The 72,089-nt window shown below is 40.4% G+C and overlaps 2 long non-coding RNA genes across 3 annotated transcripts; both read left to right on the forward strand.

Annotated features, from left to right (window-relative positions):
• Positions 1-21,882: 21,882 nt before the first annotated feature.
• LOC147174416 (uncharacterized) lies at positions 21,883-39,691 on the forward strand. 2 transcript variants are annotated; one of them, XR_015094899.1, is made up of 3 exons: positions 21,883-22,061; positions 27,573-27,756; positions 38,807-39,691. It is a non-coding gene; the product is annotated as an uncharacterized LOC147174416 (long non-coding RNA). The 2 variants fall into 2 exon arrangements; XR_015094900.1 differs by lacking the exon at positions 21,883-22,061 and adding an exon at positions 24,622-24,703.
• Positions 39,692-65,853: 26,162 nt separating this feature from the next.
• Positions 65,854-66,778, forward strand: LOC147174417 (uncharacterized). The gene is made up of 3 exons (XR_015094784.1): positions 65,854-65,921; positions 66,001-66,067; positions 66,626-66,778. It is a non-coding gene; the product is annotated as an uncharacterized LOC147174417 (long non-coding RNA).
• Positions 66,779-72,089: the final 5,311 nt, after the last annotated feature.

The following is a 72,089-nucleotide window of genomic DNA, read 5'->3' on the forward strand; positions in this document are numbered from 1 at the left end:
TCCGGGTCGAAGAGGAAAACCATTGTTATCAGCTCAAGTTTAGTGCTCATGGCATGCGCAATTTGCAAATCTGTGAAAACGTCATTAATGCTTAAAGGTACATACATATTTTGGAGCAACATAATTATGCTGCCATCCAAGAAACATCTATTTCGGGGATGCCCCTGATTATTTGAGTAAGACAAAGCCAAGCCATCTTCTGTGTGTGTGTTAAAAGAGCGCGACTTTGTCGTAAAAGTGTACTGGAGTAGTGGCGAGTACTAGACTGGCCTGCCAGTAGTCCAGACCTGTCTCACATTTAAAAATAAGTGTCACATATGAAGTGCAAAATATAACGGAGACCCCAGAATATGTTGAGTAACTATAGTTCTATATCAAGCAAGAATGTGAAAGAAAGAAAGCTTAAAAAATGAATGTCCTCAGTTTCCAAACACTTATTGAAAAGACTGAAGCTGGCTTAAAAATGTATGCATGAGTTTAATACAGGTTTGACACTTTTCATGAATAATTTATTGAACCTTATTGCACATTCTTACACTAATCCAAATAATTGACTAATGCTTTCTTTTCTGGTAAGGTTACAATTACATTGTTTTCTCATCTTAACTCAATGGCTACAAAACCCAGACAGTAGCTGCAAGATTCACAGTGAGTGTTGTCAGCCTTCTTTCCCTTGGTGTGTCCATAACTCATTTGAGTGTAAGTGCAAACAAACTGCTTTAACAGCTCTCTGGACAGGTGTTTTCCTGGTCCAGTTATATGATGCTGCTCTTCTCACACTATGCTCCTTCCCAAATGAGCCAACAGTAGTTTGTATCCACCACTTTTTGTCCCAAAAGACGGCAGACCAATAGTTACTGAAATCCACAGTGACCATAACACATAAATCATCTTTTAAGTACTAAGAAGAGCAGGTGTGGGCATAAACAGTGTCATCGCTGCTTCCTCATTGATGTAAATAATTTATCAAACCTACACACACAGCACTGTTTATTCCATCCCAGCCAGTGTATAATCCTCAGGCACCATTTTAGTGGAGGGCCTGTCAAGAAACACACATGCGCGCACACACACACACGCAGCCCATGGTATAGAGGCGGCCCTGTCTGTCGCTGTAATGAATCCCTCTGTGATCACCCTGGCACTTGCGGTCATCACTCTCTGGCCAACACGCGCGCACACACACAGGGTTGCATGGACAGGGATGCTCCCCCTACACATGCATACAGAGGTCCTGCTGACTGTCACCTCATTCATCATGCGACCCCTCTTGGAGTTGCTTGTGAGAGCCTGGGGGGGAGCCTGCGATGGAGGCTGAAGATTTGCTGGTGGTGGGCTTGTGTTTTGGTGTGTGTGTGTGTGTGTCAGTGTGTAAGGCTGTAAGGGTTTTACAGTGTGAGAGCTTGCATGGGTTTGAGGGAGGGAGCGAGGCAAAGGATTGTGCCCCGTGAAAAAGGGATACACCTAGCTTTGTACTTGGGGACTTGGAGGCAGACTAAGAAGGGGAGGGAGGGAACACCATGGGTGCCCGGCCCCTACACTTGACAGAGGAACCTTCCCAGCTACCACCCCGTAGTTTTTAATCAGGTGTGATTTTCACAACAAAATAATTATTGCTTTCTTCCCCCCCTCACTCATCTTCACATTGACGAGGGGTTTCCTCTGTCAGTGCCTGCCAGCAGCTAGACTTAAGCTTCTCCAAGAGCGTTAAGTGCATATCTAAATAGTTGATGAGCACTAAGCTGTTGGGGGAAATTGTCGCCGGCGGCGACTCATTGAACACCGCTTCGGAGGCGTCCTGCGGGACTGCTTTAAACAACCTGGCGTCCTACTGCTTGGCAACCAGGGAAAGAAGACGCTCAGAGATCAGCAAGTTTTTTTGCCTCCCTAAACATTTAATAAGATTATCAAAAGAGACAACGGTGGTTTGTTTTGTTCAAAGATTGGAAAAATAATGGGAAATTCAGTGATGCAAACAAGTTATTTTTGGGAATATTGGCAATGGAATGGGGTTTTCAATTAATTCATCACCTGTGTTATAATACTAATCAACCCACCCAAGCTAAAAAGTTTGGACGTACAGTATTGGCTCATGCTTGAAAGAGATGAGTTCAAACTGACTTGACAGGTGTTGTATTTGTGTCCTTCATCTATTTCTCTTTACAAAGGTATAAAGCTTAACCTCTTCTGTCCATGTTATTTTGGCCAACTTTTACCTAGGCCTGGTTCACACGGCAAGATTTTAAAATTGTCGGCAGAACCAACACACCACACACGAGCCGAGATCATTCATGAATGTGACGGGAGGTCTCACAAAAACTCTTGAAATTAAACGTTACTTCCGAATCAACAAATATGCAGGACCAGTCGCGATACTTCCTTGTTTTCTGCCGAAAAAGCGGCATACAAAGAAATGGTGTTGTTTAAAGGCGTGTTATGGGCTCTGGGGGCGGTGCTGGCGGAGCGGGTTCGCTTCCCACCCGGAGACCATGATTATTGGTACATGTAGTGTATGACGTGTGTGGATAAAAAATAAAATATATATTTTTTTAAATGAGTGTATTTAGCGCAAGCACGGACTTTCTGCTGCGTCATGACTGTTTTGATTTTGGATTCCCCACCGGCTTCCTCGCCGGCTCGCTTTCTGATTGGCTGCACGTCACCATCAACTGGTTTGTCCTCGGGGCAAACCACACACAGAGCGAAGTCAAACCAAAATAATCCAACATGTTGAATATCCCGATTTCAAGGCGGAGGTCCTTCCGAGGGCCGATATCGGGATGAGCCGTGTGTGGGGTCAACACACACAGCAGGATTATCTGTTAAAATAATCATTTGCGTGTCGGCGCGTCCTTATGATTGTTTAGAGGGGTTAATTCGGGGCTAAAATCGGGCCAATTCTCCTGTCGTGTGAACCAGGCTTTATGAGTTGTAGGACCAGAATAATTGTTAGATTATTTTTAGCGATGATGCCAAATTAAAAACAGTAATCTGTGTTGTTGTTTTTTAAAGAACAATGTATTTTAATATGCACTTAATGATAAAGGAATCTCAAGCAATGGGTCTATAGTGAGCATTATAATAATGTTAAAAATAATTGACACAAGAAGGAATGTTTTCCTAGCCTAGCAAGCTACACCCACTTTCTCTCTGGAAAGGCTGTCGTTGACCACTGTTCGGACAAGTTCAAAACGAACCGTGACATCCATTTTGTTTATTTGCTGTGACGTAGACCTCATGAGCAAGTCACTCTTCGGCGTGGAAGTCCATTCAAAATGGTGCACGGGCGAGACGATTGTTTGTTTCCTTCAGCATTAACTCACGGAAGGGCGGAAAAATTGTGGGAGGGAAGGAGAGGAGGGAGCACCAGGGGACGAGCGGCACCCCAGAACCCCAGGCACGTCAGGGTGAGAACTAACCCGGTGAATGTCACCCCACCCAGAGAATATACAAAAGTGTGTGTGGTGCATTAAAATTGGGAGCAGGTGAGATGGAGCAGAGAAAAATGAGGTTGGTCATGTGACATTCACAAACTAAGCCATGATTGGTTAACTCTTTGACTGCCAGACGTTTTCAGAAAAGGGATGCCGTCAGTGCCAGCCGATTTAAGCATTTTGACTGATCTTTCAAGGTCCACAGAAAATGTTCTGTTTGGACTATACACACATACTACCAAATGAAAGATTGGACTTTCATCTTTCATCAGCAAAAAAAAGTTTGTTTCTACCTTATTCCGTTCTTTAGTAATCAACAATAGAAAATGGTTAGTTTCATCCGATTTCGCTTGTTTTGGACTCAAATACGGAGAAATCAAGCTTTTAGTGAAACGATATTATTTCATGCACTCTAGTGAATTTTACACTTCTTTTTGTCCATGAATGATGCCACAAACACCTAAATAGTGCTTTACTTCTATAAAACACGACCACCAAGAATGAAAAAGTGTTTTTTGATAGCAAAATACGTTTATTTACATTCAACAGTGTAACAATTTGACAACAATTTGGCAAACTATTTACAAATGTGTACAACTGTGGTGCTATTTACAAATATGTGGATGTTTCAACGACAGTTTTTCTTTTTGTGTAACTCCCCTGCGTGCAAGGAGACGCAACATGATTTGCACAACAGTTTCACTGCGATTGCCTCTTCGCGTGCAGAAGCTCCACTTTCTTGCAGGCCGTTTTTTCCGGGGAATAGCAAGTATATACTGCAGTGTGTGTTGCCATCAAGTCTAATATCAGGATCATGCTACGGTTACGTTACGGTGGTGTTACGTCTGGCTTCCTCATGTCCTTCAGTTGCTATACCGGGTGGTAGATGTTCTGATCCATCTTATCCACTCCATTCATGGTGGCATCGTAGTCCAGAAACAGTGTCTTCTCCGTGATCAGACTGTACCCGCTCCTCCGATGAATATGCATTGGACTCGGGGTACTCTTCATTGTCTGACAAAATGTCCGCATGTGCAGCTCCGGCGTTAGCAGAGCTAGCCGGTGATGCTTTATGACGTGAGAATAAAGGCCGCGTCCAACTGTGGCGTCAACCTCGGGATTCACCATCATCATCAATGTGCACGATGCTTTTCGACAACTCTCCATCGCCCGATCGAATGTCCGATTGTGTAGAAGTACCCGGTCGGTTATTGTGCGCGTTTTCCGGCCTTAGCAGCGCTAGCCGCGCTTAGCCGGTGAGGCTTACTACGTGATCATAACGGTCGCGTCAAGGCTTCCAACTTTGGCGTCAAGCTCGGAGTCATCATCATCGTCGACATCAATGCGCTTTTTAGTATTGATCGATGCTTTCCGTCTTTGAAAAAAATGCTCAAGCGTGAGCTGCTTGCAACCGGTTGCCATTGTGGCTTCATCAGCCATTGTCCCCTCAACACTCTAGCTCCGCCTCACGTCTTCTACTGTCGCCCACGGTGGGCGGCCCATCCAACCTTGTGCAAAGAGAGTCATCGCTGCCATCTAGGGGCCAAAACGAGTCATTATACTAACCAGATCTGCTTGATACTTTCAGCACAGCTGCCCAAGGCTTTCCTCCACCCGTTTCCCCAAAAAAACAAAAAAAACATAGTGAACGTCTTTTAACGTCCTCGGCGCCCTTCCGTAGGTTTATGCTAAACGTTTTATAACGTTTATGGCGGTCAAAGAGTTAACTGAGGTCTGCGCACACATGATGTAATTTTCAAGTGGAAAAATTTGTTTTTTATACATGAAAAATAATGAAGTTATCCCCCCCAAAAATGTGCTTCTTACTGCTGAAAATGGCTAAATTAATCAATATCCCTAAGACCAGAAACACAATCATTAAAAACCCAGCAGCTGATGGTACTGAAAGCATGTATTTCAAAAGAAGACGTGTCAAGATCACAGACGTTTTTAAGAATGAACTAACAATGATGCATACTCGCTGTCGCGAGAAGTGAAGCCACCCTCTTACGTTGCCACTTATAAACGTCTAACTTGAAAACATTGATTTCTCGGCATCGTTTTCAAGTTATTTTCTGTCTCTAGAGCGAAAATGCCACCGATAAGACTGTGATAAGCACTACATGCACAATTCAACCGTAAGAATGTTGGCTATACTGTATTTGTTTGCCCAGTATGGCAACTACACAAGGACAAAATACATAGTAATTGTCAGAAGACACACTTCCGCTCTCTGCTGATTGGTTCTTTCCACTGAAGGTTTGCCCTGCCTTCATGGCGACTGTGTCCAATTCAAGTCGATTTCTGTCAACCAATAGACAAGTACATTTATCAAGTGTTCATTTTCAAGGCTGTGCTTTCTAATTCAAATATAGATTTCTGTCAACCAATAGACAATATTAAAATTTCAGCAAGTGTTTATTTTTTAAAGGATGTTTTGAAATCTCAAAAATTATCATTTTTTGAATACGTGTTAAAAACAGACGCGTATTTAGCCCATTTTTGGGGGTGCTATTGTTCACTTAAGAGCACCCCGAAACATTTTGAGTATACTGTATACGTAGATATATTTTTACTGTGTGTTCTTTTAACAACCTAGAAACTTAAAGCTATAATGTATATAAACCATAGAGATTAAAAGTAACATTTAAACAAAACAAAAAAAGAACATCCCCCATTTGATTGAAAATGGTTTGATCCACCTCGACCCCTCCCCCTCTGCTTTTGTTGCAAGCGAAGACAGCAGAGCTCATCGATCTCTTCGAGTTCAGTCACAGGGTATGTCTAGTCGAGTAAAAGTTAGAATATGTGAGACGTTTCTTACCTTCTACTGCTCAGCACCAACATATTATTTTCATTACTAGTCTGCTTTTTTTGCTCCTCAATCATGTTGCTACGTGCTAATGAGGGAAACAAGTGTTAATATGAATGTCTCTATTGTGCTGCTATTGGCGTGCGTGGTGTGTGTGTCTGCAGAGAAAAAAAAACGTAGCCTCATGGAGTAGGTCATGGACATAAGAATGTTTTTCAGCAAACAAAAGCTCAATTTTGAAGTATTAGTATTAAAGACAAGCTATAAAAAGGCAGACACAAATAGTGCTAAAGTCAATTTGTTTTGTTAATAAGTTTTTTATGATGTGTCTGCACTTCACCCATTGTACATGTGATAATATTATTTTGTAGATTCAAGCGCATTTCTTTTTTTGATGAGTGTTAATGTATATGTTATTATAACAGTACAGACAAGTATAGTCAAAACAAACATTCTGTATTAAGTTAATGTATGTTATTATATTTTATATGTTGTGTTTTATTTCAAAGTGCATTTCCAAAACAAGTACAAGGTCCATTTTTGTTAATTCTCACTGTAAACTGTGGGGAGCTGGTTTACTCCAGAAACATGCATAGCCTACTGTCAATGCGTATGTTGAGTTGTATCAAAAAGAGTACCCTTCTCAAGAAATTAGACTTAGATTATGTTTATATTTTAAGTCCCTTTTCTCCTTTGCATAACTTTTATTAGATTTGGTTCACTCACTGACTTCCCATGCAATTTTTGGAGCGGGAAGTACAAGCTACTTATCATCAGTGCATTTAGGTCCATGGGTGTGAAGTGAGAGTGCTATTCTGCTCCAGAGAACTGCGAGATGATGCCCACAATGTGGTGTTGCAGAAATGGAAGAAGTGGCTTGTCCAGAATTGATGTCTCTTGAAGACGTTTTGTTGTTACTCACCCGGTACCCTTGGGGCCATTAAGCTGAAAATAATTGGCTCTGGATCTCTCCTTCTCATCGATCCTTTAGAGTCAGTGAACTCCCAGTATTCTGAGGCAGAGAGAGAAACATTCACTCACACACAAGTATGGACGCATAGTGTGTCTGTAAAGGGAGCGTGTGCAAGAGAAATGAAAAATTGGACATCAGAAAAGCAGGCACAGAAGGGTTTAAACACTAACATTAAGAGCTCCATGTAAACTGACCTTGTAAAAAGCCACTGTTTGCCATGGTGATTAAATCAACAGAATCTAAGAAGATGAAGAGGAGAGTCCGAAACCTGTGGTTCCCCTTTAGAACCATTTTAACGGCATGATTACTTCTATGTGATGGCCAACAGAGGGAGCCTAAGTTATTCTACAGATTGGAAACCACAGAGAGCCTCCTATCAAAGGGGAAGTTATTCAAAAGTGTATGGAGGCTTAACACTTTTTGTGTATACTGGACTGCAACAATTGCAAACATTAGAATTCAAGCATTACAAGCAGGCAAAATCTGCTGATAACAAATCAAATAACATTGATAAAATGATAACTAAAACATGTTCAACAGCAACTATACTATCAGTGCTGTGGGAGCAAACTTGAGTTTACTATATTAAGGTTGCTGTAGCTAGTGTTGGTTTCATTATATCTTCAGTACACCTTACTCCTCTCCCCAAAATCTGTTTTTATCTTAAAATCTGATTATCGGTAGCTACGAGGAAATCATCACGTTGACTATATAACCACTTTTCTCATCTTAATACTTTGATTTATGTAGGGACCGGGGACGATATGTTTAATTCATGGAGATTGTTTTCTGCGTGTGTTTAACAAGATCCAGGTGTGCACATTACAGATTACAAACACCCAGGAGAAGCTACTACCCAGGTATTACAAATTATCTAAATTTGGTTCCGGTGATCTTGTAAGAGCAATTATAACAAGCTTGCAACAGTCACATAACATCAACAAACATTTATGTTAGCATTAATTTGACATTAGTTATGGGGTTACATCCAAATATAATTAAGATCACAATGATTGAGCTTAACTTCTCTTGTCTCACATTTTAATATTCAAACATTTGGTGCTTGACTGTGGGAGCAATATCGTAATACTGTATATCTTTTTTTCAGACCGTGCATAGAAGGGAAGGTATGTCAAACTATGTAATTCCTTCTTGATGCATACATTAATTTAATTAGATGTGCTGTGCTACATGTCACTGCCAAATTTGCTGACATGTAAATAATAGTAGGAATTTCAGTTTATTTATAAATATATAACTAGAAATACAGAACCAATCTAATCTGCTTTATATACATGTAATGACACAACTCTCAATAACTTATTGAACATGTTACATTTCAACTCATCATTGATCGGTCATTTGATCTTGATTGAGTTTTCTACATTGATCACTTGCTCTTGTATGAAATGTTTTGTGTGCCCCCTCCCCCATATCTGCATATGTTGTTTTTTTAAAAATAAATTTTATTTTGAACATGTATATAAAAAACTGGTTATAAAAGTACATGTGTGAAGACAACATATACAAAACATAAAACAACAAACACAACATTAGCGCAACGAAAGCAACATAAAGTTTCACAGTGGTTTACATTTACATTTACACAAAGATGTTCGAAAAGGCCTAGGAAGAAGTCTAAACTATGGGACAATTAAACATGGATATAGTGTTGTATACGTATAGCTCAAATAATATTTGAGTTTTCACAAATCATTTTCTGAACTTGCCACCCTTTGAAGACCCCACCCGCCTTTTTTTTAATAACTATAATTAAATCCGTTCTAATTACTAGGGATGTCCCAATCACATTTTTTTTTTGCCCCTTGATTTTGAGTATCTGCTGATACTGAGTCCTGATCGATTACCTCTGCAATGCAATGCAATGAAGAAGAAAAAGAAGACCACATCCAAATTGTATTAATTATCTTTTTTAAATTGTATTTAAAATAACGGAATTCAAAGATGATATAGTTTTAAATGGCTGTAAATCAGCAGTAGTTGTTCAAATCAAGATAACTACAATATTATTCTTGACTTGGCTGAAATTAGGGAAATTGAAATATTCAATCTTTCTTAGCCAACCCTAGTAAGCATGTTTCATTAATTGTAATATTTGGTCAACTGCATTTTCAAACAAACAATTAACATATTCTGACACAATATTTTTTGTTCCAAAATGTGTGTGCTTTACAGTCTTAAGGGCAACAGGTTTTACTCGATGGAACAATGGAATTGTCCACAGTTCTCAAATATTAAAACACATAAAGACAATGCCGATATAGATGGCAAAAGCTGTGAAAGAAGAGGAAAAAAAAAACATTTTGCATATATATGTTCTTCATACGCTGACAGAAGAACGATTCACACTACTCGCTGTACGAGCAACCGTTGTGCATCCATTTTCAGTTACCATCCTCAATCTTCATATAGTCAGGTCTGGATTTAATTAAATCTACATCCCTCTGTCTTCATCATTTGTGCGCTTGCTACAGGAATCCACAACAGCCTGGTCATCAATATGGGTGGCTGAAGGTTGCTTTCTGTGAAGAATTGATGTTTACTGAGGACACAACAGGGGGTATTCATCTTCAGTATCTCTCATTCCCTCTCTGGCCTTTGCAAAGCCAAGCAGTTCATCACCATGAATATGAAATATATTTACATACCCTGTCCATCTATAACGTGACACCAAGGTAATTAGATCTCTTCATATTCATACTTCACAGATGACATGAATATTCATCCCATGTCCCCACCATTGGAAATAGGTCATGGATAATTGAATTTGTTTATCGTATTTTCTCCCATTAAGAGTAATCAAGTAAGTAATAGGGTATGGCCCATGACAGTCATCCACCACTGATGAACCATCACATTAATTGAACTTAATGGGCATAGCTAAGAGTGACTGGATTAGAGAAAGCAAAGGAGGGAGGTTGCACGGATGAATGCATCAACTGAGAGGTTGAAGGGAGGGTTAAGTTTATCTGTCTTGCGCTGTCAGACCAGGACAGAATGGCTGTGTATGTATAGGAGAAAATATTTACGCCACACATTTCAAAGTCTTTTATAAGTGTTGTAGAAACAGGCCATCCAGTCTGAATTATGAAAATTGGAAACTTTTGTCATCCATGTAATGTGCTCAATGTGTGTGAAGTCAACACACAAACACCCCCACACCCCCCCACACACACACAAATACTCAGTTTTACACCACTTCATCAAAGCATATCATTAAACACTCAAATCAGTAACATCTAGAGGTGAGCGCCCACTGAGATCCAACAAGATGTTTGCTGCGTCGAGATCTTGGGAGTCCACCACTTTTCTTCTTCTTGTCGCTGGGGTGCTTGTGAATGGCCTCGGTATTGGTGCTTTCCTCTTACGCCTGATAATGCGAGCAGTCTGCAACCATAAACCAACATTCTTTACATATCTCCTAAATAACTCTACTAAGTCCTACATATAACTTTTTATACAACCTACAGTATACCACGATTGATAAAAAAGGCATAGAAAAAGAGGCGGTAAGCAAGACGGGTCCGAACAACAATAGCACAACCATGTTAGCATCCTTCCTCATTATTGTTGTCTGGCAGTAGGGTTGAGCCAAACGCCAAACACACACAAACACACAAAAAATAAAGAACATCGCTTACCTCTTCAGGCGGTGGCCGGCAAAGGTTCGGGATTGTCAGCTGAACAAAATGTTTACTGCAGATGAAAGTGAAATACTTCACCGTGTTGGCGCTAAAGTGGTCTTTTGAATTTCCGCATAAGTTCACCCATCATTCACATTTATCCCTTTGAGTTTTTGGCTTCGGGAAATGAATAAAGAATACATCTTTCATGTGTGGATGGTCGTAGTGTCTGGAGTCGTTTCTGCAAGTTCCGTAACAGCAGTGTTTACTCTGCATTTTTTTTTCCGGAGATAAACAAGAACAATACCAATACTAGTATGGCTCTTGTGCTAGCTAGCGCACTTGTATTTTGACGCCCTTCTGGTTCAGGCTGCTGAAGTTACGTGGTCTTGCGGTCTAAAAATAGCATTCATATTCATGCGGTACCCCATTATACGCATGTGCGTTGTCAGATAAACTGCTTTACTGCCAGTTTTTTTGCCATTCAAAAGGCACACATACTTGATTTCTCATTGCACATGCGCGAAACAAGCTGTCGGCTTTTCAGCTCTCCACCAGGAAAACAGGACAAATTACACAGGAATTTAAGACCAAAACAGTAGAACTAAGCAGGCTTGAAACGGAATACATGTACCGCCGTTACGTAAGTAGATTACAAAACAAAATGTAACAGTATTCCCTTACAGTTACAGGAAAAAAAACATGTGATTACAGGTACATTTATTAAAAATAGGGATTACTTGGAGGGATTACAATTTCTACGATGAGAGAGAGAGAGAGACAGAGCAATCGCGCGCACGCCCGCGCGAGTGGGACCGTTCCTACATGTCGGGGAGGTGGGGACAAACAAACTGACTAGCCGCCAGTTTTAAAAAGCTTCACGGACGGGAGGAGGAATGGCGACCGGTAATCACTGGAATTTACTCGGAGCGAAAGTTTGAGCTAAGAGTCCAGCGGCATGCTACGCACTGTAGCTTCTTGCTAGCTAGCCCGCTAGCCTACAACCATAATGTGAGTTACACCTTCCAAACAAATCTTCCTTCCTTCTATCAATTCACTATTTAAACATCATGCACAACATATACACGGCTAAACTTGTGACTGGGATAAAAGTTAATTTTGCAGATGTCTCACAACGTCATCCTCATTGGATCTATCTATCTATCTATCTATCTATCTATCTATCTATCTATCTATCTATCTATCTATCTATCTATCTATCTATCTATCTATCTATCTATCTATCTATCTATCTATCTATCTATCTACCTATCTATCTATCTATCTATATATCTATCTATCTATCTATCCATCTATCTATCCATGCTTTCAATGACATTTCAAAAACAGCATATGAACATGAATGAATGAATGAATCAATCAATCAATGAATCAATGAATCAATCAATCAATGAATCAATCAATCAATTAATCAATCAATCAATTAATCAATCAATCAATCAATCAACCAATCTATAGCATTTGAATTACACAAGGATGTTTGCTATTTATAGGCTGCCCGGGTATATTGTGGTGATATTTAATTAAATTTTGTCTTCATGAGCATATTGGAGTAATCCAAAGTAATCAAGTTACATTACTTTAATATTAACTCTTTGACCGTCAAAAACGTTTAATAACGTTTAGTAAAATCCAAATGAGTGCCGCCAAAGACGTTAAAAGACGTTCACTATGTTTTTTTGTTTTTTTTGGGGAAACGGGTGGAGGAAAGCCTTGGCAAGCTGTGCTGAAAGTATCAAGCAGGTCGAGTTGTATAATTACTATTTTTGGGCACTAGATGGCAGCGATGACTCTCTTTGGACAAGATCGGGTAGGAGTCAGTAGAAGACGTGAGGCGGAGCTAGAGTGTTGAGGGGAGAATGGCTGAGGAAGCGAAAAATGGCGACCGGTTGCAAGCAGCTCACGCTTGAGCATTTTTTTCAAAGACGAAAAGCATCGACCAATGCTAAAGAGCACATTGATGATGATGATGGTGACTCCGAGGTTGACGCCGAAGTTGGAAGCGTTGACGCGGCGGCTTCGATCACGTCGTAAAGCCTCACCGGCTAGCGATGCTAACGGCGGAAAACGTGGTGCACAACCAAGCACTTCTGTACAGGCGGACGTTCAATCGGACGGTGAAGAGTACCCCGAGTCCAATGCATATTCATCGGAGGAGTGGGTACAGTCTGATCACGAAGAAGACACTGGTTCTGGACTACGATGCCACCATGAATGGAGTGGATAAGATGGATCAGAACATCTCTTACCACCCGGTATAGGAACTGAAGGACATGAGGAAGCCAGACGTAACACCAGGTCACCGTATCATGATCCTGAGAGTAGACTTGATGACAACATGGCCAAACACACACTGCAGTATATACCTGCTACTCCCCGGAAAAAAAGGCCGGCAAGAAAGTGCACGCGAAGGGGCAATCGCAGTGAAACTAATCTGTGGTGCAAATCCTGCTGCGTCCCCTTGCACGCAGGGGAGTTTTACACAATATACCTCACACAAAGAAAAACATCCACACAATTGTAAATAGTACCACAGTTGCACACATTTGTAAATAGTTTGCCAAATTTTTTGTCAAATTGTTACACTGTTGAATGTAAATAAATGTATTTTGCTATCAAAAAACACTTTTTCATTGTTGGTGGTAGTGTTTTACAGAAGCAAAGCACTGTTTAGGTGTTTGTGGCATCATTCATGGCAAAAAAAGGTGTCAAATTCACTAGAGTGCATGAAATAATATCGTTTCACAAAAAGCTTGATTTCTCCGTATTTTGGTCCAAAACAGAGCATTTGGGTGAAACTAACCTATTTTCTATTGTTGATTACTGAACAACGGAATAAGGTAGAAACTAACTTTTTTTCTGATGAAAGATGAGAGTTCAATCTTTCATTTGGTAGTATCTGTGTTTCCATAGTCCAAACACAAAATTGTCTGTGGACCTTGAAAGATCAGTCAAAATGCTGAAATCAGCTGGCACCCACATGTTCTCTTTTCTGAAAATGCTTGGCAGTCAAAGAGTTAAGATACTTGGATTACGTTACTACATTTTTTGAGCAGGTAACCTGTAACTGAATACATTTTAAAAGTAACCCTCCCAACCTGGAACTAAGGTATTGTATAATAGACACATGATTTTATTGAACGGCTTGGGCATGCACTGCATTAATAGCTTGTTATGACCGCTCGCCACTGCTAGTAATTTTCCTGAAAACTGCATGAAATTAATGGCAATTTTCTATTATATCCATTTGTTCATAACACATTTTGTATAAACCACACATTATTAAATATATTAATAAATTATAATTGCTTGTTGCAAGTTGCTATGCATCATGTTCAGTTGGCGCATTGCTGCTTTATTCACCGTGTCCTTAGTTCGATACCCGTCTTGGGTTTTGACAGGTTTAAACTCATTCTTATTTATACCCATAAACATTGTACTTACGATTATATTTCTTACTTATGCCATATTTGTACTACACATCTGCTGCTAAAACTGCAATATTGCTACTAATGGGCGTCTTGTCACTACAATCTTATTTCATTCATCATATTTTATTGTTTGACCACTTGATGGCGCCATCGAGTAAATGAATCTTAATGAAGTGTCAGTCCATATGCCGAAACATTTGGCTGAAATTATTGATGCTTCATGGGTTTCATTTCACCATCACTAGCTTAGTTAGGACTTCCCTAGATAGTTATCTTTCTTTATTCCTACACTGCTGACTTAATTGGTTTGCATATTTGAACCCTTGTCACTATTTCATTTATTTATTTATTTTTTTATTAATTTATAGTGTTATTCCAGCTCCCATTGCACCGCCTGCCGACTTGTAGTTTTGTTTCTGCATTTTCTGGCATCGTTTTTCATTTGCATTTTTCTCCGCTCATGCAAATCCTCATGCTCCCTTAGTTAGATAAAAATATCACATTTGGTCCTAATATTTGTTGGCTCTGCTTTGGGGTTGAAATTCTGGGCACGTGACACAAATAATCAGAAAAAGCCCCAATGTGTGGTTTTACAACTTATTTTCAAGGAATGCGGTGAAGTGCAAAGAATTAAATACGACATTTAGGAATCGCTACCATTTAACTATTTAATTCAACTCTGGTGTCTTTGGTGGGACCCATGTAACGACTTATATGACTTAGAAGAACAAATCTGACGTTGTTAATAAAACTCTGATGGGCAGAAAATAAGAGAAGTTTGAAACGAAATGCGGAGCATGAATCTCCAGTACAGACGGTGACCCCCGCCCAATATAAAACTATTTGCTGCGATGGAAGGCCTCCACCTGTACTGAGCAGAAGCTAGCTGCTACTGCTACCTCTCCATACTATCACGTCAATTATTGGCAAGCTTTTAACTTAACTTTAAAGTGCATGCCCATTAACTGCTGTTATAGGATGTGCAGAAGCAACCCAGCTCAGGAACGCTAGTGACAGCAATGTGGCCTCAAAGGCTATGAACGTGTGTTGAAAATGAGTAAACTTGCTCATTTCTCTTTTCATGAGGCTTACTTTCTTGTCATTGCAAAAGTGTGTGCTATCAATACAGAAAATGCGTTTTCTCCAGCACATCTGGCAATTTAGTAAGAGTAAGTAGACTGGCTACTCGGCTGTAACACAGGCGCATCTCAATTTTGTGTTAGATTGCAGTGATTGTGAATTTGGTAGACGCGCATATGCCTCGATGGGCGTGCAGTAGTTGCCTCGCCCATCAGCGCAATTTGGTCACAAAAAGTAGACTCAATTCTAGACTGCCTAAGAGGAGAGGAGGTCTATTTTGCAGCGCAGGTGATCTTAACACGATTTTAGTACATTTGATAGAGGCAGACAGATCGGCGCGCCACCGACGTGAGTGGTGGGTGTGTTGGAGGAGGGAAGCATCTAAAACATGCAGGAGTCCAGCCCTTCAGGGCTCGACGTATGCTAATGTATATCTTCTAAATTCCACTTTTCTAAACTAGTGTAAAGCTGCAAAATCCTGTCACATTCTAAAAAGAAAGATTTACTGATCATTTATTGATAACTGTGCAACATAAATTAAGCTACATGCACGATGCAGTATATGGTTTCACACGACAAAGTATTATGCAACTCGTGTCATGTTACTCTTAGTTGATGCAGTGGAGCTCTACATCAGTGCAAAAATACAACCACTATCATGAACATAAAACACGTTAAACAAATAAATTGCTGTTTTAATAGTGTAGAGTACGGATGTAGGCTATTTTTAAATATATCATTCTTTTATAGCAATGCCAGAAATGAGAATTTATGACAATTTGGAACTGGTGATATGGAGAGCTACTGCAATTAAACACAAATGAATTATTTTCAAAAGAGCAAAATGGAATCAGATATCTGACTGGTCAATATCAACAGCTCTGATTCTCAAAGGTTGTGTTATCAATGGTTATGTTAACAGACTGTGCAATGCACACCAGGCAATCTAGGCTAAGTGGAGACTGATTTATGTGCTGTCAGGTTGAGGAAATCCAGTGTGTTCCATGTGTATTGGAAGACAGATCACTGCTAGAAGCTAATAAATAATACATAAAATAAATAAATACATAAAATAAATAAGAGTCAGGCTGGGCAGAACATTCACTTGGGTGAAGTTTAACAGTGTTTTAAAGGGGACATATTATGGGATTTTTTTTAACGGAAAAAATATATATAATTTGTATACAAATAGTTTGGGCTCTGCAGTGGCTGTCCACCCAGCAAGTGGGAAATTAAACACCCGATTATATATTTTGGTTATTTTGGCAAGGTGTTGTAAATCTTGCCCCACTCTGCACAGACACAGATGAATATTAGCTAACAGTTAGTTGTCAGTTTTACCTTCTGCTAGAAAACAAATGTTGGATGAAGTTGTTGCTATGGGGCCTGAGGGGTATTTTGTCTTCGGAGACGTGTCTGCTTCACATGCTACGTCTACTGATTCGTTACACTAAATGGAAAGTTATTTCTTCTTTCTGCACACTGTGGGCTAGTAAAGAAGTAGCCCGAGCAGAGTTGCAACCCAATGGAGCTGCCCACATTCGGCATAGTAATGAAAGCCATACATGCTCGGCATTGCTCATTTGCATTAAGCAGAACAACCACCAACTCCAAACTGTGTAATTTCAACTACAGTGTTACAAGTGAATGCTGAGTGTGCTTTATTTCTTTATTCTTTGTATTTGTTGACAGAAAAATGTTGAAGACTTTTCTTAAGACAACTGGAAGTTGCTGCTGTACTTAATGTTTTCTATATGAGTCTTAATGGCCGAGAAGGGTTTGTCATACAACTATTTATGCCAAGTTAAGGCCTCGTTAAACTTCTGCGTCAGGCAACGGCAGAGACCATAAGGCGGCGTGTTGCTCATGCGTTTGCCTTCTTACTTGTGCGTAATACACATCACAATACACATCAGGTTGTTTTGACAATGTGCTGCAGTTTAACTAACAAGTTGGGGCGTCGCTACAGCTGCAATTGGCTAAGACGCCAGATAGTGGAGATTTTCGATTCCGGAACAAGGTGCGAACCTGGGGGGAAGAGTTGGCTCATCACCATGGCAATTATTTAATGCCAATTTGCAACGGTCACTGTCGGCCGACAACAGCTCCGTGCTTAGCGAACAGAGTTTCTCTCTCTCTCTCTCTCTCTCTCTCTCTCTCTCTCTCTCTCTCTCTCTCTCTCTCTCTCTCTCTCTCTCTCTCTCTCTCTCTCTCTCTCTCTCTCTCTCTCTCTCTCTCGTCACACACAATCACACACACAAACATGGTCTCCCGGGCGGTAAGTACCATCTAGTGGTGACTGGTGATATTACACCTTAAAAATACATTCTATGCATATTTGCAGATCAGCACCTGCAAATATGCATTTTAGCGTTTCTATTTTTTGTCTTTGCATTTTGTTTAAATATTTTTAATCCCAGTCCGTCGGTTTCCCATCCTTGGATTAGCCCTTTGAACTTTGCTTCTCTGTTGCAACAAATGCAATAGTGTGAACAGAATATATTGATAAAGTACTGTATGTTGAACTTCTTTGCTACGTCAAAGTAATTTTCTGTTGCAACATTTGAGAGCAATTCGTAAATTATTTTTATTTCAGCGAGTTAATAACAGTTCCTACACTTTTGATCAAACCTACATGAAAACCAAAGAGCTGTCTGTGAAGGAAAAACAAGCTAGTGTGATTGCACAAAAATTTGCCATAGCCAATACAACAATTTGTAATAAGAAAAAAGAAACCACTGCTGTGCAATTGATAACACACATTGTAAGAGCAGTTTAAAATAAAGGATCCCCAAAAACTGTCATTGATATCAGCAGCAACCTCCAGAGTGTAGAAGTGAAGCTGAAAAAATAAATTTTTACACTAGTACAGACACTACACCAGAATATGCAAACCTCTCAGTATGCCTGGAATTTGCCAAAAGGTACAGAGATGAGTAAAATATAAGGTTTTATCTACTGATGAGCAGCGATGCCAGCAATACATTGATGCATTGTCAGAAAATATAGTTTGGCGCTACTTCTGTAAGTGCAATTTACGAATTCGGGCCCATAAAAATCATGCCGGTTTCTATGGGCCCGAGCTCATCTAAGATGGACTGATGCAAATTGGAAGAGTGTTCTGTGGTCTGATGAGTGCACATTTCAAATTGTTTTTGGAAATTGTGGACGTCATGTCCTCCGCCGGGCCAAAGCGGAAAAAAACCATCTGGACAGATATGGACGCAAAGTTCAAAAGCCAGCATCTGTGATAGTATGAGGCTGTGTTAGTGTCAATAGCATGAGTAATTGACACATCTGTGAAGGCATCATTAATGCTGTTGATGTCATCTTTTGATGTCAGACACAAATGTTTTCAGTCAAGGACAAATGCAAAATACAGTGTTCTCTCGCTACTTTATGGTTCAGTTCAGATTTGCTCTATTGCGGACTTTCATTTGTGACCAATTTGTAACATTTGTAACCCCGTTTCTGGTTAAGGTAACTAATTTTAAGAGAAAAAAAAACTTCATCAGTAGCTCTGTATTTATTCAACATTTTTCATGCTAAAAGTAAAATTTATTAAGTGTGCTTAGATGGGTGGGGGCCATGTGGGGGGAGGGGGACGGGATGTTGAGTTGAGTGACTCGAGTGAAAAAAATAAAGTATACCACAACAAAACGTGCAGCGGATAATACACGGTCGAAAACGAGAGTAAATCTTGGCTTGGCATTTACCCGCTTCCGAGCTCTGAAGGAGCGGCTTAGATGAAGAGCGACGCAGAGTTGGCCTGCTTGCTATTCGACTGGTAAGTGCCAAACAGAAAAGAAAATGTTAGTTTGCTGATTTAGCGACATGCTATGTTAAGTCACATTGACAAGGGTAACTCGCCAATATAGAACGAGGGTCGAACTTTTTTTATATTCTTATATTTACACCTGGCAATAAGTGAAGCTAAGCCTAAAGGCTGTAGCAAACTTTGGGGGTGGGTTGCAGGTTGGGTAGTTTCACAGACTGTTTTTTTGTGGGAAGCTACGCGTGCTATTGGCTAACAGAAATGGTTAAGACTCCGGTCAGTGCCTTTAAGCTCCAATAACAAAATGGCTGAAATATTTTTTTACAGTGTGTTGGTAATTTACCAAAAAATAAAATCCTTCATAATGATAAGACAAAATCATCAAAGTCATCAATGTAAATGTGTCAACATTTGGTACAATGACCTTTTAACATCATTACTAATGCAAAGCCGTGCCGATAAGGAAATATTTCCATGATGCTCAGCCTTAGATAAATAGTTGTCCTGTTTTGTCATGTCTAGCCGCAGCTGCAGCCTTTTCTGACTGGCACAACCTGATCACCCTAATGAGGCTCAGGCACAAACCAGGCCAAGAAGGCACTGCCATTATCTGGTGTCTCTCCCATTAAAATCACCTCCAACGTCCGTGACCATCCAACACATCACCCTCCAGTACAATTAACTGGGGGAAAAATATGCAAATGTAAAGGAAAAGCTCTGTTGTGAGGATATAAACACGGAGACTTGAAAGGGGAGGGAGGTGAAGTGAAGGAGAACCAGGGAGGCAAGTTGTCCAGAGGGCAGCGAATGATTAGTGACACCAACCTATCCATCTTCACACAATGATGTTGTTAGGGTGAGGATGGTGGGGTGACAGAGTGACAGGGATAATTACTTAGGAAAGGTCAGCCTGGGGTGATGGGGGCGAGCCTACACTGCTGGGAGACTGCAGGCCCCCATGTCACTGACAGTAACCTGCAGAACTCTGCCCTGCCCCGCTACAGAGAGGTCGCTGTACAAACTATATAGTACACAGCACAACATAGTAAATAAATCACATACACCACAGAATCTCGCATTGCACATTTTAGGGGACCAAATTGCTCACTAACTGCATGTACATTTCTGATTTAAAAACAGATAAGTTACTTCTATTGTGAATTTAACTTAAAAACATCAGAAACGAAAACTTTAAGCAATACAAGACTTATAACTCATTTTCCAGTATTGGATTAGGCATTGTGTACAAAGAGTAAAAAAAATTGTGTGGACGGTCCCCAACTTCGACTTGCTATGAGCCGGCCGGCTGAATGAGTTGGCCACTTTCAACCGGCTTTCGGCTGGATACAAATCTTTGGCGAGTCCTCCGTGGCTGGACTGCTTTTAAAGAAGTGCTTCTTTGCTATATGGCGCAATTCCACCTTTGATGTCTGCCGTGGGACGCAATAATTCCTCGTGAGTGACTTTGTTGCGGCCATGTCATATATGCGTGTTTTACGCCATGATCATGTGACTGTCCAAATTGGCCGATACTGTACTAAATGCAAATATATTAATAAAAAGTGCTATAAAATCATAATCGCTGAACAGGACACATTTTTTTCACGGAAGAATTTAAATTACCACATCACAGAATAGCTTGTTAGTTTTTCATAAGTCTTGTATTCCTTTAAGCGTATATCAGGGTTTCAAGGAAAATGTTGCCTGTTTAATTTTAAATGTTATAATGATGCCTGTCAGATTGAGTGTTTATAAACAGCAGCCTGCTCTTCCTGTTCCGTATCTGCCTAGCAGATGAGTATTTCCCTCGTTTTGGTCTTTTTTGAATACAATAGAGAGAACTCTTCTTTGGACTCTTCAACCATGTCTCACATAGACCATAGACAGCAGTGTTATCAAAAGAATTCTCATTTACATGGTACTCCAAATACAACTGAAAAGGCCACTACAACCCTTGGCAAAAAATACGTAAGTATGTATGTATGTACAGTATGTATTTATGTGAAATACTGCCAAGGAGCAAACCCTAAAAGATGGAGCACAAGTTATATTAAATTAAAGCAAAGCATGTTGCAAAGATTTTCCCAATGTGAATTATTTACATTCTATTTAACCATGTTACTGTATGTTTTCATGCAGTACAGTAGGCAGAGGTGGGTATACCGTTAATATTGATGGAAGGTCCGTCAATCCGTCAATGACAGACGCTCATTTTGTTGCCGATAGCCGAGAAACTTCACATTTGTGTCTGTCAATGTGATCGTCAATCCGTCAATAAATTCGGCAATCCGTCAATGATGGGCATCCCCTTTGACTAATGACGGAGCACTGACGGATGCCCACACTTCGAAGGACGGAAACATTGACTGACGCTCATTTTATAGATGGGAAGTAACGAAGTTACTGTACTTGAGTAGTTTTTTCCAGTACTTTGTAATTCACGGAGTATTTATTTTTTAGAATACTTTTTACTTTTATCCGTTACATTTTAAAAACAGTATCTGTACTTTTTACTCAATACATTTTCAAAACAGCGGGTCGTTACTTTTGTGATGGCAGCTTTTCTTTGTTCATGGCTCGGCCAATCATGTTAAGCGTTACACACGGTCCCCGACATTCCTGCTTATGATAGGCTTTCAACCAATAAGATGACGCGATGGAGAGAGTCAAAGTTAAAACGAAACTGTCAACATTATGGACTCGACTCAGAGATAGTGAGTTGGCTGCAGCTAACCAGTCCGCCCACCCATGGCCTTACCTGCGGGAAATGTTCACATTGGTTGGCTCGAAGAACAATTCATGGCGAATACATTGTGTCCTGTGTAAACAGTAAAGTCCACGAGCTAGCCGCCTGCAAGAATTCGCTATCCAATATGAAACAACTTACTGAGGTAAAGCTAAATAATCATTACGCTTTTGTTAGCTTGGCCCTGGTTAATACACTGATCTGAATATATAACTGGATAGCCGAGAGCCCGAGCCTACTGTATAAACTATACGGTATACGTACAGATTAAACATATACAGCTCGTAGGCAGTTAGTATAGGGCCGGGGTGAGGGGATTGTGGCGAGCTGGTGACTTTATTTTTTAAGTACAAAATAAAATAAAATAAAAAATGAACAAGTGGACGGTATGTGCTGCTTTGAAGACACCCTTTTTCTTTAATTGCTCAGTTCCTCCAATATTAGATATAGCAGAGGCATCTATTGTTGAATTATAATTATTATAATTATTTAATAAAACATTTACAAGTCCTGTAAACATCATTAAGCATATAATTTATACGTGTATTTAAAGTTGTGGAAACTTAATTAATTTCCATTGCATCTTTAAAACAAGGGCACCATCAAGAGGAGTTAAAAAAAAGGGCTTCATGAGGCGTTTTAGTCAGTTTTAAGGGTTTGTTAAGTGATGATCTTTTAAATGTATTGGTAAAAATCAGAACAACAATGAGGAAAGCGTGAGGCGGTTGCTGTTTTTTCTGCTTTTTATTTGTTTGTACATGGCGTGGATGGATGGTTTGAGTGAGAGGAGACTGCGTCTAGATGAAGAATTTAAAAAGGCTAACAGTAGAGTGGAAAGAAAATAAGCAACTGATTATTAGTAGAATTATTTTGGTGGAAGAGGCTTTAGCTGAGAATGCATCATCGTCGCGCATGAAGGTAAGATATTTTTATACTAAATAATTTTTAGCCAATTAGCGCCAGAGCCCGATCGGGAGTTTACCAGGCCGACAGACTACCTCCCCTCGAGTAGGTACAAAGGACTGCTTACTGGGGCGGCATGGCTCAGTGGTAGTCTCTCATCCGTGAGGTTATGGGTTCGATCCTCACCCCTGATGACCTTGTCAAAGTGTCTTTGAGCAAGACACTCAACCCTTATTTACTCCCAGTTGACCTGCATGCGTCCTGCATGGCAGCAGCTGACCATGTGTGTGAATGGGTGAATGTGAGGCATTGTAAAGCGCTTTGGGCACCATATGGTGTGGATAAAGCGCTATATAAAAAGCAATCAATTTACCATTTTACAAAGAAGGTGAAACGGAGCTGCATTGTGTCTCTGTCAATCTAGAGAAAGCCTAAGACAAAGTACCCAAAGAGGAACTGTGGTACTAGTATGGAGTGGCAGGGCAGGTGGAGGAACATTTAGAACAGTGGAGGCATGTACTGGAAATGAGAGGAATGAAGATTAGTAACACAGAATGTGTGTGAGGCTAAAGGGAGAACAGACAGAAAGGGTGAAGTACTTTATTTACTTAGGGTCAGCACAAACGTACAGTGATCATTTGTGATACCTGTGAAGAATTGTAAGAACTGAATTGACAATTTGTGCTCTGCTGATGTGATCAGTTCTATTTTACGCTGGTCAAATTCACAAGTTAATTTTTAGTTATCTACCAGATCCAAAATGACAAATAAACGAGTTTCATATAATAAATCTATCATTGTTTGGCCCGAATCACATGTAAAATAAATACTTAAAGTAAACAATTATTGTAATATGCCTTTGTTCATTTTTAAATTGCACTTAAATAAGTCATTTTTGACCCATGTGTGTAAACTTGACATAGGATCAGAAAAATGACTTTTAAATTATGGCAGAAAAAATATAATTTGTGGCAATTAAAAACAACATTTTAAAAGAATATTTGGATTATTAAATTATATAAAAAAAGAAACACTCAGGTAGCATGAAATAACATGAGAAAATGATGCGGGTCATTTTTGACCCATGTTGGCATATGTTGTGCATCAGAGGGTAGCATCGATTGACTTCCCACAACACCAACACATTTTCTTGGTCACCATAAGCAGAGAAAGCGCTCACACAGCTGAAACATAGTTTTTATTTTTTTGTTGTAGTTTTTTGGTCAAGTCTCATATTGTGTGTTTGTGGCTCTGACCTACAGTTCATAGTAATGGTGGGAGCATCATCAAGGTGGGCCTTGAGGTATTTTTTTCCCCGACCCTTCACTGTGGCTTTTCCTTGTGTAAACCGTCCTTGGCAGAACAAAATAATGATGGGGAAATCAAGAAGTAAGTCATAGTGGTAAATGAGGCAGTGTAAATAATGCATGAATGTGAACAATAAAAATCTGGCTATGGAGGAAGTGGGTATGCATGAAGGGATCTAGCACTGTGCATGCCAATAAAACAGAGAGGACGTCTGAAAGGAAGTGACAGCCACCGGAAGTGTTGCACAGCGTGCTGTGAGTACAAGTGATCTCTCGCTCTCTGTAGCTTTTTCTGTCAGTGTTTTACATCTCTTCATAGGGCTTGTCATTTTGCTCTTCCCTTCTTCACTTAAATGAAGTCATGGTAGGGGGAGGATGGGAGCTCAGTACTCTCAAGCATTCAGGAGATAGGCCAGAAAGTCTGGCCCCGCCTTTTGCGATTCCTCTGATGTTGGCCTATTGATTGTTGTATGTACTGCGGCTGCCGCTTCCTAATATTCACGTCAACCCTTGTTATGGGGTTGGGGCTTTTCTGCCTGGAAGAATTTGAACAGCGACAGAGCTTCTCCTAACATATGTAAGTGTATTTATGTGATACCCTCCTACTCTGTTGTCACTTTAAAACAACATTCCCTCCAGTAATACTTTTTCCTCTCATTCCACCAAAGTTCTTTATGTACAGTACATACCGATTGCAATCACAGCATAATGCACAAAAAAAGATTGATGACATGGGTGCTTGACTGTTTACGTTAAAGGGACTATCAGGCCAGAATGGTGACTTTTTTTTACTAAAAACAATGTTGCGTTTTTTAGGAATATGAAATTAGCTTGAATTTTCAATTCTATCAATTTGTTTTGCCGAAATCAGTAAATACAAAATCTCAGAACACCTTTTTTTTCCTTCCATATGGTGGTGGTGACAGCAGCAGAGAAAGTTGACACAATTTGTACAGTATTAATCATTGAATGTACATCGCTTACTGTATAATGTCTGAGAACTGCATTAAATCGTTACCAAAATTTTTGTAGACTACTTCTACTACTACTTATACCCACTTCAACCTCTGATAATATCACAATGATAAGCTTCTCTCTATGCACTCAATTACTTTGTATAAGAGAATGAAGAAAGCTTACCTTCAGTTCCTCTCACACCTGATCAGTTTTTCTTTATGAATAATAAAGAATGAAATTTAAGTGTTGAAAAATGAAAAATACACCAGCCAGAGGACTGGAATAGTGTCTATAGGGTGCACTCGCTATAGTGCTTGTTTGTCGGCTGAGAAAAGCTGCAACTGGAATTCCTGGCCATTCACGGTCACGACGACATCACGGGGCATAAAGCACCAGCGTACAGCTTTGACTGCAGAGTTACAGAAGCTATTGTCTTTGCCGCCGGGCTGGCTGACTCACTGGCAGGGCTAGCTGCCTCGGGAGTGTAAAAAGTTTTGTGTCACTAAATGTCCAAAAACTAGGAACAATTGTCACCAAAATTGATATGGCCACCCCTACTCATGTCCATTTCGACCTGTGAAAATAAAAATGTAATTGGTCCAACATTTTGGATCTTGTGCAAGTAATTTATTCATAGAATCTCACATTTAATGTACACAGGGTTGGGAGGGTTACTTTTAAAATGTATTCCGTTACAATTACAAGTTACCTGCTAAAATGTTTTGTTAGTAACGTAATCCAAGTACCATCATATTAAAGTAATGTAACTTGATTACTTTGATTGTGTAATTAAAAAGCATGTAGGCTATAGTTAATTGATTGATTGATTGGATTGGCCATATGCTGTATTCAAACTGTCACTTAAAGCAACCACACCTCACAGTTTAGACAGAGACAGACAGACAGACAGACAGATAGACAGATAGACAGATAGATAGATAGATAGATAGATAGATAGATAGATAGATAGATAGATAGATAGATAGATAGATCCAATGAGGATGACGTTGTGAGACATCTGCAAAATTAACTTTTATCCCAGTCACAAGTTTAGCCGTATATATGTTGTGTATGATGTTTAAATAGTGAATTGATGAGAGGAAGATTTGTTTGGAAGGTGTAACTCACATTATGGTTGTAGGCTAGCGGGCTAGCTAGCAAGAAGCTGCACCGCGTAGCATGCTGCTAGACTCTCAGGCCCCGTCCAGACAGAAGCAAAGCCGGCTTCGTTCCTCAAACAAATCTCGTACACAGAAGCATTTCAAGACATGCAGGTGTCCAAAAGAAGACGCTGAGGACGTTTAACGGCTGTAATGTATATGCCAAGTTTGGAGTAACGCAGCCACAGGGAGTTAACGGAAAGCGAAGAAGAAGAATCAGCGAAGAAGACAAACACTTTTTTCCCTTAACTTTATTGCAATCTACAGAACAAACATTGCTATGCATGTATTAAAACAACATGAAAAAGACGAACACTGGAGAAGTGACAATGGCGAGTGAGATTCAAGTACAACACCGCTTGTTGAACGTGGGAATAAAGAAGCAAAATATTTTGCTGCAAAAGCATAAGCAAGCTAAGGACTAAGCAAAACGACTACAACACGGCTATCCGCCATTGTTGTTGACAGACTGACGGTTCGCGCGCAGGTACGCAAGAATTGGCGCATACGTCATCAATGTGCGACAATGCGTCGTCATCGAACTGCGACCATTACTTCATCACTGGAGGAGTATCCTGCATATGGTGTCCAGACGGACGCGTACGGGACGCGTTTTGAAATCTTTCCACTCTGGAGCCCGGTTTCAAAAGTGATCGGTTTCAAGCTCCGAAAACCGCACCATCGTCTGGACGAACCGCCTAAACGATAAGAAACTTTTGAGGATACATTAAAACTGGCATTGTGTGGACGGGCCTCAGCTCAAACTTTCGCTCCTTTAGCAAGACGAGTAAGTTCCAGTGAATACCACCGAATATCACCATTTCCTCCTCCCGTCCGTGAAAGTTTTTCATACTGCCCACGTGTGGAGAACACGACTAGTCAGTTCGTTTGTCCCCACCTCCCCGACATGTAGCAACGGTCCCACTTACGCCCGCGTGGGCGTGCACTCTCTCTCTCTCTCTCTCTCTCTCTCTCTCTCTCTCTCTCTCTCTCTCTCTCTCTCTCTCTCTCTCTCCATAGAAATAGTAATCCCTTGAAGTAATCCCCCATTTTTAATAAATGTACCTGTAATCTGATTACATGTTTTTTCCTGCAACTGTAATCTGATTACATGTTTTTTCCTGTAACTCTAACAGAATACAGTTCATTTTTTTTGTAATCTGATTACGTAACGGTGGTACATGTATTCCGTTACTCCCCAAGCCTGAATGTACATAAAATCCAAAATATTGTGGTGATCGCTTTGATATTTTGGGAGGTTGAAGTGGAAATGAGTAGGGCTGTGTATATGACTTTGTTTTGGTTTGGCTTTTTTTTACATCTGCACAGTCAGTGGTGATAGTCCTCTGCTGAAGCCTTGTTGGCTGCTGCGAGACCCTGAAGTCTGAAGTTCTCGTACCGAGACATAACGATGTCTGTGGAAGGAGGGAGAAGGCGTCTGACGGCCAAGCCGGAGGAACTGAACAATCATGGTTCACCTTACAAACGTCACATAACCAAACTCAGAACACAGGTGAGCCATGGTTGGTCGCTACCTAAGCCCTGAGCAACTGTGATGTTATTTTTAGTTGATAATAAGTGACAAAATGGCCGCCTCTTGAGATGGATAAAAAAAGCTGGTGATGACATTGCTGTGGCTGTCAAAATCAAATCATCATAGTCATCATAATGGTGTACAAGGACAATTTCCCACATACTGATAACACGAGTTACACTGTTCACACTCTATAACTCAGTCAAGAAGGCATTGACAGTCTAATTTTTGACATGACTGACTTCAGGACTAGGGCTGATGCTTTACATTTACAGGTTGCATTTAAAACTGCACCATTTATAGACGACATTTCAATTGATACATCATGGTGCTCCTTTTTCATAGATGCATCAACATTTGCATTGTATACTATAGAAATATGAGTGTGACAACTGAAGTTACATCCTCCTCAGGCTTCTCGTCACTGTCTTCTGTCTGTGTGTGAAGAGTGTGCAGTAATTCCACCAGCCAGTGATACACACATCCATTGTTGTACAGGGGTGGGACGTTGGACGGTAGCAACTCCTTCCAATCATAAGATTCCAGAGCAGTTTGTGGTCTCCCTGTTTGGGTATCTGCTCATATCTGGTACCATTTTCCTTTGTCAACTGAAACAGCAATGTCTGCAGCTTTCCCCAATGCAATGCAATCTTTACATCTGAAAAATATATAAAATGACACAATCATGAGACTTTTATGAAACCACTAGACCTGCACTATATATATTGTTTTAAGTAGGCCTATATGAAATGAAAAAAAAAATAGAACAACAAATAAAATTAACATCATGTGTGTTTTGTGGGCGGCACGGTGGCTGACTGGTTAGCACGTCCGCCTCCCAGTGCAGAGGATGAGAGATCAAGTCCAGCCTTCCTCTTTAGAGTTTGCATGTTCTCCCCGCGCTTGCGTGGGTTTTCTCCAGGCGTTCCGGTTTCCTCCCACATTCCAAAGACATGCATGGCAGGTTAATTGAAAACTCCAAATTGTCCATAGGTGTGATTGTGAGTGTGAATGGTTGTTTGTCTCTGTGTGCCCTGCGATTGGCTGGCAACCAGTTCAGGGCGTACCCCGCCTACTGTCCGAAGCTAGCTGGGATAGGCTCCAGCGCCCCTAAATTATTTGTTATTGTCACGATCTGTCACGGTTGAAGTTGGCTGTCATGAAACGGAGTGGAAGACCCAAATGCAGGAAGGTAGGAGAGCCACGGCAGTGATGCTGATAACTTAGTTTTAATCAAAAACAAGGAAACACAAAATCACGCCCGAGGGCGGATAAAACAGCGATTAGTGTGGGATACAGAGTAGCATCACGGAGTAATAACCCGACACTCCTTGCTGTTTCTGTCAGGCTTTTATCTTGGCCTGATGAGCTAATGGGCAGCATGTGTGTTTGGCGGGATCCGCCCTCCAGCTGTTTCCCCAGCAACTGCAAGGGAAAACCGAACAGCTGACCCCAATCATGACAGTACCCCCCCATTAACGAACGCCCCCAGGCGGACCACCTGGCAGAGAAGGGTGCGACGAATGGAAGTCACGGACAAGTGACTGGTCCTGAATCCAGGAGCGGGGGATCCACTGGCGGTCCTCGGGACCGTACCCCTCCCAGTCGACCAGATACTGCATCCCCCTGCCGCGCTTTCGAGAGTCCAGTATGGCCCTAACTGTGTAGACAGGCTGCCCGCTGACGACCCGGGGAGGCGGTGGGGGTGCGGCCGGCGGGCACAATGGGCTGGCAGAGATGTGTGGAAGACTGGGTGCACCTTGAGTGTGGGTGGCAGGTTGAGCCGAACTGCCACCGGGTTGATCACGGAGTCGACTTCAAATGGGCCGACAAACCGAGGCCCCGGCTTCTTGGAACTCCCCGCTAACTGCAGGTCCCGAGTGGAGAGCCATAACTTCTGTCCCGGTCTGTAGGATGGTGCTGGGATCCGGTGCCTGTCCGCGAGTCGCCTGTTGCGGGCCATTGTGCGGCACAGGGCCTTCCTGGCGTCCCGCCAAACCCTGCGAGCCCGGCGGAGGTGGATATGGACCGAGAGAATGGCAACCTCGCCCTCCTGGGAAGGGAACAAAGGGGGTTGATAGCCATAGGCAGCATTGAACGGGGACAAACCTGTGGCAGAGCACACGAGGGTGTTGTGGGCGTATTCAATCCATGGAAGGTGGGACGCCCACGAGGAAGGATGCTGATGGCACACACATCGGAGCGCCGCCTCCAAGTCCTGGTTAGCTCTCTCCGTCTGCCCATTTGATTGGGGGCGATAGCCCGAAGACAGGCTAGCCGTAGCTCCCAAAGACACACCCGGGACACAAACTGAGGCCCCCTATCGGAGACGAGGTCGGATGGGATCCCGTGGATCCTGAATATGTCCCTTATCAGGATACCCGCTGAGGTGGGCAATCTGGGCAGGGCGATAAAGTGCGCCATCTTGGAAAACCGGTCCACCACCGTAAGGATCACCGACTGCCCGTTGGAATGTGGTAGCCCGGTAACGAAATCCAGCGCCAAGTGCGACCAAGGACGGTGGGGAATGGGCAGGGGGCGGAGCTGACCGGCTGGCATACGGCGAGAGGGCTTATTACGAGCACACACACCGTACAGGACGTGACATATTATTTTATGTCCTTGCGTAGCCCTGGCCACCAAAACCTCTGTGCTATTAGGGACAGCGTTCGACCCACCCCAGGATGACATGACAGCAGCTCACGGTTGCCCACATCGTAGTTGCGCTCTGCCTGGTTGAGCAGACGTGAGAAGAAGGCACAGGGATGCAGCCTCTGGTCAACCGGGAACCGTTGGGACAACACCGCCCCCACTCCCGTCTCTGAAGCATCGACCTCGACCACAAATGGAAGAGCCTCGTTAGGGTGTGTCAAAACCGGTGAACGTGAAAATAATAATTTTAATTTAACAAAAGCGGCCTCAGCCTGCTGAGTCCAAATAAACGGAATCTTGGTAGACGTCAGCCTCGTCAGAGGTTCCACTTTCATGCTATAGTCGCGGATGAACCGACGGTAGAAATTAGCGAACCCCAGGAACCTCTGCAAGTGCTTTCTTGACATGGGTGTTGGCCACTTGACCACGGCCTGGATCTCGGCTCTCAATTGACCCCTCTCCACAATATAGCCGAGGAACTGGACCGAACTTGTGTGAAACGCACACTTTTCTGCCTTCACGTATAGCCGGTTCTCCAGCAGTCGCTCCAAAACCAGCCAAACGTGTTGCCGATGTTCTGCTAGATTTCTAGAGAAAATCAAAATGTCGTCAAGGTAAACAAAACAAAAGTGATTAAGCATGTTCCGCAAGACATCATTAATGAAACACTGAAACACTGCGGGAGCGTTTGAGAGGCCAAAAGGCATAACCAAATACTCAAAATGCCCAATAGGTGTTTTAAACGCTGTTTTCCATTCGTCGCCCTCCCTTATCCCAACCAGATGGTAGGCACTGCGAAGGTCTAATTTGGTAAACACCGCAGCAGAATGTAATGGAGCAAATGCTGACTCCATTACGGTAATGGGTATTTGTTTTTAATTGTTATGTTATTCAGACCACGGAAATCGATACAAGGGCGTAGAGTCTTGTCTTTTTTCTCAACGAAGAAAAATCCTGCCCCTCGCGGCGACTTGGAAGGCCGAATAAGCCCGGCAGCCAGCGACGTTGTGACATATTCATTAAGGGCTTGGAGTTCCGGCTTGGCTATTCGGTACAGGCGTGTACTAGGCAGTGGTGCGCCAGGAACCAATTATATCGCGCAATCATAAGGTCGATGCGGAGGGAGAGATAAGGCCCGGTCTTTACTAAAAACTTCCCGTAAGTCGTGGTATTCTACTGGCACATTTACTAGGTTAATCGGTTCCATTATTGCTTTAGCTGGGCCACAGTGGTGGTTTACGGCTGACTGCAGGCAATGTGAATGACAAAACAAGCTCCATCTCTCATGCCCCAGTTTATGTCAGGGTTGTGCCTGGCCAGCCAAATCAGACCCCGGACCACTGGGGCTGACCGGGAGGGCATAGTTAAAAACTGTCTAGTCTCCTTTTGATTTCCCGATAAACGCATGTGTTGACTCTCTGTTCTATGTGTAATCACCCCCAAGAGGCGCCCGTTGAGGTCATACATCTTGGTTTTCTCGAGTCTAACCACCGGACATTTCAAGAGGTTAACAATTTTCGGGTCGACAATCAGCCCCAGAGTCCACCAAAGCCGTCATCTTTACATTCACCCCACCCCATGTCATTTTTTCCTGACAATTGGAGCCTTTTAGTGCCCAACTGGCCATTTGGGTCACCTGATCCCGTGGACTGGGAGTGCTCACACTGGTTGTTGCGTTGGGGTTGAATGGTTGTGGCTGGAACGGGTGCGACGTCCCGACGTCTATCAGGCCGCCTCCAACACGTGGCCGATTGGTGTCCGGGCCGACCACAATATTGGCACGCCTGATTTCTCCACCGGTTCCTGCATTCCGCTGCAGAGAGCCGTCCTCCCCCCAGCTGCATAGGCTTGATGCCATCTCCCGCAGGAGGGCGTCGCCACGAAGCGTCGGGAGGCGAGGCGCCGAAGAAGTGCCCCGCGGACGTGGTCGAAACCGGCTGAGCGGCAGTGTCTGCTGCCTTAGGTCGTCGCTCCTCCTCCCGTTCCCGCTGCCGCTCCCGCAACCTGTTGTCCAAGCGGATGGCCAGGTTGATGAGTTCCTCCAGACGGGACGTCTCGTCCCGTGCCGCCAGCTCGTCCTTGATTCGCGGGCTGAGTCCTCGCCGGAAGATCCCACACAGCGCCGCTTCGTTGTAACGGCTCTCGGACGCCAAAACCCGGAAGGAGATGGAGTATTCCGCCACGGACAAGTCGGCCTGCTGGAGGTCCAGCAAGCGGCTGCCCGCTTCCTTCCCTTTTACTGGGTGGTCGAAGACGTTTCTAAATTCCGCCAGGAAGGCAGGAAATGAAGCTCGGAGCTCCGGATTGGCTTTACTGACCGCCATTGCCCATAATGCCGCCTGGCCGGAAAGCAGGCTCATTACGACGGCGACCTTGGCGCCATCGTTCGGGAAGGTGTGCGGCTGTTGATCGAGAACCAGGCTACACTGGTGAATGAATTGTTCACACCCACCAATTTCGCCAGAGTAGCGGGGAGGATGGGGAATATTGGGTTCCTGAAGAACAAAGTAGCCAGCTGATCGGGACACGGAGGAGACAGGTGACGCCCCGGCTAGTCGTAAGTCTTCCGCGGCCATGTATTCCGACCTCCGCTCCACCTTCAAGGTGAGTGACCCGATCTGGGCGGTTAGCGTCGACATTGCCTCCTTCAGCTCGCGGAAGTATTGCTCGTGCTGTCCAAGTAAGCGCCCATGGCTGGCCATGGCCTGGCACAGGCTGTTGGGGTCTGCGGGGTCCATTCTGGTCGGGTTATTCTGTCACGATCTGTCACGGTTGAAGTTGGCTGTCACGAAACGGAGTGGAGGACCCAAATGCAGGAAGGTAGGAGAGCCACGGCAGTGATGCTGATAACTTAGTTTTAATCAAAAACAAGGAGAAACACAAAATCACGCCCGAGGGCGGATAAAACAGCAATTAGTGTGGGATACAGAGTAGCATCACGGAGTAATAACCCGACACTCCTTGCTGTTTCTGTCAGGCTTTTATCTTGGCCTGATGAGCTAATGGGCAGCAGGTGTGTTTGGCGGGATCCGCCCTCCAGCTGTTTCCCCAGCAACTGCAAGGGAAAACAGAACAGCTGACCCCAATCATGACAGTTATAACCTGAACAGGGTTTAAGTTTGAATTTAAGTGGTAAATTTTGACAAGGAATAAGGGGTGGGACTAAATAAGTTGTTTTAGTTCTTCATACACACTTTTCGAGCAGAATCTTATTTTGAGATTGAATACTGGTAGAACAAAAACACTGTCATAGCTAAAAAAAAAAAGAAAAGAAAAAAAGATTTTATGTTGTTGTGTATGTAGTTATTTACATATATGAATGTATTTATTTTCTTTAAAAAAGATAGATAGATAGATAGATAGATAGATAGATAGATAGATAGATAGATAGATAGATAGATAGATAGATAGATAGATAGATAGATAGATAGATAGATAGATAGATAGACAGATAGATAAGGCATATGCAGTCATATATGTAGTAATAAATGTGTTTTAAGAAAGTATGCCTACTTTCTTAAATCACATTTATTTAAATAAATAAGATGTTTGGCCGCCTCAGCCTCTTTCAAGATAGCCTGCCTGTTCATGTATACAGGTAAGCCCTTTTTCTGAAGTAATTAGAGATGCACGATAATTATCCGATATTGGGAAAAAATTATGTCATTTTTATCGGTCCGATAGCTCAGAATTAGACCGATATTGAAAGCCGCCTGAAATACAGCAACGTTGCTCTGGTTACTGTCACTTTAAGAGCTCAAGCCTCCGCTGCATGACGTCGGAGGCAAAATGGTGGTGTTGTGCGGGACTTCAAAAGTAAACGTGAGCCTGGACTCTGATTGGCAAGGTGGTGCTGTTGCTTGCCTTTCTGCAGGCCCCGCCGGATCGCTTACGCGTTTGTGAGTTTGAGTGTGTGTGTGTCTTTAATTAAAAAAAAAGTTTAAAAAAGTAAACAGTTAGCCATTGGTCAAGCTTGGCGACTGGGGAAAAAAATATAGCTTGTGGACCCGTAACCAGCCGAAGTCTGCTTGACTCTAAAAAAAAAACTATATTTATTATAAATATTGAAATTGTAGTAAATGTTTTTGCGAGCACACGCTTGCAGAGACTCCTATTCTCCTGAATGGCAGCCACAGCTGAGGCTCACTCGGTGCCCGCGGTCACCCGATGGCCCAGAGTCCCAAGGCACCGCTTCGGAGTGTAACGAATAATGCCAGTCACCCTCAATTTTTTATTGTTGTTCTCCTTTCCTCAAACATTTCACTCTTGGAAATATGCGCAAGGTCAACCAGGGGTGGGGGTCGAGAGGTCTCAACTCTCCTCTTTTTTTCATCTCAGCCAGAATCGGCCAAAGGGGATTCCACACTTTTGAAGTCAACCACCGGCTATGTCACCAGGATGTGATTGTTTGCTTTTCACCAGCCAAAACCACGAGTTTATGGCACCAAAGTATTTTATCGGAAAGCTCCATCTCCTCCCCGTTGAGGTTGTTTTTGAAGTCATAAATAAAAATGAACCAGATGGTCCGTTTAAATCCAGATCAGTCACATTCCAGCGTTCTTGAAAGTTACATGTGACCACAGCGCCTTCAAGTGGGGACGATCGGAACTGCCCTCACATGGAACACCTATGACCCTCAAAGCAATCTTACACATTTAACGTAAGAAATTCATCACATACAAGTGAACTTACGCACAACTGAATGTTTCACATCATGTATGGGGTTTTTTTTGTCTGGAAAAGAATGTCATGTATTTCAAGAGAGTTCTTAGTTACTCCGCAAAGAACGAAATGATCTCATGATGCATTATTAGTCGATATGTGTAACAATAACATGTTTTGCTTAGAAGAACTTGACTTGCCAGCCTGACCAAATTTAATTATTAATTATTAAGTCTTTAAATAATTTGGAGTTTAAAAAGTCTTAGAGTTGAGTCGAGTCAAAGAGGGAGGGGGCGTTCCTCCCTTCTTGAACACGCCCACCAACTTTACAACAGCCGGCGCGAACTTTGTTCGCTCTCTCGTTTTTCCGTCGCTGTTCCTGTTTATTTTCCACCTTCTCCCCTCCGTCTGGCCCCGAACTGATAAAAGGACTTCCCGGTGCCGTGCCACGTTCTCAACCACGTGGCACCTTTGTTCCCTGAACAAAGTGTCTTGGCAATCGCACCGCCGCCGCCGTGCACCAAATCCCGGCGAGCGCCCCACTGTCAGACGGACACATTTTTTATTTTATTTGATTTCCATTTTTCATATTTTTTCTTCTTTTTTTTTTGCGTCGCCGACAAACTTTTCCGTGACCCCGTGTGTCACCCAGCAACCACAGTTGAACGGGCACGCGCAATTCCTGTGCGTCAACCAGCACCTGCTCCAAGTGTCCCATCGCCGCGAGGGCTGGTTCAACGGCTGGTCTCCCTCGGGACGCAGACACGCAGCGGATCTCAGCCTCGGTAGCGGGTTTTGGCCAGCTGATATGCGGATCTTCTCGCGTGCCTTGCTTTTTTTTGTGGGGGGCAGTTTTTTTTATTTTCCTCTTCAACCGATCTCCCCTCCATTTGCCCAATCCAACTCACTCCAGTAAGTTGCACGTCTCATAGCCAATTTGACATATCGCTGGTGCAACTTCCATTTAAAATATCTCACAGATTTGGCAAGTCAAACCTTTTTTTTCTACCTCGTTAAATTGTTCCTTTCTTATTTATATTAGTTTTAGTTTTATCCCTTTTCTTTCCACCTTATGATAGTTAGGTAGGCAGTATTTTGATTCAGTATGTGTAACCGTAGTGAATAAATGTATGTTTTAAAAAAAAAATCTAGTTCAGTCTCAATCGTGCTTGTGTCCAAGTGGATTAGTAATTATTTTAGTAATACAAAGAACCATGAACATTGAATGTGGCGACTTCAGATTATGAATAAATAAATGAGAATTTGGATTTTATTCGTTGTGTTTCTCCAATCTGAAAGTAAACAGAACGTGGTGCCCCTATAGGCGATTGAGGGAATTACGACTTCCTCAAGCGCTGATCAAATTACTAATTTGTCCAAAAGACAACATCAATTATCGCTACAGGAGGCAGGCAGCTTCGGCAGCCGGGAATGCTCAAAAGCCGTAGTGGTCATGACCGGGCCGCCGTGCCTTTTCCCTTTTAAACTGCTTTTACCTTTGTTGCTGCATACTATAATCGTGTGGATTTAATCAACATTGGAGTACAGTACAAATTGACAAATTCCAGCGACTTCTACCAGACGCACTTTCAGAGGAGATGGCGTGAGGCGCAACCAGCGAGACCTTGGATGGCTGTCGACTCGGCATGTCAGTCTGGCGACCACCATATGAGGCAACGTAAATGGGAGCAGCCGAGCAGAGCATTCGCTTAGCTAAATAGCTAATGCTAGTCAGGATAAATCGCTCAAAAAATGGATGGATGGATAGTAAACGCTACAACAGCACTGAATACAAACGGCCACGACTCGTTGAAGTTCAGCTACTGTATGGTGAGTCATATTTCTAATCTTTTGTTTTTATTGCGGTACGGTCTACAAAATGGCCAGTAGCCATTAACTAAAATGTTTGGGGTCCTGTTTTTATTTTAAAATATGTGTGTGCAATGTGCATTGTTGAAACGTCACTAGTGCTACGCAAATAATTTTGTGACTGATGTATTTGTTGAAGCATTAATAAATACTAGCGGGAGTCGCAACAAAACGCAGGCAACTGTATTACCAGTAATAATTACTGATAAGCAGAAGAGCTTGACCACTTTGTCATCTATATATATATATATATATGTATATATATATATATATATATATATATATATATATATAAAGTGTTTATTCTTTTAATTACTATCATCTGTACTTTTACGATCATCTACAATTTGGGACATCTAATTTGATGATTTATCACGCTACGTAATATTTTCAACTTAAGTCAAAGTTATGAGGTTTAACAATTAGCCGTCTAAGCAAAACAAGCTAGCTAGTCATACAAATAAAGCTATAATAAAATAATGACCACTAGGTACCAGTTGCTAAAATGGTAACTTTTTTACATAGTTGCAAGACAGTACAAACCTGATAGCTGCTCCCATGGGTTCTTTGCTGTCTTGTGGATGATACAAACTCCTATCTTGAAATGTATTTCAAAATAAAAGTCCCAAATTTATTATTTGATTTTAGTCACACCACATAATTCATAAAATGGGCATCATCGGACAAACTTATCCTTCAATGACCCTTTATTATTTTAAGCTGCAACAACATATATATTTGTAGTTCCCCAAAATACAAAGAAAAAAATATATATTGGTTTTCGGTATCGGTGTGGAGGAGCAGGAAGTTATCGGTTATCGGTATCGGTGGGAAAAAAACTGTTATCGTGCAAACCTTAATATAATGATATGGTAAAGGAATGGTAAAGGATAGCTTAATTGTTGAAACGTGTTGTGTAGGACGATGGTTTTGAAAAGAAAGGGGAAAAAATGGCATTGATAAAACTTACCTCTTTTTCATCCCTCTACACTCTTCTCTTCAATTGAACATTAGTATGTTCTTCTACGTCTGTACCAGTGATATCATTCTCGGACAGAATTTGTAGATTTAGCGACATCTTGCTTACGACTGTGTTTACATGCGTCTAGCATGGCTAACCCGCAAAGTTTGACCCCTTTCGCTAGCCTCATGAATATTGATTAAGTGTGGTAACGTTTATCTTGCGGTACCCCATTGGCTTACTTAACTTGTTCTGCGGAAAATAGTCAGTGGTTCAGTTCATCACGATGAGTGCCGTTTTGCCAGACAACTTTTGAGGAAAAGAAGAATAGAATTTCACGTGGTCGTCCTACTCCTGAAGTAGTCATCACGAAAACGGGGAAGAATTTCGTTCGTCACTTTTAAGCCAGGATGTACGAGAAACATAAATGGCTCGCTGGCTGTCCACAGGTTAGCAAACTATTGATTGTTGGTTGAAATCGCTTGTGGCTCCCTCCGCTGCGATGTAATTTTGGTTTGACTTTGTGGGCACGAGACAGTTCCAAATACTGTAAATTCCAACATATGGGCAAATTTGTGGGCATGTGATTGTGTCATTTCACTCACCACAAAGCTGGTCACATTACAGTGTGTGTGCATCAACCTGAGTCCTGAATAATTCCACTTTAATTTTTTATACCTACACAGTGGTATTGTGGTGCTTGTTGACATAATTCCCCCACGGAAATAATGTTTGTTGAGTGTGTTCCCGTTAAGGCGGTCGTAGTCACCACAGTATAAAATTATTATTAAATGATATTAATATTCAAATTAATAATTCCATAAGCACACATCACTTTGAACTTAAGTACATATTCACTTTTATGGTTCTCTGTCTTTTCTTCAGATTGGGATGCAGAACCAAAGAGGGGAATCTTGTCACCCCAGCCATCACTAACAGAAGTCCGTGTTATATGCAGGCCGCACTTTGCCCTTCAGAGCAAGGGCGCTGTTAGCACACATGTCAAGTCCAGGATGGAACAAGAAGGACGTTCTAGCAGAAGAAGAGAAGGAGAAAGAGGACTGGCAGTTCATTTGCATACGGATATGATCCTAATATATACAGGTCGCCAACCTCTGAGATCAGAGTTCAAACCCGTTGCTGAGGAAACTAACCTGTTCTTCCCATCTCTAGCTCGTTAAAGAACTGCAGGAATAGGAATAGGTCCGCCAACTGTCCTTATCATGCTGTGACCATGTCTGTAAGTGACCCTGCCAAGTAATGAGGACCTCCACTATGATGCCCAGATACGCACATGTTTAAACACACTCATATACACACACAAACACACAGAGGACACGAAGGCATACAAAAACTACACACACAAAAAAAAAGCATGATACATGCTTAAAGAAACAGTAATAAAATAAAACAAACACTAGCATCAAACATGTGGAACATACCCCTTGAAATCTCGACAATAGTTTACAACAAACTGAAAAAGTATCTTGTTGAAACTCGAGCTTCCATGCGTGAATGTTGCACCTCTCTGTGGCATCAATTAGCATGTTTTTGTGCAGCTGAGCATTTCCTCTGGTGGACTGAGGTAAATAAGGACATGGAAATGAGGTCCACTGCTCTAATCCAGCCAGGGTACAGGTTTTACACTAATCCCCTCAAGAGCTGTTTGGCCTGGAGCAAGCAGAGGGGTAATCCAGCCCCCTGAGACCTTATACATCCACCAGCCAGTCTCTCTCTCTCTCTCTCTCTCTCTCTCTCTCTCTCTCTCTCTCTCTCTCTCTCTCTCTCTCTCTCTCTCTCTCTCTCACACACACACACACACAAAATGAAAAACAGTAGAAATTTGTGGAAATGCAAATTTTGAGTAACATAATCAGGCAACAAATTATATAAATTAATTTGAACTTGGTTGTATTTAGGAACAATGTGATGATTTTGATGTGTTAATTGCGACATCTGACAAATGTTCAACTGCTTGACAGAACAGTGTGTGTGTGTGCGTGTGTGCATCCATTGTGTCTGTAACGAGGTTATGCCTTCATAGTAAGGCATTTTTCAAGCAAGTGATATCTTCTAGCTGGTTTCAGAATTGTCCATCCTATGCTATAGCATATTCAGTTGGATTATCAGCTTCATTCAAATAAAGACCTGATTTTGTTTTATAAGGTACAGGCAAATACTGATTGTGTCAATGTATTTAACAAGCTTGTAGCTATTAGAAATATGTTTCATTATAATGATCAAATATCAGTACAATTTACCTTGCAGAACAAAAATGTACCCCTTTTTTTTCTGAAAGTAAATGGTAAATAACATGGTTCAATATCCATTTTAACAGTTTAGATTAATGGGTGACTGTACGTGTAAACAGATTTGTCAGGTCATTGATTTGTGAAACTATGTGTCATGTGTGTATGTTTAGTGTCCACAGAGAGGTGGTGTGACTGCAAAGACATGTGTCCGACAATGTGGCTTGCTTTCAGCGTGTCTCTCACACACCACTGGCCCAGCTCCCCTGAGCCTTATGCATAATGCAACAGGCAAAAGACAATGCCCTGCATGATAATGTGCATGCACAACTGCTGCGTGCAAGTGTGTTGAGTACAGGCAAAGCAAGAAACCACTTGCTGGCATGGCTGCTTACCTTAACCGTGACAGCATTTACAGCAAACAACATGATACCAATAAATATATACACAACATTACATTTATGTTGAATTTACACTATGGCTGTACTCAATTAGTAAGGTAGTACAGTATATGAATTTGACGAGTTTAAAGTGATCTTCAAACTCTTATGAGCAGTTTGCAATTGGAGATCATGGTTCTTAGCTAAAAACTGGTCAACGTTGAAATTCTTACTCAAGTGGTAAATTGTATACTTTATATTGTTTATTAGGTCAATAACAATACACTACATTGTGTTTTTAATTTGTGCAATGTGCTTTTTTATTTTCTGTATTCACTAATGCTGCTGAAACTATTTGCAATTTTCAAAAAATCATATCATACTTGACATTATCTAATCACAATACTCTCTCAGTGAAGAGGCGGATCTATTTTATTAGCATCACCTCAAAACCTAAAAAATAAGTCCTAAACTATGTGCCTTTAGCAGTAGCAGTTAAAAAAAAAAAAATCAACAATGTGTAATTGCTTCATTGATTTTACCATGGAAATAAAAAATCTTTGTAAGTGGCCCTTGGAAGAAAAAGTTTGGACACCCCTGTCCCGCCGTCTCAGATTCCAAGACATGAACCTTTGTTGTCTTTGAAATGACAAAACCACAAAAATGTGTCTCTATTTCAGATACAGCCTCATAAGCTCACTATGCTACCAAATATATATATATATATATATATATATATATATATATATATATATCGTTATAAGTTAATGTAAAAAAAAAAAAAAGTTAAACCTAGATCTTCAAGAAGCCTCCTCCAACTGCATGTCATGTGATAAATTTTTCTGGTGACAACCATTTACCAGTGTGCAAGGCTGTAGCTAATACTTTTTCTATTCAACTACATGAAGAAGAACTGAGGAGAGGAGGAAACATAGCTAAAATGAACAATAACCCTCAAAGTCATGTTGAACATGTTAATGCACTTTCAAAGATACCAAACTGTTATTTACAGCAATATTATTTTAATTGATACATTCAAAACTTTTTAAACCTTTATGAAAGGTGAGTAGAAGTCTATCTTTATTTTTTGTGTTACCGGTTTTGAACAAAATTTGATTGTATTTATAACAAGTGTTATATTCGATTAAAATAAAAATGTAATTAAAATGAAAATAAAATATGTTTTTAGGCATTATCAAATAACAATACTCGGTATCGCCGAGAATTCAAATGTAAATACTTGTACATGGTCTAGAAAAATTGTTAGCGGTGATGGTCAATTAGAGGCCGCAGTAACCCATCTGTGAGGACTTGGGTTTTAGAGCTGGAGGGTCACAGTTTAAGGTATGCTATGAACACATGGAAAAATAGCTACTAGTCATTGGAAAGATGCTAGTTTGTTTACTGGCTACTGTCAAGGTGCCTTTGAACAAAGCATCATCCCCAGCCCACCAGCTTAAGAGATGCACTTTTGTGTGTCACTTACATTCTGATGTCTCACTATTATTAATTATTACCGGGATTACAATTATGTTTATGTATTTATAGTTTAAAATCCAGTGATATTTTCCTTTATTAAAAATACAGTGAACTTGGCTCCATAATGAAAGTCATTTGAACCAAGTATTTGCATGTTTAATGTCACGATATTATGAACCATTTCAAATGAAAACTACATTGATACATCCTTTATCCACATTTGCATATCTGATGAAAATGAGTACCTCAATTAACCATTATTGCTGCAATATGGGCTGCAACATTACACGCAAACAAAAAATATTAGGAAATAATGTAACTTAATTCACATTCAACATTGTGACCTTATTTGTATTTGTAGTTGTCCTACTGGCGGTCTTTATTTGGCCTCTCATTTAATGGTAGGAAAGGGCAGGATGGCTCCTTTGTGCTGCTCTTTTGAAGATGCAAGTAAAGATGCACCCCAATTTTCTGAAGGCCATGAGGAGAAATAAGTTGCCAAGTCTGATTTATAATACAACCTGTCCTTCATAAATAGTTCAAGATAATTTGGTTCTTGGTAGAGGGGTCAGACAGCAGAAGCCATCAGTGTTTAAGGTTACTCTACCCCAATCAACTCCATGTCTTGCTGACACGTCCCCAGTTGAAAATGGGAGACACAAATGTAGTAAGTAGGCTGGCAAAGTGCCCCTGGCATCAGGGCACCCAGATGGACGTGGCTTGACCATGATCAAAGCTCAGACATTGTCCTCCATCACCCTGAAGGACACAACTGCAAGTGTCTGGTCTCATCTTTCCACACATGCCCTCCCCCTCCCTGTCCCTATGTTGAGAATCCTGTTTTCCTTGAAATCATCCAGCAAAAAAGGTCAAGCATTAACCGTAACACGCCTTATGTTTCTGGTAGCCATTTCTCAAAATCACAGGGGCTGACAATGACACCAGTGGTTGGTGAGATTTTGATTTACAGCATTAGCTAAAATAATAATACCAAAAATATATGGCATAACCTCAACGTTAAGTAAAACGGAACCGGAGTCTAAAATACGGATTAGTGCCTGAAGACTGAAGACATTTGCTCCCCTCCTTATCTTGTTTCCTTGCATCAGTGAGCGTATCCTTGGGTGAGGTAGCCATGATTGGGGCAGAAACAGCTCACCTCTACTCCAAACAAAAGAAACACACCTACTGGACAAAAACAGAGCTCCTACTTTATAAACTTTTAAAGCCAAAATGGATTTTTCTTCAAGTAGTAAAAGTGACAAAACCAAACTTGTGTAGGTCGTACTTTTCATGCATGCATGCATAACTAACCATTTTAATGAAATTTGGCATTGGCAAACTCTACTGAAAAACATAAACTCACTCCTATATATTGCAACTTTGCCAAAAACATTCTAACAATAAAAAGTCAGCGCAGACAGGAGTTTCTATACTATGGCATTATCTTGCTAAGAAGAGAGGAAGGGAGAGAGGATCAGAGAGATGTGTCCACTGAGGCCTCAGTCTGCTTGGGGCAACGCTTCTAGCACACCCCCTTACCCCTGCTCTGACCTGGAGGATGCCCCGACCACTGTACGCTCCAGACACTTTGTGCAGAGAAGCCACGCTGAATACCAACCAGCTGCTGGCTTGTCTGGATGCTATGCACAACAGCAATGGAAAATATAACAGCAGTGAACTGTCATAAATGTGTGATTTTTAGCCTAGAGAAAGGTAGACTCAGGGGCTTCAACAGAAAATGTCAAAATATATGCAGTTAATCACTGAATTGTTGCTTTACCCTTAACGAAAGAAACATCAACAATGGTATCTGAAATAAATAATTGCTAAAAGTCAGAACACATTTACAAAATACAGAAATTATCATGATGCCACAGTGGCCAACTGGCTAACACATCCACCTAACAGTTCTGAGGTTGTGCGTTCAAATCCGGGGTCCGGCCTTCCTGTGTGATGTTTATATGTTTTTCCTGTGCCTGCGTGGGTACACAGATTTCCTCTGACATTGAAAAAACATGCTTGATAGGCTCATCAATTGTCTGTAGGTGCAAATGTGAGTGTGAATTGTTGTTTGTCTATATGTGCCCTGCGATTGGCTGGTGACCAGTTCAGGGTGTACTCTACCGCCCAAGGTCATCTGGGATAGACTCCAGAACACCTGTGACCCTAGTGAGGATAAGCAGTGAATGGATGGCTAAAGAAAACAAATTGTATGACTTCTGTCCCACTCTTTGAGAGTACATCACTTCTGTTGTCTCAGCTTTGAAATGTGCCCTCTCTGGCCTGCATGTTTCAGTTTCTTCCACGGACGGTGAGAATTATATAGATCTGGGATCCTCAGAATACGACAATGATTTGTTCTTGGCCATTTGTTTTTTTTTAGCTTTTCTGAGCCTTGAAATTGACCTTTTGCAAAAGCCCCGCCCCCCTTCAGTTGATGCTCCAGAGTCCAACATCTTTCTGGACACTTACAATGGAAATGCACGTATCAGAGTATGTCAGTGAGCGTTTTGGGAGCAATACAAGTGCGAAATCTTCCATATTGAGGCAAAATGGTCTACAATGTGTAGTGAAAGGATCTATTTATAATATTAAAATATGCAGAAAAGGGGACTTCACAACTATCAAAGCTAAAGCATAAAGGTCTCAAGATAAGTCTGTGGTAAACCAACGGTGTCTCTTTCTCTCAGCATGGAAATTGTAATCCTGCAAAATAGTTTCCAAATGTACCTGTAAACTGATTATGTGTTACAAGTGTTTTTTTCTCTACTGTCTGTAACAGAACAGTTGTTTATTCTGAGGTAACACACAATGCTACATGAAAGATGACAACTAAATAAGTTAAATAAGTGTCTGTTATGATGCTATGTTCACTTTGTGTAAATCGATGAAACATCACAGTATGATCCCAGCATGAGACCTAGCATAAACTACCTAAAACGTCAAGTTACCCAGCTAACATTAATAACAAGGATCAAGATCAATTTAGTGAGTTATATATGGCACAAAGATTCAGGTTTACGTCCGTCGATCGAGATAAGTACAGATCATGATCTTCTCAGTCTGTGCATTTTTTCAAGGCGTCGCATCATAAAGAACTCGCAGGAAATGCGGAAGCACTCGCCAATTTTAGTGATGGCTGCCTGATGATGATGATATCCTGACATAAAATATACAGTATTAAATAATAGCAAGTATAACTTTGATGTCCAGTTTTGTGGATTATCTTGCTTATAAGTTAAAGTGAATTTGACAACTATGTTTAGTTGCTAGTTATAGATAAGGATTTAGCCTAGCCCATATAACTACTTTACAAGCTCTTACTACCTTGGAGCAAATGTAGAAATGCTTGTTTATATTGCCATCCTCACTATTTAATCTATTGAAGACACTTCTCCAGTTTTGTTTTTAGCTTTGGTAATGGAAATAATAGGGCTACGTTCACACTGCAGGGCGTGATGCCCAATTTAGATTTTTCGTTAAATCCGATCTTTTTATGGACTGTTCACATTACAAAAACAAATGTGACTTCAATGTGAACGCAACGCGCCCGTGATTTGACTTGCATGCGCAATGAGCAAACGTCGATTTATGTGCACCCACAACAAACGTCACGTTGCAGAGTTTATGAAAATAAATATGGCCCCGACTCGCCGCAACGTTTTCCCTCCAACCAAGCAGCCGAAGCAAGCAACCTTTATCAATGCCATATGCAAATTTAGCTGTGCCAACGCGCGTTACTGATTGGTGGGCTGGTGGACTCCTTCCGCGGACTTGTTAGGTGTTGGATTCATGTGTCTTGCCTGCATAAATTATGCAAATTAAGCTGTGCAAACACCCGCTCCTGATTGGTGGACTGTTTTCACGTTCGCTCATGTTTAGCTGCTGTCCTCGGCTTCCTCGAGCGTCAGTGTTTACAATCTGAGCAGAAACCCGTCGACTCATTTCATATCTCATAACGCCAGAGTAGCAAGGTTGGAAGAGGTAGAAATATTTTAGGGAGGCTCCTTGATATCTTCATTTCATTGAAGATGACCTCGCGTTATTGACGTGTGTGATGAACCGTCTGCAGGACTGAATTTCCACTGTCGCCACAAATGTCATCATTATGCTTTATGTTTCAAGTGTGATTAAATTAAAGACAAATAAAATGTTAACAGGCGGCACGGTGGCTGACTGGTTAGCACGTCCGCCTCCCAGTGCAGAGGACGTGAGATCCTTTGGCCTTCCTGGGTGGAGTTTGCATGTTCTCCCCGTCTTGCGTGGGTTTTCTCCGGGTACTCCGGTTTTCTCCCACATTCCAAAGACATGCATGTCAGGTTAATTGAACTCTCCAAGTTGTCCATAGGTGTGATTGTGAGTGTGGATGGTTGTTCGTCTCTGTGTGCCCTGCGATTGGCTGGCAACCAGTTCAGGGTGTAACCCGCCTACTGCCCGAAGCCAGCTGGGATAGGCTCCAGCGCCCCACGCGACCCTTGTGAGGACTAGCGGTTAAGAAAATGGATGGATGGATAAAATGTTAACACTGTTACTCAAAACAGCTTTGCATATTCACAGACGAGTCAGGAGTCTGTCTCTCTGCCGCACGCGCACAGCGCAGATCAGGCTTTTGATGACGTATGAATCGGCCGCGTGGGGATGAGCCTTCACAGTGCAGACGCATCGCATACATATCCGATTTATATCCACATACAAAAGAGGCCGAGGTTTGGGGTGAAAAAAATCGGAATTGTACCGTTCACACTGCATAAAAAAAATACTAGTGATACTTGTGAAAAAATCGGAATTGGGCTGCAGTGTGAACGCAGCTTAGGACTCGACCTGACAAACTCTTGGGATACCCTGTAGTCGATTTACACAATCCATGGGCACATCGCTTAATTTTGCTTATTGGAGGTCCACAGCTTGTTGGAACTTTTTTTGGCAGGGTTTTATGACACCTGACAGAAGTTTTCTGGATGGATTTTACAATGGATTTCAATGGAGCAGACACAAGCTTGACGGCCCTTTGGGTTTGGGAGTGTAGTTTGCTAAAGATCAGTTGTATTGTTTTCTCAAAGCCCCGCAAACCAAATTTCAGTTTTTAATTACAGTGGTACCATATGGACAAAACACACACAACCTAGTTCGTTCCAATACTCTTGAGTGTTGCGTGGTTGGTCGGGTCAGTGTGGAAGAACAAACTACCAAGGTTATGACTATTTATTGCTACCACGCAAATTTCCAATAGCTAATATTAGCATAATCAGTTTGATTTTAGCATGGAAAGCTAGTTACTCGTTAAGCAGGAAAAGAGCCGAGCCCAGCAAAGGCAGCGTTGGTTGGAAATCTTTCACCTCAACAACAACAAACATTTTTGAATATAATAACAAATCAGGTAAATTTCTTGCAAACCAACTTTAACACAATCGGGAAAAATCTTTTATAACGGCTATCAAAGGGACAGTGAGTGACAAAGTGACAAAGAGTGAGTGTATACAATCACCAGAAGATATTAATAATATTTTTTATAACTATTATCGCAACCTATACTCAGAAACTAACAAACCTAACCCTGAGTATATAGAGGCATTCCTCAGTAGCTTAAATATGCCTCAGTTATCTACTGAATACAAATATATCTTAGATGGGACACATATATATACAAACCCAATTCCCAAAAAGTTGGGACACTATACAAATTGTGAATAAAAACTGAATGCAATTATGTGAAAGTGAAATTTTAATATTTTATTCAGAATAGAACATAGATGACAGGTCAAAAGTTTAAACAGAAAATGTATCATTTTAAGGGAAAACTAGGTTGATTTTAAATTCCATGGTGTCAACAAATCCCCAAAAAGTTAGGACAAGGCCATTTTCACCACTGTGAGGCATCCCCTCTTCTTCATCCCCTCTTCTTCTTGCAACAGTCTGCAAACGTCTGGGGATCGAGGAGATAGGAATGCTGTCCCATTCTTGTCTAACACGCATCTCTCTAACTGTTCAACTGTCTTGAGCTTTCTTTGTTGCACCTTCCCCTTTATGATGCGCCAAATGTGCTCTAGAAGTGAAAGAAGTGGACTGCAGGCTGGCCATTTCAATAGCCGAATTGTGTTGAAAAATGCAAGATCTTCTCTGGAAGTGATTATGCCTGGATGGGAGCATATGTTGTTCTCCAATCTGAATCTACCTTTCTGCATTGACGATGCCTTTCCAGATGTGGAAGCTGCTCATGCCACACGCACTCATGCAACCCTATACCATCACAGATGCAGGCTTATAAACTGAGTGCTGATAACAACTTGGGTTGTCCTATGATATAGCGCCCCAGTTTTCCACAAAGAACTTCAAATTGTGATTCGTCTGACCACAAAACAGGTTTCCACTTTGCCACAATCCATTTTAATTAACCCTTGGCCCAGAGAAACGCCTGCGCTTCTTGGTCTGCTTTAGAAATGGATTATTCTTGGTACTGTAGAGTTTCATCTGGCAACGGCGGCTGGCACGGTGGATTGTATTCACCCACAATGTTTTCTGGGAGTATTGCTGAGCCCTTTCTGTGATTTCCCTTACAGTAAGCATTCCTGTTTGCGGTGCCGGGGCCCAAAGATCATGGGTATCCAGTATGATTTTTCGACCTTGACCCTTACACACATAGATTGTTCCAGATTCTCTGAATCTTTGGATGATGTTATGCACTGTAGATGATGATTATGTCAGCCTTTTTGCAAATTTTCGCTGGTAAACACCTTTCTGATATTTCTCTACTATCTTTCTGCGCAACATTGGAGGAATTGGTGATTCTCTACCCATCTTTGCTTCTGAGAGACACTGCCACTCCGAGAAGCTCTTTTTATACTCCAATCAAGTTGCCAATGTACCTCATTAGTGCAATTGACTTTTCCAGCCTCTTATTGCTACCTGTCCCAACTTTTTTTTGTTTTGTTGGCACCATGAAATTTATAATCAACATATTTTTCCCTTAAAATGATACATTTCTCAGTTTTAACTTTTGACCTGTCATCTATGTTCTATTCTGAACAAAATATAATATTGCATTCAGTTTTTATTCACAATATATATATATATATATATATATATATATATATATATATATATATATATATATATATATATATATATATACATACACCGCATACCAGCAAAAGAACCATCTCCCTACAGTGAAGCATGAGGGTGAGAATGTTAAGTTCTGGGCTTGCTTTTCATCCTCATCTCCACATAGTCCAGGGAATCATGAATTCAGAGAATTATTGTGAAATCCTGGATCATAACCTCAAGCCGTTCTTGGTGAAGTTACAGCCTGGTAGAAGATGGATCATGCAACATGACAATAATCCAAAGCATTCCAGCAATACAACCAAGGAATGGCTGAAGAACAACAAGATTCATGTTCTGGATGTGCCCAGTCAAAATCCTGACTTAAATTATTTCAAAATACTGTGGCGGGACCTGAAGTGGGCAGTTTATGCTAGACGCCCATCCAACCTCTCTCAATTGGCTGCATTTTGCAAGGAAGAGTGGCAAAATCCCCCAAAGTAGATGTGAAAGACTGGTAAGTCAATAAAGAAAGCGTTTGGATGAAGTTATCATTGCAAAAGGAGGTGCAATGTCTGATTAAGTGAGAGGTTCACATAATTTTGCACCCATGAGTTTTTTTAAAATCAACAACTTTTGTTCAAGAATGAATGACAATATTATCATTCTTTTTGTTTAAGTCCATTATTTTCAATGCCAGAATTGTAGATTGGGGTATGACTAAACATTTAATAAGGTTATTTTAATATTTAAAAAAAAATATCTGACCATGCCTGCAGGGTTCACAAACTTTTGAGCAGATTTCTCTTCCTCTCAGCATGACTGACCTGTATGGATTCACCTGGGTAAGACTAAAGTGACGTGGTTTTGTCAGTGATGCACAATTTATTTGCTAAATCTTTCATATCATTAGTCCATTTCAGTGGTTAGTTTAGCTACCAATTTGACTTGACTAACTTGACTACATGTTTTAAGCAATGCAGCTCAGGGTTCACTTACTTTTGCACCTACATGAATTGACCCAAAACTCTTCTTAATTAAAGGCACTGTCCGGAGTTTGGAAAATGTATGTTTGTAATCAAACCGTTTCTGTTTGTAAACAAACAATTCAAAACGGACCCCTCCCATGGTTCAACCAATACAAGCTCAACGTTCATGCCCCCTGCCTCTGACCGCACTCAGCCAAGCAAGCTGCGAGAGTGAAGAGGTATTTTGCAAATGGTCACATTACTGATCCGATCACCGACAGGGATAATAGTTCAAAACGACATTCGCCTTGTAACGATGATGAAATAATCAGGACAAAAGTGGAGCTAACAACAATTTTCAAGAACAAAACAGCCAATAGCGCGCGTAGCTTCCCTGTGATGCCTTTGTTAGAGTAGACAATATTATGTATTGTACTCTTTACGTGTTCAATTAACTGAATGGTGAGATTCTGGTGAAGAAGTCCCTTTGCAAAGGTATCAAAAGCTTTTGATGACAACAATTGAACTCTCAAGCAGTTTGTTCAGATTGTGTCATCGGCTCCCCGTCGCATCATCATTTATTCAAAAGTGGGTGAATAGAAAAGTCTCCGCCCATCAGCCCACAGCACACTTGGTTACAACTCAGTGAATACAAGAGAATCTGTTCCCATGGGTATAAATCAGATTAGAGAAAAACAATAATAATAAGCCTGTGACTCCCTTCCGACCGGCAGAGACCGGCCCCAGACAAAAACTCCCTTTTAGATAGCAAATGGAATAAACCCGTTGCCCTTTCTCCATACTGCTATAACTAAATCCAAAACGGCTAAAATATAAATTGAAACTGAAAAACAATGTTAATAACTTAACAATCCCTCATTTGAGCTCTTGAGAGCTCAACACATTAAAACATTTTTTTCAATGGTTGTGTGGTAAAAATAATTATCCTTAAAACATCCCTTTAGCAGAAGAGGAGGTAGTTTAGCAATCATATGACATTAAAAAACAATTTGATACATTTAAAAGATTTTTAGTGGAATAAGCATAACATATGTGAGGCTTAACATAAAATGTTGTTCATTAAAAAGTGCCGCAATGTATCGGCAGACGAATATGTGTTCTCTGAAGCCATTTCGTGATGAAGTTCTTTGTTGAATGAAAAAAGTGACGCAATAGTTTTTCTCTTCTTTAAGAATCTGGGGTAGACTACCCAAATTCTTCGATTTGTCACCGGGATTATTCTGCCCGAAAATGTGACTCTTCGTGGAATGATTGCCCAAGAAAAGGCACTTGACTTGATCCGTTGAATGATGTCAAAACGATGTCGAATGATGTCGAAACGGCCGCTCCAGAACGAACACTGGGTCAGCTGACGTGGCTCCCAGGTCGGAGGTGATAAGATTGATGATCATCAGTTGATGAGATAGCCGGCAGCCTTGTAGACCAGTTGTGGAATTTCGTCTCTCCTTCTTTCTGTGCAGCGAACTGCACAAGATTTCCTCTCCGACCCCCTGGGGCCGTTCTCCTGAGTGCAGAAACTTTTCATTTTTAGTTTCTCATAAACTCACATACATTTTATTTGGAGGAAAAACCCTGATAGTTTTTGTTAGTTGGGATTAGTAAATGTTATTTGGTTAAGATCCGTAGGTCCTGTGCTGTTGGAACAGGAAAATATCTATTTTTGTGACATTAAAATAGAGCCCAGCCTTTGATTGAGTTGAATGACATTCGCTCATTCATTAATATAAGACAGAGCTTGTAAATATTTATTTTTCAAATAGGTTTTGTTCAATAATAGGTAATTTTTTACCACGACTAAATTTGTTCTAAATTTGCATAACTTTGCCTTTCACCATCCTGAAAGGAATCATTTTACTAGCATATCATATATTCTCTTCCCAGAATCCCATGACCGGCCGAATGATGCTGGAAAAAGCTCACATATATTCATATTATCTATACTCTTTTGCAAACACTGGGCTCCAAACATTACATTTTTCAAATGTGATCCTGAGATAAAAGATATAATATAATATAATTACCTTCATTTGGCGAATATGCATTATTGTCCTCTTTCCCGCTGCAAGCTTACCTTTCTTCCGCTCTTGTTTTGTTCCCTGTAGATTTCTTCAAACTCAAACTGTGAATTATCCCATTCAAACTCATCCTGTCAATTGGAGTGTAGGCCGATAAGTTTGTTTTTAATTTTCTAACCCACAACCTTTTAATTTTGTATTTAATTTTCTAATTCGTCTACATTGGTTAATTTCTTAAACATAAACTCCCTCATTTGACAAAGATCCACTGATTTTTTCAAACACGTCAAGATAAAGGGAGGATAAAATAGAGACCTCATAACTCAAAAGACGTCATAAATAACACAACCCTCTAAATCAGGCTATGAGGTAAACGAAAAAAATAACTACAAAACACAATAAAAATGAGCACAAGCAGATACAATTTAAGACACTAATATATGATGACTTTGGGGCCATAAAAAATAGAGGTAACCATATTACTCTAATTCTCCTAGAGTCAAGCAAACTAAAAATTATTTAAACTGCTAATCAACCTCACCTCTTTTACAGATTAGTGGGGCTCATAAAAAACACAGCACACAAAATATTTCTGGGATTCATAAATCACAGTGCTTATAAAAAAAAAAATCTAAAATAAACCATCAAACTCTTAGTCTTTTACTTGTTACTACTCATTTTATTCTATAATTTATTTTATACTGTAGCTGCAGCTGGACGAAGTCCAAAAAAATTCCTCACGGGGAAAATAAAAGTATATCGTATCATATCATATTAATAAAATTCCCATTGTACCAATTCAGAAACTGATTCTCCCAAAAATATAGGCAAAAATTTAGTAGGCTACAGATTGAAATAAATTTTCTCAATCCCTCATTTCAAATTTACATATGTCGTTTTCAATTTCCTGAAATATCTTGCTATAGATCACAGTTCCCCACCCAACACATTAAAAATGCCTTGCATACACCGTGCAGCATATCTCTGAACAAGGATCACATCCCATTCCGACCACCAGCTTTCAAAAGTCAATGTTCAGGGCGGGGCTGTGTCAGACAAAGTTCGATGAGAGGAGACATCTGTAATGAGGCTTGTACACAGTCACTGGGCATTGTGGAAGGTGAACATCATGTTTTTTTAGGCACAGGAGGAGAAGACTGTTGCTCTGGGCTTTTGACCTTTGATCTCTGCCACATCCATTCAGACGCTGTCTGCAATGTGGATCCGATGACACATTTTCGGTCCTTCCAGGCGCTCACCTCGATCAACGAATGCACCCAGCAGATCCAATGCACTACAATGCCAGACTGAGGAAATGGGATCACAGCAAGATAGTTCACTTCCTGCTTTCTCAAAAATGTTTCGTAAAAAAACAGCCTCTTTTTTTTTTTTTTTTCCTACCCCTTCCAAATAGCTACTAGCAATACTTGCAAATACAACGTATCAGCAGCTGGGGCGCATCCCGTTCGCAGTTTGTAATCAGTGAAGGCCATCAAACCCTCATCTGCCTTGGAACTCAAACATCAGTTTCTGAAATGACACACTCAGAGAAAAAAAAAATATTAAAAATCATTATCATTATGTCAATTTCAAAAACATTTATAACTCCTTATTCAACTATCTTACTTCCAGCCACAGCTGTACAGATGTAGGCATAATCATGTCAACTCAACACAGCTCAAACAAAATACCATTATTTTATCATTATTCTTAATTCATTTGTCCCGAAAAGGGAAAGTTAACAAATTAACCATCTTCATCAATCATTAAAGTGTAAAGACTATTGGCTCAGTCACTAAAAAAAAAATAATAATAAAACACTAATTTAATATTCTTCTACAAAAACTCAACAATATCTTTCAAATACTATTACTTATTTCTTATTGTTTATCATTCCTCTCTTACCATTTTGACAAAGAAAAAGTCCCATTACGAGGACACATTATGCTCTAACGCACAGCCCCCTCCTTTTCTTCTAACCTAGAAACGGGGGGGGGGCGGGGGGGATCTTAACATTATACATCGCAAAACCTATTTTATCACATTCCCATTAATAAAACAAACGCCACTATCACAACAGTCTCATCTCACACAAAACAACACCAAACTTAGTTAAAAATATTGAAGAAAAACAAACAAAATCACCGTATGCACATTTCTCACACACAATAACAATAATAGCCCCCACCTTTTAGAAGCTAGGTCACACACTCAAATGCATACGCACACACTCTTTAGTCATTATAAAATAATAAACGGTTTTATTCTATCAATTCGTTGTCTACAAATCTTATAGCATTTAAACCGCAGTTTTGTACGGTGATTTCAGTAAACGGGTTAACTTCGAACAAATCACCCGTAAACTGCTCCACAAATGCTGGAGTCATTTTAGCATCAAATTCAGCCACTACATCATTACCAACAAAAAAATACAAAAGTCTGACATACCATTTTGTCCAGCGAAAGCTTTTTATACAATCGATCCATAGTTTGTTCTTTCATTTTTCATCGACGCTTTTTTTTTTATTTTCTCCGCATGGCTGCGACTCACACGTCTATAAACCGGAAGCGCATTCAGGACAAACCATTCTGTATCCGGGTCGAAATCGCCTCCATTTTGTTTATAGGCTATTTTTACTTTCGGTTTCAATACAGTGACGTCTCACTTTTAATATAATAGTTCAATAGGTTAACACATATGGCCACACAACAGACACACATAAGAATCACGTGACCTCTCGTTTATACACAGCGGTTATCCAATCCCGCTGAGCTAAACTGTTCTCCATATATTGCAAAATTTTTGCAAGGCGCTCATTTTCAAACTAACTTGTCACGCGCCATCGAATTCAACCGTAGAACAAAAGGAATTCATACGGTAATCCTGACCCCAAAACTACAATCGTAGGAACGCCAAAAAATAAAATAAAAGTTCACGTAATCTCTCGATTGCAAATACAGTAACACAAATCCAATTATTACTGTAATCAACCTGGACCCCTCAATACTGTTCAATTTCAAACAGGCGCTTTTTCAAAAAACATATTACGTGTACGAGGACTTTCTCACCAAGAGCCATGAACAATTATGATACTTGTCCTTCCATCGGCCAAAACTGCTTAAAAAACAGAAGCGCTACCATAATCATCGCGATCCTTAGTAAAAAGAAAGACTTTTTACGTCATCCGGCAACCCTTTTATTCAATATATATTATGGTCTAAGGATTCTTCGTAGCGTTGACGAAAAACAAAACAAATTAACAAATTAAATACACTACTTCTTCCCGTATAAAAAAAGCTTCATCTCTCAACAGGCTGCATTTACGTCAGTTAAAAATGCACCACCCCACGACGTGTTTAGTTCAATATCGTCGGAATTATCCCAACTCTCTAACGACATCAAACTACAACTTGTTCACACAGATCTCATTTAAAATTTAGACAATTTGGAAGACGAAAAACCAGTTGCAGCGGACCCAAACAGACAGAACCTCCCTACGTGGATAAAAGTCTCCACTTACCGTACTTTATTTATTTAGGCCTAGAAGTTCCGCCCGTTCGTGAACGCCGCATCTTGCTCCACGTCAAAATACCACCATCCGTTAGAATACAGCGGAGGAGACCATTCGTTATAATTCAGCGTCGGGGACACCATTTGTTAGAGTAGACAATATTATGTATTGTACTCTTTACGTGTTCAATTAACTGAATGGTGAGATTCTGGTGAAGAAGTCCCTTTGCAAAGGTATCAAAAGCTTTTGATGACAACAATTGAACTCTCAAGCAGTTTGTTCAGATTGTGTCATCGGCTCCCCGTCGCATCATCATTTATTCAAAAGTGGGTGAATAGAAAAGTCTCCGCCCATCAGCCCACAGCACACTTGGTTACAACTCAGTGAATACAAGAGAATCTGTTCCCATGGGTATAAATCAGATTAGAGAAAAACAATAATAATAAGCCTGTGACTCCCTTCCGACCGGCAGAGACCGGCCCCAGACAAAAACTCCCTTTTAGATAGCAAATGGAATAAACCCGTTGCCCTTTCTCCATACTGCTATAACTAAATCCAAAACGGCTAAAATATAAATTGAAACTGAAAAACAATGTTAATAACTTAACACCTTCATGGCCTGTCAAGCGCGTCGGAAACTACCCAACCCCCCCCCGAACGTTTGCTACAGCCTTTTGGCTTAGCTTCGCTAATTGCCAGGTGTAAATATAAGGATATAAACAAAGTTCGACCCTCGTTCCATATTGCAGAGTTACCCTTGTCAATGTGACTTAACCTAGCATGTCACTAAATCAGCAAACTAGCATTTTCTTTTCTCTTTGGCCAAGATTTACTCTCATTTTCGACCGTGCATTATCCGCTGCACGTTTTATTGGGGTATACTTAATTTTTTTCACTCGAGTCACTCAACTCAACATCCCGTCTGCCTACATTGACACGCCCCCGCCACCCCCCGCACTGCAATTGGCTGAACATCCCGCTGCTGGCAAAACAAACACAAAATGGCAAAATACAGGCTGGAGGTGTTGGGATTTGAGGACAAAATCACAACCACACATTAACAGAAGCCCAGAGATGTAGATTGAGAAGAAATTCATGTTTAAACATCCTGTATTTAAGAAGTGTTTATTTCTGAGTCAAAACGTTCGATAGTGCCTTTAAGTTTTGACTACACAATTGATTGGAAAAAAAAGAACAATGCATTGAGCTGATAAACCTACACCTGTTATTTCATATAAAATGTAAAGGTTCAGATTGAACAGCAAAATCAGGTTGAAACAATTGCTCTAGAGGTTCACAAACTTTATCTCTATATACAGTATATATATATATATATATATATATATATATATATATATATAAACCCCAATTCTAATTAAGTTGTGTAAAATGTAAATACAACAGAATATAATAATTTGCAAATCCCTTTCAACCTACTGTGTATTCATTTGAATTTAATCCAATTGTTATATTTGTGAAAAGTGATTTAAAAAAGCCGTCCCCCATATGGATCTGTTTTTGTTGTTGTTTTTTCAAATAATTGACCAACCCAAAAGTGTTGAAAATGGCCTGCTCTCTTTGACGATCCAATGTTAATGGCTCAACAAATATGTTCACCTAAAAAGTGATGTTTTTGGAAATGCGAGGATTCTGCCTATGATATAAAACAGCGCCATTTGTTGGTTACCTTATATCAAATACATTAAATATGCAATAATGATTACATTTGCTGAAGCAAAAAAATAATAATCTAACTGATCAACCTCTCCGTGGCACTGCTCCATTATCACATCCACTAACTTAAGCATGGTTTCCACGCCTACATTGCCGTGACCTTAACTCCTCCATGTAGCCTTATAGCTTAGGAGGATCATCCATACATCATCAAGTACACCCTGCATCAGTGAGCTCCTCTGAACCATCTATTTTCCTCCGTTCAACTCCCACCCTTCTCGTCTTCCTCTTCAGCTTCGACTTCTGCCTTGCCAGCTGATTGCATTGATTTCATGTTTGGACTGCCCACATTGATTTTCACACAGGTTCATGGATCATACTGTTCCTTCCCCCCATCTCACTTGTACAGTGGGAGGCAAGGAAAATTATCTTTGACAGTTGATGTACAAATACACAGCATGAGGCCCCCAAAGCCTTGCTCTCACCCCAACCTACTACTGTTAGACCAGTTGTACTATTTTCACTAGGAAAAGGGCTTTTTCTTCCATCATCAACTAAACACCACCAATATTCCTCGAACTACACCATACCCGTACTTCCATTTGGCTTGAGAGGTTCTTGCAAAGGTTAGTATGTACTAGGATCATTATTGTTCATGAAAATATTTTTGGATTTGAATTGATAGTGTGTTAAGGGGCCAGACAACAACAGCAAATAATTGGATTTGGCTATCAATGGTAAATGGTCCTTCATTAATATGCGCTTTTCCACCTACGGAAGAGGATTAGGGCCAGTGAAGAGAAAAAAAAGGTTGGCAGCTGACTTTAAAGGGAGAATTCTGACTTTAATCTCAGAATTCTGAGACTTTAATAAAGTCAGAATTCTGAAGTTCTCACTTTGAAGAGAAAATTCTGACTTTAATATCAGAATTCTGACTTTAAAGTGAGTAATCAAAGCGATTCACATCTTTTCTACTCATTCATTTACTGATGACGCAGCCTCAGGAGCAACTTCGAGTTCAGTATCTCGCTCAATGAGGAGAGCTTTATTGTAAGACCTCTTTGCCTTGCTAGATTGCAGGTACTTTTGTCACTGCTTTTGATGATACCATTACTCAAGTCAAGTCAAATTTATTTATACAACACTTAATCTCAAAAGAGTCTCAAAGGGTTTTATATACCCACAGTTGACAATATTACCAACATCCATTGGTCTTAACCCCACAGGAGGGCAAGGAAAAACTAAACCTTGAGAAGCGGCCGCCAAGAGAGGATCCCACTTCCAGAATGAGTGGGCAGCAATTTGCTCACAGTGCTATACAATGTTAACTAAAATAGTGTGAGGGTCTATTTTCATAAGATGAAGCACTGAAGGAAGACACCGTTTGAAGAAGTGGGTCCTCCAAACTTTGGTCAATGTGGAAATCTTCATAGCAGTGACTCTGCAGCACCCAATTGAGTCATTGCCACCTAACCCTTTCAAAGGAGGAGGGTGCAGGAGAAAGAGAAGAAGCAGCAGTCAAGCAAGCAAATGTAGTACAACCAAATGTAAGAATATAAAAATAAGTCAAGGCGAGATTGAAATATTTCTAATGAGATAGATGTGATTTCTGTGGGTAGGCCATTCCAGGCACTGGAGCACAAAGAGAAAACGCTCTAAAACCTGCGGACTACTTTTCAGGATCACCAAAAGACCAGCGTGTTGTGAACGAAGGTTTCGGGTCGGAACATAGACTACCACTAAATCGATGAAATAGGAAGATGTGTAATATTTTACAGTATATGTAAGTAACAAAACCTTGACATCACATCTCAAGTGGACCGGTAGTCAATGCAATTTGGGGAGTAGTAGGGATGACATTTTTTGTCCAAAACTGAAAACCGAAAATTAGAAATGCTTGTCTGAAAACCGAAAAATTATGCCAATTTTTTATTATTGCATTTATTATAATAATTAAAATTATAATATTATTATAAAATATTTAGGCCTATTTAGCACGGGCATTATAACAAAGCACAATATAAATTGAATTGCGTCCACACCACAGACATCAGAGACATGTTGGCGAAAGGTACATTAAACAACAAACGCGGATGCGTGCGGTGCCGTGCGGATGACGCATTTGTAGGCTATTTGGAGCGGGACACGGTGCGGCGCACTTAAAATCAGCACATTCACATATTTACCAAAGTTTAAAAATAAAGAAATACAATTGTTCGCACCAGTAGTCACCCGAAAATAGTGGTGTTTACATGTTTAAAACTGTTGATAGCAATAGTGCTAACATTAGCTAAAGTATTTAGCACGGCCACCAGACTGCAAGTGAAAAAGTGGAAGCGCTCGAGGGGCTTTCATCAAAGAAAAAAAGGAAGGCGCTGCAGGAGAAAGAGTGGCTCACCTGCAGTGCAGTACTCGACATCGCTCTCTTTTTTGACATAGTTTACTAAGCGACTCTCTCCTTCTTCGGTGTGCACAATGAAGCTGCCGGTACTCACAAACGGCAGCAAGAAGCAAGGCGAACACTCACTCCCGTGTTTGGTGTTTAATTCAAACAGACACTTTGCTTGCAGCGGTTTTTTTTGTTTTTTGTTTTTGCTTGCGTCACCACAACATCCTCTTTCGACCATATTATTTCAGCTTGAATTTTATTTCAGTCGAATGCCGAACATTTTATTTATTTGGTTTGTTTGTAAGACTGAAAAAATAGTGAATATTACAACAGTATAATGTCTTATGCCTTTCACATAACAAATTAACAGTGTCTTTTTTACTAAGACTTAGATTAAAAATGTTCTTTGTCAATAGAAAATAAAGAAAAACATTCAAACATTCCCGTTACATGTTACACAAGACCTAAATAGATGCGTGCTCAAAAATGTAACAATGAGACCCTCTATTGGCCTAACTTAGCACTACATTAGCAACGCTCATTTAGCGCGAGGGCAATTCAACTCGTACAACGGCCACAGGCGACAAACACACGGACGCCTCATCAAATAAATCAATAGTCACAAACTTAAACATCAATTATATTACTTACAGACAAAGATCTGAAGTTTTTTCGTGACAAAGCACATACACTTGTATATTGTTGCGAAGCCGCTGCTTGCTGGGGTCTCTACAAAAACCCGCCATGACTATGGGGCATAATACCGGATATCAGCAAACATCACGTCCGTCCCAAAAAATTGGTCCGACCATAAACAATGGCCAAAAACTGCGCAAGGCAGAACAGTCTTATATGTATTGGATTCCTCATTTAGGCTACTACTGCTTGGTAGTTCAACCCTCTATGGATCGAGACGGAACCCACCTTCGCACTGTTGAGACACAGGCACTTATTTGGTGACACAAATGTCTCCCAATTTAAACAAAAAAAATCCCCTTTGCTTTAATTAATTATTCACAAAAAAATATTGGTAAGATATTGAGGACACTAGCCAATTTTTCTGACTGTGGGCTCTCTGTACATACTGCTGTCAAACAGCAGTTGCAGTTGCCCATTTGATTGACATTGGCCTTTATGGAGAGCTCAGCCGTGTTGCTGTTCTGACACTAGTCTGTTACAAAGTAATGTGCGATCAGAAGTAAAGGGCAACACAGGCTCTGATCATCACCCAACGTTCCCCTTATGCTACCATCAACTAGACAGATCTAGGCTGTCAGAGTAAGGGACTGAAAGGACATAAAACTGTGGGGTGGAGAGGCGGAGTGCAGGTCAAAGTGAAAGGTAGGGTTAAAGATATAATTGCATAAACTACTTACCAATTTGGCTTCAAGTAGTATTTATGTACTAATGAACACCCCGACCCTCTAGATCCCTATAAATATTACATTCCAAAGAAAATGTGCTGCACCAGGACTTTGGGGATTAGGGATGAGGGAGGGGCTTGGTGGCTACCTTTGAGTGACTTGGCATTCAGCCATAGGATCCCGTCTTTCCCTTTGACCCAGACCCAGAAAAGCAGAAAAATGGTTAGATAAAGCCATTAATAGATGTAAAGCTAAGCACACTAACCAATGCATTGGCCACAATAAAATATGTCAATTAGGAATGCAACAATATAAAAAAATTGTGATACGAAATTATCACGATGTGACCCCCAAAATACGATAATAATCACAAAATTGTAGGGAGATTGGCGATTTAAAAAAAAAAGAGCTCACAATATTGTATTAAAACTCACAATATTGAAAAACAAAATAAAACACAATATTGTGTTTATGTACATAACAGCAGTGACAAAGAAATAGGCTTGGCCAGTCATTTTATTTTAAATGTCTCGTCTATGCAATGCTAATTAGTTGAGGTCATAATTAAACAAAAAGGTCAAATAGTACGTTACATTAAACTCAATGCACATAAACGGCCTACAATCACTAATGGCACTTAATGTTTTACATTATCCTTTCTCTGGTGATTGGCGTGGGTCTTAAACATAGGTGGCCAAAACATCCCAAATTAAAATGTAACTGGACTAATAAACTCACCACCAGAGGGTGCCGGAACTGCACAAACAGAAAACAGCCTGGCCTTTTTAACAGATGTGCTGCTTTTAATATTGTGACATGACGGCAATATTGTGGCAGTTTTGATATCGTGATACCACAATATTGCCATTACCATTGCATCCCTAATGTAAATGCATATTGTATATGTGTACATATATTTATTATCAGAATCATCTTTATTGGCAAAGTATGCAAAAACACAAGGAATTTGTCTCCAATAGTATGAGTTATACTAGTATTGTAACAAGCAGCTATGACAAAGACGAGACACATGTACAGAGAGTCTTTATATAAAGCAAGCACAGCTCTGCAAACCATGTGGAGAGTCATCAAGCAAAGATAAAGTGACCCGTAGTGTGGCACAATGACAGTTGTGCAGGTAATCCTTGATAATCATCGCACCATTTAACTGACCAGTAACACGGTAATTGTGATACAACTTTGACTGTACAATGATGTAGAAAGTCCCTGCGCACTTTAAAGTGTTTAGTGTTGTGGAATGTTGATCAACAGTTATGCATTATTGTAATTTGTGTTCTATTATTTATTATTATTATAATTAAGATTAGTCACTATGCAGTGTTTAATGTAGGATTTTTTGTCAGCAGCGAGGGCTAGGCCAGTCGGCCATTCTTGCCAACTTTGTGTTATGGAAAATCGGGAGAATTTGTTTGCACGGCGTATGGTGTGGGTCGACGGACATTGAATTAGTGTTGTGTCGTTCACGTACGTTTTGTTAAAAAATAATAAATCTTTTCAGTGAACGTGAGAGAACGGATCACTTCCTGAAGACAAACGATTCGATGAACGAATCTTTTGAACGGTTCTTGTTAATGAACTGATTCTAAAGATTCAGTTCACTTAAAAGAACTGTCATGCCCATCACTACATTGAATCACTAAGGGGTGGAGGATCATAACCTTGCTCTGCAAGATGAATTCTCGTGGTATTTGTGAGTTCACAAACTCTGGAGAATCCATCTTGTACCGAGCTTGTTGATTTTCACCAATCCGAACGACCAATCACAAAGCAACATTGTGTTTGGAGGCAGGATATGCAGCTCTGACGAAAGTGCCAAAGTCGTGGGAAACAAACAAACCTAACATGGGGACACGGGTGGATAAATGCATCGACACTGCAATTAATTGTGTTCTTGCAGAATTACACACAGTTTCCTTTTAGAAGAAGAACAGCGAGAGGCGCTTCGTGCATTCTTTACTGCGCCAACTCCTACCTCTGATGCATCCACTTCGACAATAAATTGCCTGTGTGGGTCCGGGTGGACAAGGACAGGAGCGGATTGAACAGTCTTATTGAGTTTGCAGAAAGCAAGGTCAGATTTTTCTGACCAATGGAAGGGTATACATGTTGACGGGAGGGTGGTGAGCGGGAATGCAGCCCTACTCGAGAGTAAGGCTTGAGTTGTTAGAAATTGGCAAAGCCAAAGAAACGTTGAAGCTGTTTTCTGTAGAGGATCGTTTTGGCCATTCCGTGTTCACTGTTACCTAAGCTAGGTCCATCCAGAGCTGCCCTTCAGCATTGATTTAACCCAGAAAGGGTTTCATCAGAACACGGAATTTATTATTTTCTGCTTTCACAAAAAGCTTGTTCTGAGCTTGTTCTGAGTTTGTGTTCAGCTCTAGAACCAGAGAAAGTCATGATGTAATCCAAATTTGCCAATCATGTCGCGCAGGACATCATTGACCAGGGCATTGGAAGACAACAGAGGCATTGGTTAAGCCTAAAGGCATGACAAGGTATTCATTGTGCCCCCCAATATGTGTTAAATGCAGTCTTTCCCTTTTTTTCCTTCTTTTTTTTTACAAGGCAATAATTGCTCCAAGAAATTATGCTGGGCACAATCCAGTTGATGTTGGCATTGAGGATCCTCAGCCAAGGCATGCCTATAGGAACTTTCCCAAATTAATTTCTTAATAACTCCCTAAAAAACAAAACAGTTGCCAGATGTCTTAATATCATGTGGCATGCTTTTAATAGTAATGACAATGCATCAGATTTATATGGCGCTTTTCTGCAGCACACTCAAAGCGCTTTATAATGCATGCCTTATTCACGCACTCGCACGTTCACACTCTGATGGCAGTAAACTACATATGTAGTCAGAGCTGCCCAGGGTCAGACTGATGGAGGCCTGGCTACCAATGTGCGCCAACGGCCTTTCCGACCACCACCAAACATTCACACCAGCCATACACCAGTGTGAGTGGCACTGGAGGAAATGTGGGTTAAGTGTCTTGCCCAAGGACACAATGACACATGACTCGAGAAGAGTGGGATTTGAACAGCAGACCCATCAGTTACTGGATAAACATCTCTTCCTCCTGAGCCACGGACTTGGTGTATTTGGGGGGGGGGGGGGGGGTTGTCTGTTGTTGCCTTCCACTTACTGCAGTGCCAGTGGTGACTCCGACTTTCGTGAGGATGACAACCAGTGGTCTGGATTTTTTTTTTTTTACCTCACTGCTCTTAGATTTATGCTGTATATACATGTATTTTACCCGCTTGTCCTTGTATCCAATATAAATATAAGTTTTTGTTTTAGGGCAATGTATTTTATATTGCTTTGTATGAGGCTGTCCTCTTTTTGTGAAGCGCTTTGTGATTTTTGTTTGAAAAGCGCTATAGAAATAAAGCTTGCTTACTTACTTACTTACTTACTTACTTACTTACTTACTGGATCTCACATGTGTGCTCCTGTCTCGCTCGCTCTGTGGCTGGCTACTTGTTCTGCAATTGGAAGCAAGAACAAAACCAAATACATACAAGGATACCACCAATTGCTCACAGACAATTTTCTGAAAATAGGGAGATACCATGAATAAGAAACTGGCGCAAACGTACAGCGCAAGCTGCCAATTTGTGACTTGGTTGATCCGCATTGTGAACACTTAAGCTTTGACTTTTTGCCACACGCAATTTGCCATACTGTTTGAGTATGAATTTAAAAAAAAAAACATAATAATAATCATCATCATCATACTTCATGTTTCAAGTGGGATTAAATTAAAGTCAAATATGAAGTCACAAATGTTACTCAAAACCACTTTGCCGATTCACATACGTCTTCCGAGCCTTGCGAACCTCCTGGATGCGTCAAGCATAAATCAAGCTTAGTGCCCCCGCCCGCGCGGAGCGCATATTGGACTGTTGAGGACGTTGAGGTCGGATATATGCGACCTGGCCGTTCAGACTGCAGTCGCATTGCAAAAATTCAGATACGTATTCAATCTAGGACCATATATGAAAATGACCCAGGTCGGATATGAAAAAATCTGAATTGAGCCGTTCAGACTGACATAAAAACGGCAGATACAGGTCGCATTTGGGCAAAAAAAATCAATCTGGGTCGCATTTGCCTGCACTGTGAACGTAGCCTTTACTGTCTTCCTTGCAGTCATACAAACATACATACATTATTGACAATAACACCCGCCAGCACGGCAAATGTTGGTAAATTCAATCAAGAGGGAGGTATAGCCATCAATCTCACTATTCGCCCTGGCACATTGAATTTTACATACAGTACATAATTGTAGTTTTATCAAACGACATCTGTATAACAACCCAAATGCAATGTTAGAATTTGACTCTACAACTCTCTTGAAACACTGCATTCACACTGCACACTGGTCCATTTGTGAAACTTTTGATGTCACTACTCACAGGGGGCAAAGGCATTGCTCCACTACGTATGTGGTGGCATTTTCTAGAAAACAAGAATGAAAGAAAAGAAGCGAGGAAACCTAATGTGATGAAGAAAGAGGAAATGGAAAGATTTTTTTTCTGTTTGTCTTTTAAAAACTCTCTTTTGTGGCCAGGACAAGCAACATTACAATTCAAACAACTCAGCACCAAATCAACTTTTTTTTCTGATAATCTGTATGTAACCCACCTAAAATGGGTTAACAAATCACATTTATTTATTTCCAATCATTATTTGCAAATACATGTATTTTACTTTTGAGTCCTATCTATTATTTTTTGGGGGGAAACCGTAAGTTTATTTTGTAAAGAAACCAGAAGTAGTGCTTTGAAATACTTACTCTGGCTTAACATCGCAAATACAACCGAGCACTGGCTTCTGATTTCTTCCGTTTGAACTGTGAATGTAAACCAAGGGAAACGGTATGGAAACTTGGTTAATTTCTTTGGCTCCTAACATTTATTTGTCCGTGATTGTAAAAGCGTGTAAATGTCATTTTAGACGTTCGAGAACTCACAAGGAGGCCTTTTACTACCCAGACTTTTTGGATGGAAAACCCCCTTCTTTGGTAAGCTAGCTCTAGAAAGTTCTCTTGTGATTGTGTGTAAAGGACACCACAAAGTGAATGAGGCTAAGCTAGCAGCTTTCTAGATATATTTTTGCACCTTTTATATTGTTTCTGAAGAATATATTTTATTTTGTGACCTAAAGGGGAAATTTATACTGATTGTTCACAAACAAAAACTATTTTCTTGTGAAGTACTGACCCTTTTTTTCTTCTTCCTGATTGTGATTTGAGGTTTAAGCTACTCTCGATAGAAGGAAGTAATTTTATTTTAAGTTATTCAAAATGGATTAAGTTATTTAAAATGGTTAAAAGAATACTCCACATTGAGAATGTGAGTCATGCGTATTACCTCATCATCATTGAAATCCATTGTAATTATTAAGGTTAAAATGCTATATTTTGACTTTAACGGAAAATACTGGTTGTCACTTTCCTTTCCTACAACCATGCTATTTTATTTTCCTTACTGAAAATAAATTTATGTTGTACAACACCTAGAAAATTTACTAGATTATTTTGTATCAAGTATCCTGAATTCTAAGCCTGTGCTTTATACAGGTCAGTTTTTTTTCTGATGCTAGAAAGATTGGTGAAGCTCCAGTTTTCCTACAAGTTGCATCAGTGATCCATTGATGGCGAGCTACCCACAACGAACAAGGAACGATTACCACACCTTCTAACCAACGGCCTTGTGGTAGGATCGTGCTAACCTTGTTGACCAACAACAAGATCACCTTTTTGGATACGTTCTATGACTTTGACTATTCCTCCTTGACTTTTGACTTGGACTAAATTGGATCCTCACGGAACAATTTCCACAAGGAACGAGAATGACGTCACCCTCCACTCCTCCCCACCCCCAAGGAAGAAATACTGAAGGGATACAGGCTGATAGATGCAGTCGCAGATAACAAGTCAGGGCTCTTTGTACTCATCTGAGCATTGGTGGAGCATGAATGATCTAGAAAAATCTTTAAAATTAAAATTTTAAACTTTTAAACTCTGCAACGGACCTTTAAGACCATACAATGTTCCTTGGTCATAAAAATGGATAAAAGATGCAGCACAACTAAATAGATGAAGAATGCACATTTATTATATGATGGTGTGGCTGTAAAGTTTCTGGCCCTCATGAATTTAGTTGAATTTGACAGAGGTTAGGTGACAAGTGAATGCTGTCTTGAAACACCTTTTGTACATGGTTTGGGGAAGAAAGGTCGACCTTTCACAGACTACATGTGGATGTGCAAGTAAATATGTTAAATGTGTATTAAAAAACACATGCTGTATTTAGTTTGGTAATTAGGGCCTGAGCAGCACCTACATCAGGTTATTATTTTATTTTCCTGTTGTACACCATCAATGTATTGAAGTATGATGTAATACTAATTACATATATACTTATCTGTATTCAGAGCAAGTTGAAGAAGAGGAGCATGCCAACCATGTGTTATATATATATGTGTGTGTGCGTGTGCGCGAAAATTCAAAAAAATTATGTAAAGTTTGGCCGCTTTTTATCCTTAAGTATGGTAGGTGAGCGTTTCTAAAAGTCCCTATAATGTTGGTTAAAGTTAAACAACTTTACCATGATGCTTGCTTCCGTTGCACGGCATGAACTTCTGTTTCATACAACAAATTCAGTTAGCTACAAAAAACAACAACAACCTTGTGGATCGATAATGAAAGTGTTGGTCAATGAGCGAATCTGACAATCAATCGCAGTCTTTTGAGAATGCTCCAGACCCACATGTTCACATGTACAGTATGTATTGTTTCGTTTAACACACCCTATTGGAACTACAACCTGAGCTATGGAATTTGAATTCCTGAGTAGTGACACCCCACAAGTTTACCTAATTGGTTTTGATTGTGTGTGATTGGCAAACATGTGTTGTGGGTACTTTTCAAATGCCCCATCATCCCTGAAGGAATTCTTATCCAACCTCACTTCACCCCATATCTTCAATACTCCTACCAAGTCCCACCGGAGGCTTCTGTTGGACATGAACAGAGATACATATTTCATTCATGGATATGAGTGATGTTAAATGGAGAGAGCGCCTCTGGCTCAATTACTGTTAAATAGAAAGTGGATGAGTCATAATTGAAAGTGACACAAGCAAGCTGTGTGCACTTGGCTGTGGAGGAGCCTCATGCAGTCAGAAAACAGCTCTGGTAGAGGTGTTATCTATTCATCCGTCTGTGTGCTTACAATCTTGTCTGTTTAATATTGGGCATGATTGAAACCACTTTCCAATTACAGTTGTAAAACAACAACCAAAAGTCTATTTGAATCAATGCATAGTACAAAATAAAAGTGATGAATGACTGCTTTCACTGCGGCAGGTGTCTGTCTGACAGCCGTTTGATGAGATGAGCCCAGCATTGAGCTAAGCCCAGTGACTGGCCTCACTCTCTATCCCATAAGCTGCTCGGGGTCTGCTAGAGTGATCTGGAGTCCCCCCTCAACCTGCACCTTTGACTGAACTAGCAGCTTGAATACTAAATATTGAATAACTCTGTCCCTCATAAATTGTGCTCCTTGCCTCCATGCATATTTGATGTCTTTCACAACTTTAGGCATAATTCAACTCTTGAATGTGAAATAAAATATTGGTATCCGATTATGTGTAGAAAATATATTAGCATCAAGAGACCACCTTTCATGGTTCTTGATCATATTTACAGTATATCTCAAATGAAAATGCAGATGGCAGCAAGGTAGACTAGTGGTTAGTATGTCTGCCTCACTGTTCTGAGGTAAAGGGTTCTAATTTTGGACTTCCTGTGTGGTGTTTGTATTTTCTCCATGACCATAGAACTGTTAACATACAACCAAATAACAATCGAAACACCTAAAACTCACCTCAACGTACTTTCTCCAGTTAGACATTGAGCTTTTGTAGGCCGAAGTTTCCATGTTTGACATGGGCACATGCAGCTCATTATGAAACAGATTTTACCTACACTTATGTGCAAACATGGGCTTTATGTGAGGCCAGGGTTGTTCTTCTTGAAATTGAGAGCTGTGAGGTGGTTTATATTTATTATATATTTGCGCAGTCATGTGACTTCCAGGCCATGTTTTATTTGTGAATATCACCAGGTTCTCACAGACACACCAAAAGAAAAAAGGGGAAAAAAGAAACTTGATCGTGCATGCGATAAAATTTGCATTTTGCACCTCATCAAAACACATTCAATAGTAAAACTGAGAATCAGTCTACAAAAGAAAGTATAAAGAAAGAACAAGAACCGCCAAGATGGTCACAAAAGCTTTGCTTGGCACATGTCGTTTACATCTGCAAGCATTACAAATTTTAGATACTGCATAAATGTCATTTAAATATAGTATAAATAATTTAGGATCTTATACAGAACCTTGCGGAACTGCTGCATGAATGACACTAATATTTTATGCACTGACTTACTTTAAATCAAAAGATATATAGAGGTGAAAAAGTGATGTACAGTATTCAATAAAATTGGATTTTCATATATGAGCAATGTATGTGTCTATGTAATATGACAATGATTATATGAATAACCATAATTATTATTATTTAAAAACAACAGCTAAATATTTTTGAGTTCTACTGGTAGAAGGTCACCAGCATCACCTTTGATGGAGCACAAGGAGCTGACCTTGAGCCATAATTATGGTAGGCCAGTAGCTGAAGGAATCCCTGGAGGAAGCTCATCTGAGCGAGGCACTCCCAAGATACAAAAGCCTATATCTATCTATATCATTTTCATTCCTCTTCCTCCCATCAGTTTCAGATGTCACAATGACAATACGACACCCCAGCCACTGCAACAGCACAACCTGCAGTTGTAAGTATTCAATAATCAAACTGACTACAGTTGCAAAGGCCTACTCAATAATCATCTCAATGGTTATTTTAAAGTACAACGTTTCAAATAATCTTCTTTTGCATCACACAAAACTCTGTCTGCTGCCAAAGTGTTATCATACATATATATATATACATATATATATATATATATGTAGATATATATTTATAGATAGATAGATAGATAGATAGATAGATAGATAGATAGATAGATAGATAGATAGATAGATAGATAGATAGATAGATAGATAGATAGATAGATAGATAGATAGATAGATAGATAGATAGATAGATAGATAGATAGATGAATACAGAGAAGGAGAAAACACATTTTTGTTGTAGGAAAATATATATTGATGAAGAAATCAGTGAAATTTGAGTTATGGACATTAGAACCATATTTAAACAAATGTAATGGTGTATTTTACACAACACTGAACATACTTATCCATCCACAGCAACAACAGTTACAGTTACATTCTAATGCTCTGTAAAAGCAAGTATATGCAGTTCTCCTTTAGAGAATAAATTAGCCCTCAACCCCAATTGCACCTCTGTACACTCGTGGCTATGTGTATGCAAAGCACAGCATATCTTTTGGCGCGTTCTAACAATAAGAAAATGCTGCATTCACAGTCTGAACAATAGCAGGGAACATAGTGAGTTTGAAAAATGTGTATTCAGCATGTAAAAGTAATGAGTAGCCTCCTCCAATGACTGAGACCACATTACTAGCATGCTGTTAGTTAAAGTAGGCTCCCGCTCAGGTTTAATAGGTTACTTGAGCAAACATAAACAACATCATTATGAGCCAAGATCAGTATTTTCCACATTTTCAGTCTTAAATAAAAATATCTCTGGTAAGCAAAATTAGCTCCTTCCATCTCTAGGCAAAATATGTCCACATTGCTTATGCACACACTCAAAACATTCATTGCATATAATTAGAATTTTTACCGAAATAATTAACTCAATGAATGCACATGTTGTCACTTTTTTCCACTTTAGTAATTGTTCCCCTGCTTTTTTGAAATAGTATATAAGGGAAGTGGGGCTGAAGTGATACTCATGTGATGATCATTTTCACAGCATAATAATATAAAAGTTAACGAGGACCAGGTTGTATCAGCATTATATGCACTGCGGTACCACTGAGCAAACAGCGCATCACTGGTGCCACTTTCGATGCTCAACCAATTTACCATGTAAAGACACACAGTCACATCTACTTCGCAGTTATTTATTCACTGCTGATGTCCTGATGCTGTTTGGGAAATTAGGGTTAATTATATTATCTCCTTATTCATCTTAGCCAACAGGCCAATTAGAACACAAAGTACAGCATGAATGTTAGTGATGCGCCACAGCTTGCTTTTTCTTCATAACACAAGATATGCATTGTAAATAACCAACAGCGACGGCAGCCAGAGCCAAACGCTACTGCTGTCAGTATCAGCTGCAATGGAAAAGAAAGTGGAAAGTGTCACGAGTGATGCTTTTTTATCATAATAACGTGTGTATGAAAGGGTTCGACAAAAATTTATGTTGATTAATGCTCTGATCAATTACAATAAGCGTGGAGATGATTGTTACATAATACTTCTCAAGAATGTTTTACAAGACACTATATAGGTCAGGAATTATAATTTTTTAAATGCACTTTTTAGTTGATAATCAAAAGTAATACTCAGCATCTTTGGGCATAAATATTCACTGGACAGGGGGAAGGGGCACATTACACCATGCCGTACTGTACTGTCAATGTTTAAGGCTCATATTTAGCTGAGACCAAACTTGTCTTGTAAAAAAAACAGTTTGTAGCAATGACTTTTTTTTTAAACGGATAATTGCACAAAATTTTCTCTAACGATTGACTGAACAATAAAATTAAAGTCAAAAACATGAGCTTAAAATGCATGTCATTGGTTTTGAAAATTAGCTTTTTAATTAATCTTTCACCTACTTTGCAGACATTGTCAAGTCAGTGAGCAATCATATTGAGATGGTACACAAACACCCAGTGAGCTTGCTCAGGTCTCAGCGACACGCCGGACAACCGTTACTTTAAACAGGGTTTGCCTAATCAGTGTTGATGGAGTGTGAGGAAGGATGCTAATCTGGGTCATTGCATATGTAAATGCACAGCTGGGATCTTCGCAGTGCCA

Source organism: Leptonotus elevatus, chromosome 5, assembly GCF_054856555.1.
Source record: "Leptonotus elevatus isolate MCC_2025b chromosome 5, RoL_Lele_1.0, whole genome shotgun sequence".
NCBI classification, from domain to species: Eukaryota; Metazoa; Chordata; class Actinopteri; order Syngnathiformes; family Syngnathidae; genus Leptonotus; species Leptonotus elevatus.